Here is a 72089-nt window from a genome sequence, read left to right as displayed (position 1 = left end):
ACACACCCGCACACTCACCCATACAGATACTTACACACCCACTCACTCACCCATACATGCGCTCCCACAGCCACTTACCTTATTATATATGTTTAACACTCAGTGGGGGATATTCTCAAGAACGTGTGATAACTACCGCAAAATCAGCTTAACGCAACTCTTCACATCGCAGGAAAATAACTCTGTGTTAACATTATATTCTCAAGCAGGCGGCACCATGCGATAGTCCCACAATAACGCATCAAATGACCGCGTCAAAAGTAACACGACGCCGCAAAAACGCGAAACACGAACGCGAAAATAGTATCGATGAGGCCAATCACGATACAAAAATCAGCGATAACCAGTGATAGGCCCGCAATTCCCATGCGACTTGCAGGGAAAATGCACCATTAAAGCAGAGTACAAAAACGGTGAGATGACAATGTATGAGCACACCCCCACATCCGTGACGTAGAACAAATGACCATTGTCCCGCATCACATAGGCATCTGCTGACAGTCACAATGTACATTGACATGCAGTCTGCATGTAAACTGCACCAATGCAGACACATGCATGACACACACTGTGAAACCACATCTCCCCTTCACATTGCAAAGGGACAAGCAACCCCTCCTGCACACAGACATGTCATGCCCATGATCAATCAATCATGACAGCGTGGACGAATGTAGGGGCAGTGACTCTGACTTACGTACATGTTGCCCATGTTGTGAGACTTGAGTCACAGGGGCCATCCCTGCATTATGGTGGTACATAACTGACACCCAAAAGGAACCCTGTTGTCACCTGTAGGTCACAAATGGCATCCAACATGGAATCATCTTGGACACATGTTGTTAGAAATGAGGGAGCTCTGGTTGACGCAGGTATGTACCCACAACAAGCAGGGACCCTTTACTTCTTGTCAGGGCGAAGGATGACTCCCCAGAATAACCCCTGCTCACCCTCTAGGTGCGTGGCGCGAGCAGTCTAGGCTAAGTCTCAGGCGTACACGGTTAAGCAAATGCAATTACACATACAGTAAACCCCTTGCATGCACCACAAACGGACACCAATCAGGAAGTATATAAAAATAAGCTTTTATGTAGATTCAGCAGATTCAATTACAAGGCCCAGTAACGATGAACTGATGGGGCCACAACTCTTGGAAATACGGTAAAGTCTCTTTGTTACGGAAAGTTCTTTAGGCGGGCACAAGGTAGCTGTGGGCCTCAGCGCACTTCGTGCTGAGGCGGCGTCCGGGAAGCACGCGGCAGATGACAGGGAAATCAGAACGTTGCGGACCCTGGATCCGATGCAAGCTCGCGGTCGAGTTCGTAAGTACAGTACCTTGTTTCTTGACGCAAAGGCGGGTGCGGGATTTCAGCGGCTCTTCGACAGAAGGGCGAGGCGGCGTCCGGGGCTCCCACACTTCACGATGGGTGTCTGATCTTCAGGCTCACGACAAGAGCGGGGTGTTGCAGGAGGCGGGTGAACAAAGCGGGGCAGCCGGGCACGCAGATTACGTCCGGGCCGTCCGAGGCTTGGAGATGCTCACAACGCCGATTCCGGCGGGAGGGTGAAGGTGCACAGCGAGCCTCCAACGAGCGAGGTGACAGGGGCAGCCCAGCACAGCGTAGGGGGAGCGGCTCCGATCGAGCAAGGCTCTTCCCACGGCGGGGGCGGCTAAGCAGTCCTGGTCACGGCTCAAGGAGGGACTGGGGCACGAGGGTCACAGCTCCGGCGAGGGAAAGGACACCACAGTCCAGCAGCAGGCGAGTGAAGATCAGGTAGAGCCCAATGGTCCTGGGGCTCAGTTCAGGGGGCAAGCTCAGTTCCAAGCCCCTGGAGATCGTTTTGGAAAAGCACAAGTCTTGAAAGTAAAAATAAAGCAAAGTCTTCAGCAACAGTTTCTCTTCTCCCCTTTGGCAGCAAGGTCACCACTGTAGGCCAATCCCCCAGGATAGGGACAGTCTTCCTCCTACAGCTTTCCCAGTGCCTCCTCCTCAGGCAGAGATTCTTCTTGGTCAAAAGCGGATCTAGTTTCTTAGGAGCAGGGCTCCTCCATTTATACAGCAAATCTTTTGTTCTCCCAGGCCAGGGGGGCCCTTGCCTAGTTCAGTCCGGTTTCTGAGCACTTTGTTTACGCGATGCAGGCTTCTTCTTTCAGAGTGCAGGGCAGAGTCCTCAGACGCTCCACAGAGGGCGGAGCCAGCATTGAGGTGGCAGAGCACTGTCCTATTCAGAGCCTAGGAGCACTCCTCCCACCCATCTACCTGTCGATCGTCCTATTCACCACCAGGCTACCTAGCCCTGCCCATCTGGGTTCCCCCAGCCCTGTCACTCACACCAGCCAGACATCAGATACACATCACGCAGAGGCGGGCTGAAATGTTTAGGCAAGCAAAGGCCAGCTTTCTAAAAGCGGCCTTTGCAAACCCGGAATATTAAAATAAACCTTGGGAAAAGATGTACCTTATTATTCCTAGTTCAGGCATACTAAACTCGATTTTCTACCATGTTCCCTGGGTCGGTTAGGATCATAGGGTGTAACAATCCAAGCCGCCCATACTGGCCTATGAGAACAGGGTAGCCTTACAGTAGTGAACAACAAGATGGCGGTAATTCACTACTAGGACATGCCACGCATCTAGGCTTGTCCTACCTTATGCTTACAACGCACCCTGCCCGTAGGCCTACCAGAGGGGTGACTAACATGCAGCTAAGGGAAGGTTTTAGGGACCGGCAAGTGTGGGCACCTGCCAGTCAGCATGTCAGTACCAGACTGCACGCAGGTTCTGCAATGGCAGACCTTAGACATATTTTACCGGCCGCTTCTGTGGGTGGCACAACCAGTGCTGCAAGCCCACCAGCGGTGTTTGCATTTACATGCCCTGGCGCTCCTGGTGCACTTTACTGGGGTCTGACAGTAAACCAAACGATCCAATCATGGAATCCAACCAACATATCCAATTTACATAGGGAGCACTCGCACCGCGACACTGGTTGGCAGTGGCACAGCGCGCTGAGCGGCCAACACCATAAAATCACATGAGGCACAGCGACAAAAAGAGGGAGGGAGAATCACGCCAAGGTGCCAGGTCTAACACGTGTCCCCTCCAGCTGAAAAGTGGGGAGAACTACCCTACCCCAGGGAGTTCCTCATCACTAAGGCGGAAAAATATGGACAGACCGTCAGCATTGGCGTGATCTGTACCAGGGCGATGTTCCACCGTGAAATCCATACCCTGTAGGGAAATGGACCACCTCAACAGCTTTGGATTCTCACCCCTCATATGCATCAACCATCTGAGGGGCCTGTGGTCCATCTGAACCCGGAAGTGAGACCCAAACAGGTAGGGTCTTAGCTTCTTCAGCGCCCAGACCACAGCAAATGCCTCACGCTCAATAGCACTCCACCTCTGTTCCCGTGGAAGTAACCTCCTGCTAAGAAAGGCTACGGGTTGATCTAGGCCCTCCTCATTAATCTGTGAAAGAACAGCCCCCACACCATGCTCTGAAGCGTCTGTCTGAACGATAAACTCTTTGGAGAAGTTGGGAGCCAAGAGCACGGGCGCCGTGCACATAGCAGTTTTCAAGGCCTCAAAAGATTTCTGACAGGTGTCATTCCAAATCACTTTCCTGGGCTGCTTCTTCGAAGTCAGCGCTGTCAAGGGGGCAACCATGTTGCCATACCCCTTGACAAACCTCCTGTAGTACCCAGTGAGACCTAGGAAGGCTCTCACCTCTGTCTGGGTTTTGGGCGCCTCCCAATTCAGGATGGTTTCTATCTTGGGCTGAAGGGGTGCCACCTGGCCACTCCCAACTTGGTGTCCCAAGTACACCACGGAACCCTGCCCGATCTGGCACTTACTCGCCTTGATCATGAGGCCTGCCTTGCGCAGCGCCATCAACACTTCCCAGAGGTGTCGCAGGTGTTCTTCCCAAGTGGAGCTGAACACCGCGATGTCATCCAGGTAGGCTGCACTGAACGAATCCAGCCCAGCCAACACCTGGTTGACCAATCTCTGGAAGGTGGCAGGGGCATTCTTCATCCCAAAGGGCATAACCCGGAACTGGTAGTGCCCATCTGGGGTGGAAAATGCTGACCTCTCTTTGGCCCCCTCGGTCAAGGCGATCTGCCAATACCCAGACGTTAAATCAAACGTGCTCAGGTAGTTGGCAGCCCCTAGCCGATCGATGAGCTCATCAGCTCTGGGGATGGGGTGTGCGTCAGTCCTAGTGACTGAATTGAGTCCTCTGTAGTCCACACAGAACCGGAGTTCGGGTGTGGCTCCCGGCGCTGCAGCCTTTGGGACCAAGACCACGGGGCTGGCCCAAGGACTGCTAGAAGACTCAATTACCCCGAGTGCAAACATCTTGGAGACCTCCTCCTTGATGCATGTCCTCACCCTGTCAGTCACCCTGTAGGCCTTGTGCCGCACAGGTGTACTATCCCCAGTGTCCACATCATGGACGCACCAATCAGTGACACCAGGGACCAGGGAAAACAGATCAGAAAATTGTCCCAGCAACTGGCGACAATCATCCTGTTGCTCAGAGGTCAGGGTGGAAGAGAGGATGACACCATCCACTGACCCATCTTGCTCCTTGGCTGACAGGAGGTCAGGAAGAGGTTCTGTCTCCTCTTCCATTCCAGCATCTGTTGCCAAGAGCATGCCCACTTGGGACCTCTCCAAGTGGGGCTTGAGGCGGTTGACATGTAGGACCCTTAGGGCGTTCCTAAGAGACTTCAGGTCCACCACGTAGGTAACAGGACTCTTGCGCTCCACCACCTCAAAGGGACCGGTCCACTTATCCTGGAGCGCACACGGCTCCACGGGGGCCAAGACCCATACTTTCTGTCCAGGCTGAAGCTCTACCAGAGTGGCATTCTGGTCGTACCACCGCTTCATCTCCTCCTGGCTGGCTTCCAGATTTGCCTCAGCAAGTTGCCTGAATCGCCTAGTCTGATTCCTGAAGGCCAGCATGTAACTATATACATTCTGGGGAGGTTTCCTGGGAGATTGCTCCCAGCCTTCCGTGACCAGACTTAGAGGTCCTCTGACTGGGTGACCATACAGAAGCTCAAAGGGACTGAACCCCAGAGACTTCTGTGGCACCTCACGGTAAGCGAAGAGAAGGCATGGTAAGAGGACGACCCACTTACGCCTCATGGGTCCTTCTAGGCCCATTATCATGCCTTTGAGGGGTCGGTTGAATCTCTCAACCAACCCGCTTCCTTGGGGGTGGTAAGGTGTGGTGAACTTGTAGGTTACACCACACTCTTGCCAAAGAGATTTCATGTACTTGGATATGAAATTGGTACCTCGGTCAGACACCACCTCTAGAGGGTATCCCACTCGGGAGAAAATTCCCATCAGTGCACGTCCCACCACGGGGGCCGTCACTGTCCTCAGAGGAATGGCTTCCGGGTACCGGGTGGCATGGTCCACCAGGACCAGGATGAACCTATTGCCCATCGCTGTCCTGGGGTCCAGTGGCCCTACAATGTCAATCCCCACTCGCTGGAATGGGGTACCGACCACAGGGAATGGCTGGAGTGGAGCCTTCTGCTTCCTTCCACTCTTTCCTCTTGCCTGGCAAGTCTGGCATGTCCTGCAGTGAGTATCTGAACTCCTGCGCATTTGAGGCCAATAAAAGTGGGTGACAAGCCTTTCAAAGGTCTTGTCCTGCCCCAAATGCCCTGCCAATGGCACATCGTGAGCCAGCCCCAGTAGGAAGGCTCTGAAGTCCTGGGGTACCACCAGCGCACGGGCTGACCCAGGCTCAGCAACCTTAGGCTCTGTATATAGGAGGTTGTTCTCCCAGTAAACAAAATGTGATCCTGACTGATCACCTGCGGCCTGGTCTGCAGCCTGCTGCCGCATACCCACGAGAGAAGGGCACTCCTTCTGTGCCTTGCAAAAGTCCTCCCTGGTGGGACCCCCTTCCTGCTGCCAATGGGTCAGCTCCGGCAGGTCTCCCAGTTCAGCTATCTGCTCCCCTGTAGGCTCCAGGGCATCCCCCTCAAGGTCTGCTTCCTCCTGGACCGTGGGAACTTCAGGGGCCGGCTTCCCGCGCCCCTTGCTCCTTCTCTCTGAGGCCGGTTCCTGGGCCTCCCTCTCAGGCTCCAGGACCTCTTGAGTCCCTCTACTGGCTGCCATGGACCGTGTGGTGACACACGCCCAATCCGGCATACCCAACATCTCCAGGTGAGCACTCCGCTCCACCTTAGCCCAAGGTGAGCTCTCCAAATCGTTCCCTAACAAACAGTCTACAGGCATGGCGGGCCTCACAGCTACCTGAAGAGTACCAGAGACCCCCCCCCACTCGAAGGGAACCTGAGCCACCTTGCAGTGCCTCTCTGTGTTGTCAGCGGCAACAACGGGATAGAATGCATTGGGGACCACCTGCTCCTGAGACACCAGGTGACACCTGACAGCTGTCACACTGGCTCCTGTATCTCTAAGAGCTTCCACTCTATGGCCATTTATGGTCACCCACTGCCTGTACTTCTTAGTGTTCTCAGGCAGCTGGGTTGGAGGGACCACTTCACGGTCTCCTAGCGAGACCAGGGACATCTCTGCGGGACCCCACCCACCTTGGACATCCCTCTCCTCCCCCAAGGCTACACTAGTCACCTGCCGGGGTGGAGCACCAGTGGGTGCTGGTTTACCAAACAATGGACACTTTACATCAGAGGCAAAATGCCCCAAATTGTTACACCTGTAACATCTGACGGCCCCCTTCTGAACAGGAGGACCTGTCGGGGCACCGGTCGGTTTCTGGGGTGGGGGAGGCTGAGAACCCTTTCCTTGGTTCCCTTGGGGACTACTTTGGGGCCCTTTTTGGAACTGCTTCTGTTTACCCCTGTCCCCCCCACTCTTCTGCTGGGGACCCTGCCCACCTTTGGCGGAATCTCCCACGGCACCCTTGTGGACCCTGGTACTGACCCAGCGGTCCGCCTCCTCAGCAAGCTTCCTAGGGTTAGTCAGCCTACTATCTATTAGGTGCTGGCGTTGCTCAGGAAAAAAATTACTGGACAAGTGCTCCCATGCCATTAAATCAAGAAGCCCTTGATAATCATTTACCTTACTACCCTTTACCCAACCATCCAGCGCTCTGCAAAAGAAAGTCACATACTCCACATACGTACTATTGGGAATCTTAGTGCAACCCCTGAACCTCTGTCTATATAACTCAGGGGTCAACCCATACCTAGTCATCAATGCTTCCTTCATATGGGCGTAAGAATTATGAACATCAGCAGGTATATCTAACAGTGTGTCCCGCCCTTCACTCAGGAACCGTCCCCACAACCCCGCTCCCCAATCTCTCTCAGGGACCCGGTGGGAAGACATGGCTACCTCGTAGGCTCTGAACCACTGCCCGATGTCGTCATTCTTGAAGAACTCCTTCACTACATCCTTGGGAATATAAACTCTTGGTTCCGCCGGTACTGGCGGTGTGCTGCCACCAGAGGGATTAAGCTCCAAACTTTTTGCTTTCAGCTCCAGCTCCCTCAGCTTCATGTCATGCTCTAATTGTAGTTTCTTTTCTTCCATGGCTAGTCTTTGTTTTTCCATATCCATTTGCCCATGAAGTTTTGCCATCTCCACTTCGTGTGCCCGGGTTGCTGCCCTGTCTGCCAACTCTTCTGGCGACAGGCCTCTGCCAAACTCATGGACACTTTCTGGTGGAACCATTTCCACCTGATTCTCTGGTGCCTTTGACTCATACCAGGCCCTCAGCGCCTTCACGAGTTGGGTCTTGTTTTTCAATCCAGTTTGGGCAATTCTGAACTTGGAGCAAAAACCTTTCAATTCTTCATTTGTATAGCCCTCAAGTGCGCCTTCTCCCCAATCTATGTCATCTAATCCAGAGATTATAGAGGCTGCCCTTTCGGCGGGGAGTGAACCAGGCATGGCTAAAACAACGGAGATTCTTGGCAAAACAAAAACAATTTCTAGTCTTGTGGCTGTGTTACTGGTCTGCTCTCACTACGTGGTGATAAGTGATTCACTATACGCAAACCACAAATGCAAATCCGTAAATCCCACCGCTGCCACCAATGTTAGAAATGAGGGGGCTCTGGTTGACGCAGGTATGTACCCACAACAAGCAGGGACCCTTTACTTCTTGTCAGGGCGAAGGATGACTCCCCAGAATAACCCCTGCTCACCCTCTAGGTGCGTGGCGCGAGCAGTCTAGGCTAAGTCTCAGGCGTACACGGTTAAGCAAATGCAATTACACATACAGTAAACCCCTTGCATGCACCACAAACGGACACCAATCAGGAAGTATATAAAAATAAGCTTTTATGTAGATTCAGCAGATTCAATTACAAGGCCCAGTAACGATGAACTGATGGGGCCACAACTCTTGGAAATACGGTAAAGTCTCTTTGTTACGGAAAGTTCTTTAGGCGGGCACAAGGTAGCTGTGGGCCTCAGCGCACTTCGTACTGAGGCGGCGTCCGGGAAGCACGCGGCAGATGACAGGGAAATCAGAACGTTGCGGACCCTGGATCCGATGCGAGCTCGCGGTCGAGTTCGTAAGTACAGTACCTTGTTTCTTGACGCAAAGGCGGGTGCGGGATTTCAGGGGCTCTTCGACAGAAGGGCGAGGCGGCGTCCGGGGCTCCCACACTTCACGATGGGTGTCTGATCTTCAGGCTCACGACAAGAGCGGGGTGTTGCAGGTGGCGGGTGAACAAAGTGGGGCAGCCGGGCACGCAGATTACGTCCGGGCCGTCCGAGGCTTGGAGATGCTCACAATGCCGATTCCGGCGGGAGGGTGAAGGTGCACAGCGAGCCTCCAACGAGCGAGGTGACAGGGGCAGCCCAGCACAGCATAGGGGGAGCGGCTCCGATCGAGCGAGGCTCTTCCCAAGGCGGGGGCGGCTAAGCAGTCCTGGTCACGGCTCAAGGAGGGACTGGGGCACGAGGGTCACAGCTCCGGCGAGGGAAAGGACACCACAGTCCAGCAGCAGGCGAGTGAAGATCGGGTAGAGCCCAATTGTCCTGGGGCTCAGTTCAGGAGGCAAGCTCAGTTCCAAGCCCTTGGAGATCGTTTTGGAAAAGCACAAGTCTTGAAAGTAAAAATAAAGCAAAGTCTTCAGCAACAGTTTCTCTTCTCCCCTTTGGCAGCAAGGTCACCACTGTAGGCCAATCCCCCAGGATAGGGACAGTCTTCCTCCTACAGCTTTCCCGGTGCCTCCTCCTCAGGCAGAGATTCTTCTTGGTCAAAAGCGGATCTAGTTTCTTAGGAGCAGGGCTCCTCCATTTATACAGCAAATCTTTTGTTCTCCCAGGCCAGGGGGGCCCTTGCCTAGTTCAGTCCGGTTTCTGAGCACTTTGTTTACGCGATGCAGGCTTCTTCTTTCAGAGTGCAGGGCAGAGTCCTCAGACGCTCCACAGGGGGCGGAGCCGGCATTGAGGTGGCAGAGCACTGTCCTATTCAGAGCCTAGGAGCACTCCTCCCACCCATCTACCTGTCAATCGTCCTATTCACCACCAGGCTACCTAGCCCTGCCCATCTGGGTTCCCCCAGCCCTGTCACTCACACCAGCCAGACATCAGATACACATCACGCAGAGGCGGGCTGAAATGTTTAGGCAAGCAAAGGCCAGCTTTCTAAAAGCGGCCTTTGCAAACCCGGAATATTAAAATAAACCTTGGGAAAAGATGTACCTTATTATTCCGAGTTCAGGCATACTAAACTCGATTTTCTACCATGTTCCCTGGGTCGGTTAGGATCATAGGGTGTAACAATCCAAGCCGCCCATACTGGCCTATGAGAACAGGGTAGCCTTACAGTAGTGAACAACAAGATGGCGGTAATTCAATACTAGGACATGCCACGCATCTAGGCTTGTCCTACCTTATGCTTACAACGCACCCTGCCCGTGGGGCTACCAGAGGGGTGACTAACATGCAGCTAAGGGAAGGTTTTAGGGACCGGCAAGTGTGGGCACCTGCCAGTCAGCATGTCAGTACCAGACTGCACGCAGGTTCTGCAATGGCAGACCTTAGACATGTTTTACCGGCCGCTTCTGTGGGTGGCACAACCTGTGCTGCAAGCCCACCAGCGGTGTTTGCATTTACATGCCCTGGCGCTCCTGGCGCACTTTACTGGGGTCTGACAGTAAACCAAACGATCCAATCATGGAATCCAACCAACATATCCAATTTACATAGGGAGCACTCGCACCGCGACACTGGTTGGCAGTGGCACTGCGCGCTGAGCGGCCAACACCATAAAATCACATGAGGCACAGCGACAAAAAGAGGGAGGGAGACTCACGCCAAGGTGCCAGGTCTAACACATGTGAAACACCGAAGAGTGGGATACCCTACTAACTGTGACACACAGAACTGGCAGTTCGAATACGTGACACCCCAAACAGCCTTTCTGCACAGAGGTGACACACCCACCATCCATGAACAAATCATAAAATCGTTAGCAATACATGTTGCACTCACACTTGCCTAAGTGATGTGCATGTACAGAAGAGTGACATGCATTTAGGGAATGCCATTATGGAATGCTTTTATTTTCACATGCTGTGCCTGTGGTTATCTTGTACTGTCCCATGATTTCCAAGGACTTGACAATGTGACGTGCTCATCTGAAGAAATTTGCAATGATGGTGTCCCTGTGGGTTATTCCTGCTGCGGCAGCAGTAGGGTGTGGTCTACCTGCCTCATCTTCATCATCATCGTCCGGTGCTTCTGGAACTGGTATCCATGATGCCTTGCAGCGTACACATATGTTGTGCAACACACAACATGCAACGATCATCTTGCACACAATGTCTGGGCTGTACAGGAGCCTTCCACCTGTGACGTCCCAGCACCTGAAACGTGACTTCAACATGCCAAATGTGCGTTCCACGATGCCCCTGGTGCGTTTGTGGGCCGCATTGTACTGCCTCTAGGCCTGTGTGTTTGGGGCTTGGAGGGGTGTCATCATCCAAGCGCAGAGTGCATATCCTTGGTCACCTGTGACAGTGCAGAGAGTTTGAGTCAATAGTTGGCCCTGCATGATGTGTTGGCAGGCTCCCAGGTTCGTTGGTTTGTGATATGTGTGACTTTGTGATCCCTGTATGACTTGTACAGCGTGTTGCAAATGAGCAGCATCAATGTGTATAACGTATCCTCACTGCTGCTCCTCCCTCCCCCCTAGCCTATTCACTATGGTGCGCAGCACAGTTGAATTACTTGCACCCCTACTGCACACCATTCTCATGCCCATCTGCGCATGTCCACAAGCCTGACAACGACACAGTGATGTTGTGCGCTGAAGGTGTGCAGTCACATGTGTGCAGGCCTATAGTAAGGACAGGGCGGACACAGATGTAGAGTTTATGTCTGGCTGAACTCGCCCTGCGGCTGAGGGTAGAACTTTGGCTTATGCTGTGGAAATAGCGACACACACAATAGTTGGCATGTATGAACTCGGACCTTGGGCGGGCTTGCGCACCCTCATGTACCCCTCGGCTGAGGCTGCACTCTGTGGGCATGCTACATAGCAACATTGCACATTGCGTGACGGGTGGCGCAGACACTACACCAGAGACACACGCATCAGTTACCTCTTTGACAAGGCCTGAACTCAACCACACCCACAACCATGTGTTGAATGAACACAGCCCTATGCCGTACTGCCATACGCCGGTCCACTCACTTACGCCATAGGGGGGTCCGACACAGCCACATGTCCCAGGTCGACCCCTCTGCCTGAGGTGACAACGTTGCGCATGCTGTACACAGCACAATGTAATGTGTTATGGACTGGGGACCTCATGCATACATAATGACCACACTGATGCACAGAGATAATTTGTGGAACTGGCAACGGGCACGTGCGCCCGGCACATGTTATTGCCAGGGTCACATGTCCAGTGACGCCTGTGCTGGATGGGTGTTGGGTAGTGTAAGCCACCCCTCAGGTGTTGGTTGGTGCTGGCAACAACTACAACAGTGATCAGACAATCAGAAGTTCAAAGTAAAAACAGCAAGGGTTCATGACTTGAGCTGCACAAAGTTAGTGGCCCCGGATGCACTGCGGCCGGCACAGGCACACCCGCAAGGGACGGTGACTTGTGGTGTACTGAGATAGGGCCACAAGAGCTGAGTGGGTCCTCGTTGATGTCCACAGAGAATGTCGCAGAGTGTTACGGAGGACAGTGGAAGGTGTCCATCCAGGGCATGATGCAGAGGGCAGCAGCAAGCAGAAACAGGCATTATGGAGGAGTTGAATGCTACAGTCTCCTTTTTGCCACCATGTCACTATCAGCTACATGATGAAGACAACCCCCAGGCCATAGACTCAGATGCCAACAAAGTTCAACGGGAGAGTGTCCATGACTCCAGTGGCACAGAGTCAGTGGCACCAGAGCTGGAAGGGGGTGCAGTCTGCAATGAGACCTGTACAATGATATAAACTCTGCAATGAACAAATCAAGACTCAGTTCCAATTGTGTGTCCTACTCGACCACAGTGTGTGCCAGAGGCAGCGGTCATCGTGGGGCATCTGCTGTGCAGCCAGCTCATCCTGGATCTCTAACACACGGCATGGAAATCGCAAGTGGAGAAGATTACTGGTTGACGGAGGTGGAGGCACCAGAGCTAAGCGGGTGTGCACCCTGCGACGATGCAGTATCCTGCCTGAGATGGACTGGATTGGATTTGTCTGAGGCCTGATGGACCAGTGTGTAGGCCTAAGGCAGAAGTCTGCAAGGGCCCACAGACACGTGTGGTCGGAATGCCATGCACATAGTTGGTGATACCACATCGGTGGGAGTATAGAGATTTGAACAATTCCATCATGTAATCAAGACTCCAAATGTGCAACCTACTTGTCCGCTGTGTATGCCGGTGGAGCGCGTCAACGAGAAAGGAGTACTGAGTGCCTTGCTCGCAGAGGCCGCGATGGTCTGAGGAGGCTGCCAAGGTCACGGGGCTCTGGCTTGGAGTTGGCACAGGCACGTGGTGGGCACTCTTGGAGACACACCAGTGTCGGCAGGTGAGCAGTGAGGCCTGGATGCGCAGGAGCACATGATTGCAGGCACAGCCGCACACGGCATCGGCCTCGTGGCGGGGTTAGATGCGGCGCCCTGGCAGACTCGTTGGCCAGTCCGGAAGAGAACCACGCCTAGGGCTACGTGCTTTTTATTCACACCCCTACGCTGGCCTGGCGTACGCCAGGCAAGCCCACTCTGCACATACTTATAGGGGGACGCTAACAAGCTACATTTCCGTGATCTTCCCCACTGGCTGGGCTGACATGGTTGTGCCCACTGTCCACATCACTACCAACACCAGCATTATATGTCGACATGGATATGTGTGTGGTCTGCCTACTGCACTATGTCCATCACATCCATGCCACACTAGTCAATGTGTGCATTCTCATTCATGGGTCTCTTGCCTTCTTTGCACATGCCTGGTTGCCACCTACCTCCACATTTCGCTGGTGTGTGGCTGATGTGCCATGACATTGGTGGCTCATGTACATGGCTAGCCCAGGTTGGCACAGTAAGTTGTGCTGTTGTGTCTGGTGGGTGGAGATGTTGTTTTGCATGTTGTATGTGGGTTTGTAACGTGTGCCTTGCCAAAGTTGTGAGTTGCCTGATTGTGGATTGGAGGTGTGTGGTTTGTTCATTTGGTACTTACCAACGAGCACTGCATTTCCGTAGGTGCCATCCTGGAAGCGACGATTGATGATGGAATGTCAGAAGATGTATGAATCATGCACACTGCCTGGTTAGTTGGTGACGACAATAGTGAACAGTCCCCGGAGGTCCACTATTGCCTGCACATTGATGGAATGCATGTGCTTTCTGTTGCAGTAATTGTGTGCAGTGTCGGCAGGGGGCACAAGTAGGACATGTGTGCAGTCAATTGCCCCCAACACGTGCGGGAATCCAGCTATGGCAGAGAATCCTTGCTTGGTCTCCAGCTGTTCCTGCACAGTGTGGGGGAAGTATAGGTACTGGGGTACCAAGCTAATGATGGCATCCAGGACAGGTTTGAGGAACTTGGATAGGGCTGGCTGTGAGACTACTCTGACTCTGGCGGTTGTTGGTTGGAATGTCCCAGAGGCCAACAGGTGCAGCACAGCCAGCAGCTTTGTCTGCGGAGGTATGTTGGTTGTCCGCTGTGTTGGTACCATCAGCCTGTGGGCAATGATGTTCAGGATGCGTCGGATAGTTGTTCTTTTGAGCCTGTAGTGGGCAATGACATACTCAGTGTGGTGGTCCGGGGCAGGAGGGTCCGGGTGGTGACAGTCCAGGGGGTGGTGGCAGTGGGTGTTGTGGCCCTGTTGGGACTCCGAGATGCATGATGAGTAGCTCCATGGCATCTGTTGTTCTTCAGGTGTGGCTCTGGGCTGGGCTCCATTTATGCTGCAGGTTGTCGTCCGGCTTTGCACCAGGTCAGAGCAGGTGTTAATTTCCTGCTGCTAACGAGCCTTATCGCCTGTTTTGGGATCTTATCGCCAATGTGGCTGGTCGTTGAGAATGTTGAGGTGTGGTGTTGTCATGGATTTTTGCTTGGGAACGCCTACCCTGCATCTCATTAGTGATAGTTTCTGGGGTCATCTGTAGAGGTGTATTTTGCGGCTGCTATCACAGGTAAACTGGTGTTATCGGCTGTTTACACCAGCTTGTGAATGGGGCGATGTATTTATCGCGACTTTGGCTGAGATAAAGTGCCGATAACTCAGTGATAGATCCTTGAGAATATGCCCCAGTAACTTTAGGAAAACACTCACAATCACTCAGTGATGTAATTAGTGATGCCATCAATAGTGTCAGTTCAGATTTCATAAGTGATGTCATCAGTGATGTCATTTGAGATGTTGTCAGTGATATCATCAGGGATGTCCCTGACTAAGTCATGAGTGATGTAGCATGTGAGATCATAAGCAGTGCATTGGGGAGGTGTAAGTTATAGTTACCTCAGCTAACTATAAATTCAGAAATTCTCTGGCTTTGTACGAGTGAAATGTGAACCTGACTATAATGTTCCCGTAACCTTTGTTTTATTCGTGAAAAAATATATATACCTATATATTTACATATATATATATATATATATATATATATAAAATCTACTGCAGTTGCCAGTAGATAGTCAAAGTTAGGACAAAAGTTTCCGTAGGAAAATAATTTGCTGCTGCTTCACGAATCTTCAGGACATTTTCAGAAGACTTCCTTTTTTCGGTCCAACTGCTCTGTTGAAATTTCCAGGGTGATCTGACAAGCGGGGACTGAGAAAAAAGGGGGTTCCAAAACGCGTTTTACCCATGTTATGTCAAGAGGATTTTTCATTTTTTGAACAAGACTACAGCCCGGACCACTGAACGGAATTGCACCAGGTTTAGAAGAAAGCTAGATGTGGGTCCAGAAAATGTGCTTATTTGTCATTTGGTGTAAATCTGTTTAATAGTTTCAGATATATTTAAGTTTAAAAAATATAGATATCTGGGGACTCGAGTCCTTGCAGTGGACTCGCGATCCTACTAAAATTTGATTTGGCTGCCAACCCTTCAACAAGGAAGTGTTGGCAGCAATCTTGGGACTTGGCTGGAAGCCAAATTCCACCCAAAAAGTTTTAGAAAAAGAAAAGGGTGCAGGGTAGGAATATCCTAACCCACCAGGTATGGTGGCAGGGTCCCACGGGAACCCCGCCGGGGATTAAAAGCTTTTTTAAAAAGTAATTTGGCCACAAATTTGCGGGTGGACTCACTGATTTGCTGCTTTTTTTTCATAAGATGCATGTGTTCCCATGAGTATTTTTCACTAAGCCAAATCCCACGGTCAGTAATGCGGGGGTGCCATGCTGCATCCCCCACGCCTCGGGGACCTCCACTTCCCCAGGGCAAACATGTGTAAACTGATACAGGAGCTGTTTGCTTCTCCCTCTGCCTAAAAGCAATGCTGGCTTCTGCAGGTGGTGGGGTGCCAGCAGGGACCACAAGGTCCTTGGGTCTCCCTCCACGGTCCCCAACGAGAGGCTAAGCCCGGGAGATGAGGTCCCCGGGGCTGAAAATGGCCATGGAGGGAGGTTGCTCGACCCCACTCCCTTTAAAAAAAAAAAAAAAAGGAATGTCCGGGCTCCAGGGAACAGGGTCCCCCGGGCCGAAAAAAGCCTTGGGAGGGGAGTCACGTCCCCTTCCTTTTTTATTCTTTAAAACAATTAAAAAGGGCTCAGGCTCAGGGGGATTGGGTCCCCGAGGCCAAAATGGTCAAAGGAAGGTGGGGCCACACAGCCTCCCTTCTTAAAATAAAAAACAAGAAAGCCAGCAACTCGCAGGAGGCTCTGTCCCCTTTCTACATTGCTCTGCAAATGCGTCTCCTGGTGTGCTCTTGGTTGGGGGATGAAGTTCCCTTCGAGGCTGAGAGTCCTTAGGGGTCACCAAGCCCACCTGTTACCTCCAGTAATCTTTGAACAGTGGGATTGCTGAGAGGTGGTTGGAGACTGTGCCCTCTTTTTACACCACTCTGCAAACACGCCTATGGGCACCCTGCTGATGGGGCGATGAGGTCCCCTTGTGTCCTGAGGACCTCAGGGCTAAAGTGCACTTCATCCTCCAAGCAGCAGTGCGCCAGGAAGTGTGTTTGCAGAGTGGTGTAAAAAGAGGGCATGGCCTCTGACCACCTCTCAGCAATCCAGCTGTTTGGGACTTACTAGAGGTGACAGGAGGGCTAGTTGGCCTCCAGGGACCCTCAAGAGGCAAGGGGACTTCATCCTCCAACCAAGAGAACATCAGGAGGTGTGCTTGCAGAGTGGTGGAGAAGGGGGGCATGACCAGCGACCACCTCTCAGCAATCCCACTGTGTGGAGCTTACTGGATATAACAGGTAGGCTAGTTGGCCCCTAAGGACCCTCAGCATGAAGGGCACTTCATTTCTCAACCAGGAGGTGTGTTTGCAGAGTGGTAGACAAAAGGGGAGTAGCCTGGTATTAGAACTCAGCAACCTGCTGTGTGGGACTTACTGGAGTTTATAGAAGGGGTAGTTGCCCCCCAAGGATGTACTTGGGGGCCAAATACACCCCCTGTTACCTTCAGTAAGTCCCATACAGTTGGATTGCTAAGAAGTTTTCAGAGGCAATGCCCCCCTTACTCCACAACTCTGCAAATGTGCCTCCCGGCGCACTACTGGTTGGGGGATGAAGTCCACTATACTCCTAAGGGACCCTGGAGGCCAAGACGCCCTCCTGGTACCTCCTGTAAGTCCTATGCAGTGGAATTCCTGAGTGCTGGTTGGAGGCCCAGCCCCCCTTTCTCCAACACTCTGCAAACATGAGTGCTAGTTAAAAGACCTTAGTAATTCACTGAAAAACACACAGGTTTCAGGGATGTTATAGGTAGGAATTGGCCTTTTAAAAACCTTTGAAATTCACAGAAAAAACAAAGGTTAGTGGGACGTTATAGTTAGTCTGATATTTCACTTGTACAAAACAAGAGAAATTCAGCCTTTATAGTTGGATGAGATAACTAAAACTTGAGCCCCCAATGCACTGCTCATAACCTCACATATTACATCACTCATGTCATCAGTGACATCACTGATGACATCACTGATGACATCTCAAATGACATGACTGATGTCATCAGTGATGACATCATGCACAGCATCTCTGATACACCCACTACTGCTCCCACACAACCATTCACAAACCCATTCACAGAGCCATACCAGTACTTACACACCTACTCACTGATTTATTGATCTATACACATATCCACTTTCTCACCCACAATGCCACTCATAGACCCACTCACTCACTAGTACAGCAATTGACATGTCCACACATACAGGCATACAGGTGCTGACACACTGAGTGAGTCACCCATAGAACTACTCAAACACCTATACACTCAGCCATAGTGTCAATCATACTGCTACTTACTTACCCTACACACCCACCCACTTACTTACAAATACAAATAGGAACACATACTCACTCAAATATACAGTCACTGAGAGAAGTATGCGCTCATCTATATAACCATCCTCACATTCACTCACTCACTCATGCATACAGTCACTCATATTCCCCGCCATTTATGTATACTGCCTTTCACATACTCAGTTACTCAAACTTACCAACACATGCACTCAATTACTGACACAGCCATACAGACACTCATTCACTCATACAACTTTTCACACACGCAACAGTACCCCATACAGCCACTGACGCATCCACTCACTGATCCATACAGTCAGTCACACACCTCCTCACCCATAAACACACCACCCAGACAAGTATAGACGTAGTCAGACAACCAATCAATCACCTATATAGCCATTCACGTATCCCCTAACACACTCATACACCCACTTAGACATTAACTGACAGACAGATACACACATTCACACAACCAATCACTCACCCATACATTCATTGAGGCACCTAATCACTCACTTATATAGTCAGTCATGCACCCACTGAGTCATCCATACAGTCAATTCAATACAAACCACTTTATTAGGCTAACCAGAGCCATAAAAGTACACCACAGTGAACAATACATAAAAAAAGAAAAAGAAAAACTGGTTAAAACATTTTTATACATTGGAATTCTTTAAAATATACCACGTACAAACAATAAAATAATACCAATAAAAACATATGACTTATAGTTCGTTAATCATGCAATAAAAGCAAATATATCTATGTATAAAATCAATCAGCACTTTAAAATATCTAGCCCCCTTCCTTCCTATATCTGACTGCCGCTGTGAGAAGTTGGCCTGGCATATGCTGTCTCCTAGTTAAGGGGACACCTTGCACCAGTCCAATTCGACTCTTATTGATGATAGGTTTAAGAAAACCTTTAAAGAAAGCTATCCTAGTGGTAGCTGTGGAGAGCAGCCTTCAGGCTAAGTCTTGAAGGAGTGTTAAGCTTATTGTTTTACCATACATAACCTCTTGAATGACCAAATGAAAGAGTAGCCCACACAGGTATATATATATAAAATATATGTATTTATTCTAGACAGAATCCCCCAGTATCTTTATGAGGCTAGTGGCAAAGTTACAGTTCAACAAGCATTTATAAACACAATAAATAGCACAGGAATCACAAGGCCCCAGGGGGGGACCAAACCATATATCAAAAAAGTGGTATAAGAACCACGACAATTCTACAGACAATGCCTAGGGCATTTGGGATCGCTGGCCCCTTAAGAATCCACCCCAGGTTATGAGGAAGGGGACCCCCGGGAGGCGCGTGCAGTGGAAATAGCTGCTATCGGGATCTCCATTAAAGCCTATGGAGAATGTCGCGGTTTGATTTACACAGATTAAAGTCACTTCTAGCAGGAGTACAAAGTTAAAACTTTAGACTTAAGCTCTTGAGGAGCCCACTACCACGAGAGTACCGAGGTACCACTGTTACCTGCCCCAGGGAAGCCGGGTGCATAGGTCATTTTCGATGTCGGGTCGCGGGCTGATTTTCAATGGGAAAATGTTCAAAAGTGCTGCTAGTCAAAAGCGTTGATGATGCCGTGAAGATTGAAGTTGTAGAAGTTGAAGAGAAGAACCTGAAAGCAGAGGGGACAGAGTCTGGGTCACGGCACAGTGACCAGGGAGCTCAAAGCAAAGAGCCCTTCAATGTCGGGTGCTTCAAGCGGAAAGAGGTGTAGCTTGGATCTGCAGCCACGGGCTCTGGGAGGCTTCAAGGAATGCCAGCTTCGGGAAGGCAACTGTCCCATGTTGGATGAGGGTCGTTGCAGTGTTAGTGTCCGGATTGGATCCACTAAGCCTTGGCAACCGCAACCCACGCAAGATAAACAAATCAGCTACTGGTGCAGACCCACAAGGTCTGTGAGAGGTCTTCTTTGGATAGACTGTAGAGCAGGCCTGGAGCAACCGGGGGAACTCTTAGTGGTCGAGATTGTCCTCCGCTCGGGCCCACAAGTCGAGAGACAAGGGCCCGCAGAAGGCAGCAAAATGGAGTGCGTAAAAGGGAGCCCACGGGCCACCAGAGGGAGCTAGGGCGCTGATCTTTGGCACAGATGCTGCATGGTGGTTTCCTCAATAATGGACCAAAGCACAACTTCCCCACTAGTCAGGGTCGTGTGCTACGCAAGAGGAGGCCAGTGTCCTGGGGTATTAGGAATCTCAGCACCCACGTGGTCCACGGTACACAGGTTTGCTGTGCACACTCACTGGTCTCTGGGATGCTTAGGAAACCCACCTCAAGGGTGCTGGAAGTCGTCGAAGTCCATAGGAGCAGCGATGTTCTAACCGGGTCACTTGCAGTGTTTCAGGTGCCTGCCAAGCAGGGAGATAACTCCTTTATCCCAAGGGAGATTTCTTCCGTCAGCTGGGCAGCAGCAAGTCGAAAGTCAAGACTGTAAAGTTCAAGATTAAACTGAGGCTCTGGGGCCACGTTATTCTCCTTTATCCCCAAGATTAGGGGAGTGTCCAGAGTAGTGTCCACCAATGAGTGGTGAGGCGGGAAAGGGTGGCTACACCCTCTCCCCTTTGTGTGTTTCCCGCCTGGGCGAGGGGCAGGATGCCCCTGAACCGGTTCCAAGTGGTGTATGCAGAATGAGGGCTCTGCAGCTGCCTACGTGCAACTCTGAAAGAACATTTGGTGCACCCACCCTGTTCCAATCCACATTATCCTGTCTGGGGAGATGCAAGCACCTCCCTGCCACAGGAGCCCTATTGTCCAGCTGGCGAGGCTGGGGTTTTCCCCAGCAACAGCCAGCCAGAGTCGTGTGGGTGGCGGGTAGTAGCCATTTTGTACTACATGTGCACTTTTAAATTGGTGTCTAAATTCTGGCACTTTGCCCATATCGCCCCTCTAGCAGGGGGGAATCTTACCCTCATGCCCATGGCTGGACTGGGGGTATGATTCCTACATGTTTGACACCAAACACGATATGGTTCTGTGTAGCCATTCTCAAGTTATCACGTTATCGCGATAGACTTATAATGCGGTTAAGAGTATATGGTATGGCTACACTACAAACAACCCAGCAATGATTTTACGAAGGTTGCAGGGAGGCCCTACTCATGTAGGGGTCCCCCCTCACACATACCTCAGCACCCTGCCTTGTAGGATTAGCAAGGCCTGCCATAGGGGTGACCTATGAGAGTACATGTGTTGTATTGGGGTGGGATATAGGGTACCTATATCCCTGTAAGGGGTGCTAGCACCACCTTACCCAGACTACAGTAGTGGTCTGGTGGTGTCAGTTTGTGTGGCTGTCCCAGGGTGGCACAATAAGTGCTGCAGCCTTGGTAGGCCTACTGAGGGACCCATGCCCTGGGTACCTAGGGTACCATCTGCAAGGGACTGTCAGGGCACCCTCAGCATCCAATTGGTTAGTACCTAGGGTACTCACATTGTTTAACAGAGGAAGCAGATAGGCTGGGGTCCTGGATAGCAGGGCCACAGCCTGGCTAAAGTCATAAAAACAGTCAAAACATCAGCAAAACGTTGGGGGCAACTATGCAGTCGATGCCACTCTCCTACATAACCCCCCCCCAACAAACGCAGGGACATTAAACTAACCTTGACCAGTTGAGTCTTCATGTTCTAAGTGTAAATATCTGGAGAGGCCATCTGCATTGGCATGGTTGCTCCCAGGTCTATGTCCACTGTTTAGTCCATCCCCTGTAGGGAAATGGACCACCTGAGTAGTGTGGGATTTTCACCCTTCATCTGTTTTAGCCATAGGAGGGGCTTTTGGTCTGTTTGAACAATGAAGTGAGTGCCAAACAAGTATGGCCTCAGCTTCTTCAAGGCCCAGACCACAGCAAAGGCCTCCCTCTCTATAGCTGACCAACGTTTCTCTCTGGGGGTCAACCTTCTGCTAATAAAAGCTACTGGTTGATCCTGACCCTCCTCATTCAGTTGTGATAACACAGCACCTACCCCCACCTCTGAAGCATCAGTTTGAACTATGAATTCTTTGGAGTAGTTGGGGCTTTGGAACACTGGAGCAGAGCACATTGCCTGTTTTAGGTCATCAAAAGCTTTCTGACAGCTGACAGTCCACTGAACCTTTTTGGGCATCCTCTTAGAGGTGAGGTCATTTAAGGGGGTCACAATGGATCCATATCCCTTTACAAACCTCCTATAGTAACCAGTCAGGCCCAAGAAAGCTCGAACCTGAGTCTGGGTGGTTGGAGCAACCCAGTCCATGATGGTCTGGATTTTGCTCTGAAGGGTTGAACCTGGCCTCCACCTACAAGGTGACTCAGGTACACAACCTGACTCTGCCCTATCTGGCACTTGGTAGCCTTGATAGTGAGCCCAGCCTTATGCAGGGCTTCCAAAACTTTCCTCAGGTGGATCAGGTGATCTTCCCAGGTGGAGCTAAAGACAGCAATATCATCTAGATATGCTGCACTAAAGTCGTCCAGGCCTGAGAGGACTTGGTTCACCAACCTTTGAAATGTGGCAGGTGCATTTTTCAAACCAAAGGGCATCACAATAAATTGATAATGCCCACCAGGGGTAGAAAATGCAGTTTTGGCTTTTGCAGACTCAGCTAACCTTATCTGCCAGTAGCCAGCTGTCAGATAAAATGTGCTCAGATATTTGGCTGAGGCCAACCTATCTATGAGCTCATCTGCTCTGGGAATTGGGTGTGCATCAGTCTTAGTGACTGCATTGAGTCCCCTGTAGTCGACACAGAACCTCATCTCTCACTTACCATCCTGGGTGTGAAGTTTTGGTACTAGGACTACTGGGCTAGCCCAAGGGCTATCTGAGGGCTCAATCACTCCCAACTCCAACATCTTTTGGACTTCTGTCCTTATGCAGTCCCTGACATGGTCAGGTTGCCTGTAGATTTTATTCTTGACAGGCAGACTGTCCCGAGTGTCCACTTCATGAGTGCACCAGGGGGTCTGACTTGGAGTCAGAGAAAACATATGTCTGTAAAACTGAAGAACCTGTCTACAGTCTGTTTGCTGCTGGTCAGTGAGGCTGCCTGCCAAGGCTACTCCATCAACTGACCCATCATCAGGGTTCTGAAAGAGCAGGTCTGGGAGAGGGTCACTCTCTTCCTCCTGTCCTTCATCTGTTGCCATGAGCAAGCCCATGTCAGCCCTGTCCACATATGCTTTCAACCTATTGACATGAAGTACCCTGTGGGGACTTCTGGGAGTGCCAAGGTCTACCAAGTAGGTAACCTCTCCCTTTTTCTCCAAAATGGTATGGGGTCCACTCCACTTATCTTGGAGAGCTGCTGGGGCCACTGGCTCCAACACCCATACCTTCTGTCCTGGCTGGTACACCAACAGTACAGCCTTTTGGTCATGCCAGGCTTTCTGTAATTCCTGACTTGCCTCCAGGTTTTTAGTCGCCTTCTTCATGTACTCAGTCATCCTGGAGCGGAGACCAAGTACATAGTCCACTATGTCCTGTTTAGGGGGTTTAAGAGGTTGCTCCCATCCCTCCTTCACTAGACAGAGTGGTCCTCTAACAGGATTGCCATACAAAAGTTCAAAGGGGCTATAACCAACCCCCTTTTGTGGCACCTCTCTGTATGCAAAGAGAAGGCAGGGCAGAAGGACATCCCATTTTCGCCTAAGCTTTTCTGGGAGCCCTTTGATCATACCCTTTAAGGTCTTGTTGAATCTCTCAACAAGGCCATTGCATTGAGGATGGTAAGGGGTGGTGAACTTATAGTTAACCCCACACTCCTTCCACATTGCCTTGAGGTAACTACTCATAAAGTTTGTACCCCTGTCAGACAATACCTCCTTAGGAAAACCCACCCTGGAAAAGACTCCCAGGAGGGCCCTTGCCACCACAGGGGCTGTGATGGTCCTAAGTGGAATAGCTTCTGGGTATCTAGTGGCATGATCCACTACCACTAGAATGAACCTGTGCCCAGATGCTGTTGGTGGGTCTAGGGGACCAACAATGTCAATCCCCACCCGCTCAAAGGGCACCCCCACCACAGGCAATGGTATGAGGGGGGCCTTTGTGGATTTACCTGCCTTGCCACTGGCTTGGCAGGTAATGCAAGAGCTGCAAAAGCTCTTACAGTCTTCACTTATCTGGGGCCAATGAAAGTGAGGGACAATTCTGTCCCAAGTCTTGTTTTGGCCCAGGTGTCCTGCTAGGGGAATATCATGGGCCAGTGTGAGCAGGAAGCCCCTAAACTTTTGAGGTGTGACCAACCTCCTGGCTGCACCAGGCTCGGGGTCTCGACCCTCAGAGTAAAGGAGCCCTTCATCCCAATAAATCCTATAGGTCCCACTGGCATTCCCTGCAGCCTCAGCAGCAGCTTGCTGTCTGAGGGGTTCAAGAGTGGGGCAGCTCTGCTGCTCCAGGCTCAAGTCTGCCCTAGAAGGTCCCCCTGCCCCCAAGAACTCAACCTGATCAGGTTCCAGTTCATCTGAGGCAGTTCCTTCTTCAGGAGATAGATCCTCTTCTGCTAAAAGAGTCTCTACAGACTGATCCTGGGGGAAGGCTCTGCCTTACCCCTGCTACTCCTCCTCTTGGAAGGTCCTTGGTCCATTTTTCTAGGATCCAAGGCCTGTTCAGTTCCTGTCAGCTTTGCTTTTGACCTGGTCAGGGCAAACACTTCTGCTGGTATACCCAACATTGCTGCATGGGTACTTAGCTCCACCTCAGCCCATGCTGAGGTCTCCAAATCATTCCCTAGTAAACATTCAACAGGTAGGTCTGCACTCACCACAACTTTCTTGAGGCCAGTTACCCCTCCCCAGGAGAAGTTCATAACTGCTAGAGCATGGTCAGTACTAACGTTGCTTGCATTGGTCACTTGGTAAATTTCCCCAAGTATGATCTTGCTAGGGTCCACAAGGTCCTTAGTCACCATGGTGACACTGGCCCCTGTATCCCTGTAAGCTAGTGACTCCCTTCCATTTATTTTTGGCTGTTGTCTGTATTTGCCCAGACCACTGGGGCTCACAAACAGGGACAGGTCCCCATCACAAACTAGAACAGCCTGAGTAGGAGTTCTGACTAGGCCAGAGTCCTCTCCAGATCCCAGGGTCAACCCTACTATACCCTTGTTCTGTGTACCACCACCTATAGCTGGACTAGGGGGAACAGGTGCCTTAGGGGCAGGTGTGGTACTATTGGAGGCACTAGAAAAATTCTTTGTAGGGTCTAAGGGAAATTTTAATGACCTGCCACAGTTCTAATCCCCTAAATCTATATTGTAAACAACAAAACATTGAACTGGGGGTCTAGTCAGATCCTGCTTACTAAGCAGAAAAGTAAAGAGAAACGGGCTAAAAAAGTCCCAAAGAACAAAAAAAGTGAAAAGAGTAAGAGAAGCAGAAAGAAGAGACAACCAGATGCAATCGGGAGTGAACCTTGGAGCGGAATGATCGGATACCCATCAATTATCGATGTGACCAGTCTTATCATCAGGTTGTCCAATCCAAATTGAGATGCTTCTCTTGATCATAGAGAGCATCTGAATGAAAAGATTACACTCATAGGTTGTCCAAGGTTGTCAAGGGATTGGAATGGAAAAACAAACCATAGTTGGATGATAGGATAATTGACAGGAGTGCAGTGCTAACAAGAAACAGTGAAGTGGTGTGTTAAAATAGAATTGCGAGAAAACACTACCAATTTATTACGTGTCTCGCATCCTAATTAAAACAACAGTGCAGAAAGGCAGTATTAAACAAATGACTGCCGTATAAAGGTCGACATGTTTCAGCCAAATGAGATACAATCACCTCTGAGGCTTTCTTCAGGACCTGTGTTGTTATTTATCTAGCTACTGCAGTAAAGTGAAGAACACGTATAGTGATAAACATATAAATAAAGACAGACAAGTACATTTATCTCACTATCATGTGGAGATGGCACATTGTACCATTTTAAGTGTATCCTCCGTCTCAAAAGGATGCTGCGTGCATCTGCCAAGAAAGCAAAAGGAATTGTCTCAAAACAGGAAAAATAAGAAATAGAAGCACTTGTTTTTGTCCTAAACAGAAAACTAACATTATATTAGATGTTTAGAGGGCTTACCCGTAATGATCGGGGAGCAGACCTCACCTCGCCCGGATCCTGATTCCCGACTAAGAGGCCCCGCTCTATATGAAAAGAAAAATGAACTACCAATAGCTGGAAAGCAAATGATGCAAAATCCAAGGAAAGAGTATATGCCAGTGTAATATACTACTAGCTACAAAAACTGGTAATCTGCAACCTAGAATAAAACCACATAATGTGTCATGCCAAACAAAAGGTAACTTCCCAGCAGGAAGTGAGAGGTTTTAATGTTAAATGGGAAAAGAAATACCGAATATGCACCTAAACATGAAATGTTCATGCATAACGAAACATCTGCACCTCTTAGGCATGGGCACAGTTGCATGGGTTCGCATAATGATGTTAAAGAACTGGTGTGCAGTTTACATATTGAAAGCTTTATCAAGGGGGAACTTTACCAGGGAAAAAGACATGCAGAGAGGTCTAATAACTTCGTAAAACGAAGATATTATAGTAAAGAACGCCCGATATTCTTCTAAAAGTAAGAAGACTTAAGCAGTGACCCCGGTGCTTACCTCTCCGTCGTTGCCTCGTTGCGGCACCAGAATCAGGAGGGAGGTAACCGGGACTGCTAAGGCGGCGTTCTAATAGAGCCTCCAAATCACGTCGGGACAACGCGTGATTGCGTAGGGATAGGTGCGTTAACCCTGTATCCGGAAACAACAACCGGACTACAGGGTGACGTCACAATGGCCGATTATGTAGTTCCTCAAGGTTACTAAGATATCGACGTATTTGTATCCAGTTTAGTAGCGTGGCAAAAAACAACAGCGGAACAGTGTCTGTTATTATTATTAACAAAGCCGCCTATGCCTATCAAATTTCAAACACGTAATTATGCTGGCTGTGGCGACAACTCAGTAAACAAAACTAAACAAGACTACCAAATGACGTCATAATGGCCGCTGGTGTAGTCCGTTTTGGTTTGCTGATAAAATACGTGCGTGCTTGATATCGATACTCCAAAGGATAAAAAACCCATGCTAGCTGTTGAGGTGTGAATGCGTGTGTCTGCAACTACCAAATAAGTACCCCTCTGTGACCGCAGGATCTCTCATTTATAGTCGAAAAACAAGTAATTTCAGATATAGAGACATGTCAGTGATGGAAGTGTAAGGAACTACAAAATGACATCACAGAGTAGGCTTGGGTAGTTCAATAGCTGTATCTGGACAAAGACTCGCACTATGAATAGTGAGTGTATCAAAAATGAGAGAGTCATAATGTTAGATGTTGAAAAGGTGCTGGTAATGATCAGAGGATAATGCAAAGTGCCAAGTGCTATTTAGATGCATATGGGGAAGCAAGCAGGTACCCAAATACTAAGATATGCTCTAAGAGGACACCAGGATATGTTCATAAGGTAGTCCAAGGAATTTCATCATTCAAACCCCTCACATCGCTCTGTAATTTGAACACCCATTTTTGTTCTTTCACAAACAGGTATTTAGTGATGTCAACAATGTGTGATGGTATCAATGGTTTTTCGAGCACTGTCCAGGAAAAATCGTCTGCTGTATGATTTTGATCAACGAAATGTCTAGTAAGTTTAGTGGTTGATCTTCTGCACCTGAAGGAACTCTTATGTTCTACCATGCGAGTCCTTACTTTCCGGGTTGTCATACCTACATACTTGTATTGGCAGGGACAAGTAATAAGGTAGATCAAATTGTCACTATTGCAGTTGGTGAACCTCTTCAGCAGCCAGGGTCTGTTCGTACCTATATCGATAGAGGTAGTATGTTTCGTTTGTGGACAAACAGAGCAGTTGCCACAGGGGAAATGGCCAGCCACTGCCGGGAGTTCCCAGAGTGTGCCTACTGATCTCTGGGGCAAAGTTTTGGGGCGGGTGTGTACTAACCGGTCCCGTATGTTACTAGACCTCTTGAAAGAGAACAGAGGGGTTGCCAAGGATCTGTCACAAGAAGACAGAATCCGCCAATGTTTCCTTACGCTTTTTTGTATTTTATTCGCCATTGTACTGAATGTAGTAACAAAGGTCATACGTTCAAGAGTAGGTTTCTCAATTGCAGGTTCCAAAAGTGCTTCACGATGATTGTTAGTGGCCCGCTTGAAAGAGCGTTTCACTAGCCTAGGAGGATAGTGTCTCGAGATCAATTGTTCAGTGAGGACCTCAGCGTGAATACTTTCAAAAAACACGCTGAGGTCCTCACTGAACAATTGATCTCGAGACACTATCCTCCTAGGCTAGTGAAACGCTCTTTCAAGCGGGCCACTAACAATCATCGTGAAGCACTTTTGGAACCTGCAATTGAGAAACCTACTCTTGAACGTATGACCTTTGTTACTACATTCAGTACAATGGCGAATAAAATACAAAAAAGCGTAAGGAAACATTGGCGGATTCTGTCTTCTTGTGACAGATCCTTGGCAACCCCTCTGTTCTCTTTCAAGAGGTCTAGTAACATACGGGACCGGTTAGTACACACCCGCCCCAAAACTTTGCCCCAGAGATCAGTAGGCACACTCTGGGAACTCCCGGCAGTGGCTGGCCATTTCCCCTGTGGCAACTGCTCTGTTTGTCCACAAACGAAACATACTACCTCTATCGATATAGGTACGAACAGACCCTGGCTGCTGAAGAGGTTCACCAACTGCAATAGTGACAATTTGATCTACCTTATTACTTGTCCCTGCCAATACAAGTATGTAGGTATGACAACCCGGAAAGTAAGGACTCGCATGGTAGAACATAAGAGTTCCTTCAGGTGCAGAAGATCAACCACTAAACTTACTAGACATTTCGTTGATCAAAATCATACAGCAGACGATTTTTCCTGGACAGTGCTCGAAAAACCATTGATACCATCACACATTGTTGACATCACTAAATACCTGTTTGTGAAAGAACAAAAATGGGTGTTCAAATTACAGAGCGATGTGAGGGGTTTGAATGATGAAATTCCTTGGACTACCTTATGAACATATCCTGGTGTCCTCTTAGAGCATATCTTAGTATTTGGGTACCTGCTTGCTTCCCCATATGCATCTAAATAGTACTTGGCACTTTGCATTATCCTCTGATCATTACCAGCACCTTTTCAACATCTAACATTATGACTCTCTCATTTTTGATACACTCACTATTCATAGTGCGAGTCTTTGTCCAGATACAGCTATTGAACTACCCAAGCCTACTCTGTGATGTCATTTTGTAGTTCCTTACACTTCCATCACTGACATGTCTCTATATCTGAAATTACTTGTTTTTCGACTATAAATGAGAGATCCTGCGGTCACAGAGGGGTACTTATTTGGTAGTTGCAGACACACGCATTCACACCTCAACAGCTAGCATGGGTTTTTTATCCTTTGGAGTATCGATATCAAGCACGCACGTATTTTATCAGCAAACCAAAACGGACTACACCAGCGGCCATTATGACGTCATTTGGTAGTCTTGTTTAGTTTTGTTTACTGAGTTGTCGCCACAGCCAGCATAATTACGTGTTTGAAATTTGATAGGCATAGGCGGCTTTGTTAATAATAATAACAGACACTGTTCCGCTGTTGTTTTTTGCCACGCTACTAAACTGGATACAAATACGTCGATATCTTAGTAACCTTGAGGAACTACATAATCGGCCATTGTGACGTCACCCTGTAGTCCGGTTGTTGTTTCCGGATACAGGGTTAACGCACCTATCCCTACGCAATCACGCGTTGTCCCGACGTGATTTGGAGGCTCTATTAGAACGCCGCCTTAGCAGTCCCGGTTACCTCCCTCCTGATTCTGGTGCCGCAACGAGGCAACGACGGAGAGGTAAGCACCGGGGTCACTGCTTAAGTCTTCTTACTTTTAGAAGAATATCGGGCGTTCTTTACTATAATATCTTCGTTTTATGAAGTTATTAGACCTCTCTGCATGTCTTTTTCCCTGGTAAAGTTCCCCCTTGATAAAGCTTTCAATATGTAAACTGCACACCAGTTCTTTAACATCATTATGCGAACCCATGCAACTGTGCCCATGCCTAAGAGGTGCAGATGTTTCGTTATGCATGAACATTTCATGTTTAGGTGCATATTCGGTATTTCTTTTCCCATTTAACATTAAAACCTCTCACTTCCTGCTGGGGAGTTACCTTTTGTTTGGCATGACACATTATGTGGTTTTATTCTAGGTTGCAGACTACCAGTTTTTGTAGCTAGTAGTATATTACACTGGCATATACTCTTTCCTTGGATTTTGCATCATTTGCTTTCCAGCTATTGGTAGTTCATTTTTCTTTTCATATAGAGCGGGGCCTCTTAGTCGGGAATCAGGATCCGGGCGAGGTGAGGTCTGCTCCCCGATCATTACGGGTAAGCCCTCTAAACATCTAATATAATGTTAGTTTTCTGTTTAGGACAAAAACAAGTGCTTCTATTTCTTATTTTTCCTGTTTTGAGACAATTCCTTTTGCTTTCTTGGCAGATGCACGCAGCATCCTTTTGAGACGGAGGATACACTTAAAATGGTACAATGTGCCATCTCCACATGATAGTGAGATAAATGTACTTGTCTGTCTTTATTTATATGTTTATCACTATACGTGTTCTTCACTTTACTGCAGTAGCTAGATAAATAACAACACAGGTCCTGAAGAAAGCCTCAGAGGTGATTGTATCTCATTTGGCTGAAACATGTCGACCTTTATACGGCAGTCATTTGTTTAATACTGCCTTTCTGCACTGTTGTTTTAATTAGGATGCGAGACACGTAATAAATTGGTAGTGTTTTCTCGCAATTCTATTTTAACACACCACTTCACTGTTTCTTGTTAGCACTGCACTCCTGTCAATTATCCTATCATCCAACTATGGTTTGTTTTTCCATTCCAATCCCTTGACAACCTTGGACAACCTATGAGTGTAATCTTTTCATTCAGATGCTCTCTATGATCAAGAGAAGCATCTCAATTTGGATTGGACAACCTGATGATAAGACTGGTCACATCGATAATTGATGGGTATCCGATCATTCCGCTCCAAGGTTCACTCCCGATTGCATCTGGTTGTCTCTTCTTTCTGCTTCTCTTACTCTTTTCACTTTTTTTGTTCTTTGGGACTTTTTTAGCCCGTTTCTCTTTACTTTTCTGCTTAGTAAGCAGGATCTGACTAGACCCCCAGTTCAATGTTTTGTTGTGGTACTATTGGAGCCTTTGGCCTTATTACAATCTGAAGTCCAATGGGTTTTCTGTTTACAGAATTTACACCATGGCTTCCTTGGTTGTTTAGCTTTAGTAGCTTGGGTATTCTCAGATGCAGATTTTTGGGGGCCTGTTGAAGACTGCTGGTCTTTTCCCTTTTCCCCACCCTTCTTAAAGTTCTTGGCATCTTCCTATTTAGTTGCACCCGCCAAGGGCTGGACCATCTGCTTAATCCTGGTTCTGACCCATTTGTCTGCCTTCTTTCCCAATTCTTGGGGAGAGGTCAGATCTGAGTCCACCAGGTGCTGATGTAAGAGCTGGTTCTGACAATTATTAAGAATCTGCTCCCTCATTATGAGATTATACAATCCTTGGTAATCATTTACTTTACTGCCAGTTAACCAACCTTCCAGTGCCTTGGTAGCACAATCAACAAAATCTACCCAGTCTTGAATCTGTGCTTTTTGGGTATCTCTGAACTTAAGTCTGTATTGATCAGTGGTTAAGCCACACCCATCTATTAAAGCATCTCTCAAGATGTAATAATCATCTGCATTCTCTTCTCTTACAGAGAGGAGCTTGTCTCTCCCTTCGTCTGCAAAGGGGAGCCACCGGATTGCTGCCCACTGCTCTACTGGGACCCTTTGTACTTTACAGGCCCTCTCAAGAGCTGTTAAAAGGTAGAGGCAGTCGCAGTCGATAACCTTCTAAGTATTGCCCGGCGATAATCGCCTCTTATACCATCTGATAATTAACCAACAAAGAGACAGGCGCCGGAGAGTGGAAGGCAGGAAACAAAGTTTTATTCCGTCGGAGAAGAACACATCAGATCAGACAGCAAGGTATCGTCACGAGGTGCTCTAACTGCATCTCTGAGGCCTGGCCTCTTATACATAGGTTTATGACTTTATTGCAGGTTTATCATACATGGCACATTCTTGAGATCGCTTTGATACATGAAAGAACATCCTCAGAATCCCCACTTCAAGCTCGTTCCCACACATATCTACAGTGGAAGTCCCCACCCCACCCACAGTAGGAGATGGCTATCACACAGCTGGACATTCCGCCAATTCCCGGGGGTGTGTGCGACTGGTCGGGTCTCAGGGGGTGGGGGGCCTTGATCTACTGTAATCCCTTTGATGTGGGGTGTTTCCCTTACAGTAGGGGCAATAAACTGCATCCGCAGGGCTAGGTGATGGCCTGGGATCGGCCCAGACAATCGGGCGAAGAGGAAGGGGGTTATCAAAGAGATGTATGACCATATATGGGATGTCGGTCAGGCGTGGGATGTGGTTCCATGGCAGGGTCGCGCAGAAGGAGAGGGTTTATGGCCCGTGTATGAGAGAGCGGGGGTGGTCAGCATGTTGGGGGATGTTCGCAGCGCTAGGGGGACGCGTTGGCGATCGACAATGAGCAGGGAGAGAGGCCATGGTGCCTAAAATGGCTGCCGTGTGTTTTTGCGTGCGGTGCTGGGGAAAGACAAGATGGCGCAGATAATGTTCAGATACGAACTAAATTTCCACAGTCCTCCCTTTTAACATATCTCGCCAGGTTGCTTAGTTTGGATCTATCCCCATAATATTACGCATTTCTACTTCATACAAAGCTTTCATACGTTCGGCTTCAAAGTCCAGAGTCTTAGGACAGATACAGTTTGTAAAAAGTGAACACAGAGGTGGCAAGCATTGAATACCCAGGCAGCAACCACATAGTATCACGATTGGTATCAGGATAAACGTAAACAACCTCCACCCCCAACTTTTAATAGTGTCCCAAAACCAACTCCCAAGCGACCATCCTTCTTGCTCCTGATGAACCTCTGCGGAAAGTCTGTGGAGGTGTTCAATCGCCTTGTAGACTGAGGGTGAGTTATCCGGTACGTAGGTACAACAGCTGGACCTAATGATGCGGCATGCTCCTCCACGATCGGCCAGAACTACGTCTAGAACGAGGCGGTTCTGAAGAGCTACCAGGCGGACGGCCTGAAGCTCAGCGGTGTTGTTGGTGAGGATGCCGGCTGTAATGTTCATTGTTGTTTCGACTGCCTGGGTTAAGTGGCGGATGGCACGGCTGTTTGCCATTGGGCCCCAAAGTGGAACAAGTCCTTTTACTGCGTCCATGAACTGTGCTCCAGTGGAGTCGGCTTGCACAATGTCTTTGGCGCGTTTCTGTCGTTGATGGTTTGCTGGAGCCACATATGTCGGAGGAACAACAAAAGCGATGTAGCAGGTGCCTCCCCAACCTTTCGGAAGCCAGGTGTAGGCCTTAGTACCACAGACGAAGTACATATTTGGGGAGGTAACAAAGGAGGGTGGATCAACTGAGTCCAATGTTCGGGTGATGAGGCAGGAGCTGTGGCCCACCAGCTGCGCCCCCAGGCCTTCGAGGCACACAAGTCCAGTGATGTTGATGACGGATAGGGCCACTGTTAGGGTGGCGGCCGTTCGTTTCCGGAGGTAAGAGAAGGTGGGTCTGGCTGGGTTGTTGAACACCTGCATTTCAACTCGTTCTTTGGCAGGGATGTCCATGTGGAAGGAAGTGTTTGATCTCAGAGGACAGAAGGGGGCAGAAGTTTTTCCAGTTTTGTTCAGCCAGAACCCATGGTAGAAGTGTGACACAGTTTTGCCGGAAGTGGCATTGTCCTTGTAGCTTTCTTGCAGGAGGATTAGCCAGGCGAGGCAGGAACCATGGAAAGAAAAAGGTGAAGGGATGAAAGGGATAGAGTGTCCAGTGGCAGCAATCCACAGATCCAGCAATTAGTGGCATTGGCGGCAAGATTGTGTTGGTGGAGCAACTGCACAAAAGAGTTATTCCAGAACTCCTTACGCCTTTCTCGGAGTTGGGGTGAAAGTGAGATCAGATGGTGTTCTTTCATGGTGGTAGGTTGAACGGTGGTCAGCAATGTCTTATGAGCGGGTGCGCTCTCCTCCATGATCCAGAAGGTGACCATGAGGAGAAGGCAAAAGAGAAGGGTAATAAAAAGTGCGATAGTCTTTGAGCTGTGCATTTTGTCAGTCTTTGGGTTTTTGTAGTGGATCTTCGGACGTCCGGTTGCTTCCATCATCTTCATGTCGGGTGCTTCCATCATCTTCAAGGGACTCGGTAGCGGGCAGAACCACAGACTTTGTTTAATTTCTCTTCTGGAGGCCTTTGGGGTGATTAGGCTACCGTTTTGAGATTTCGACTTAGTTCGTGGTCTGCTTAGCCGAGGTTTCCTCCTTTCGTCGCAGGTTATACCCTTCCTTGGATGGCACAGTGGGATCGGGATATTTCATTAATTCAAGTGTCTCTGTATCCGGGTAGCAGCTCAGGGATGGTCGGTCTTTGTCCAGGGGTTCCTCTTGGGCGGTGATGTTGTCGGTTGTCGTCAGGGTCGGTGATATCTTCTTACAATGGTGTGTGTGCAGCCAATTACGCTTTCCCTCCACTCGAAGAGCTGTTCGGGTGGTGATTAGGACTTGCAGGGGGCCCGTCCAGCGGGGCTCCAGACTCTTGGTGCGCTGGAAGTTACGCACTAAGACAAAGTCACCGGGTTGGATGTCGTGCCCGGGGCCCCTGGAAGCATCGGGAATGGCTTGCAGCACCTGCTGATGGATAACAGACAACGTTTTAGTTAGGTTGTACAAATAGTCAGACATGAGGACGTCCGGGACGTCGTGGATGGATGTCGGTTTCGGTGCGGTCCAAAGGTTCATGGGCCGCCCGAAGACGACATCGTAGGGGGTTAAGTGGTGTTTGGTAGGAGTGGAACGCATTGATAGCAATGCTAGCTGGAGGGCGTCTGGCCATTTCAGTCCTGTGGTGGCAACTATTTTGGCTATTTTGAGCTTCAATATGGCATTATGTCGCTCAACCAAGCCTGCAGATTGGGGGTGGAAGACCGCATGGAACTTTTGTTTTACACCCAACCCCTTTAGGATGAGTTGGATAACTTCGGCTACGAAGTGGGGGCCGTTGTCGCTCCACAGAATTCGACAAAGGCCGTAACGGGGGAAGAATTCTTTCAGCAATACTTTTGCGGTAGTCATAGCAGTGTTGTCGCGGGTTGGGTAGGCTTCCACCCACTTGCTGAAGGCACACACAACGACAAGTACGTACTTCAAACCTTGGCACCTTTCTAATTGGATGTAGTCCATTTGTAGGACTTCAAAGGGGTGATTAGGAACCCCAAACCCTCCCCGGGGTACAGCAGTTCCTTTCCCAGGGTTGTGTTGGAGGCATACCAGGCATTGTTGGACCAGACGTTTGGCTGAGTCTGGGATCTTGTCATTGTGCCAAACTTTGGAGATGAGTTCGATCATGGGGGCAAACCCTATGTGTGCGGGGGAGTGTGCCATGGTCGGCATGGGGATCAAGTATGAGTCAGGTAGCAACCATTTGTTCGAGTCTTTAGTTCGCCAGCAACCGTCATCATCCTTCAATCCCACCCGTGCCCATTCAGTCAATTCGTGTGGTGAGCTGGCTAATTGGATGTCCCTAATCGTTTCTCTAGCATCCTTCCACTTCTCAGTTTGTGACCTGGTCACATACATGCGGGTCGTGGACCTATTTTCGGCTGTGGTTCGGGCAGTAATGTCAGCCAGAGCATTTCCCTGTCCTATAATGTCTGTCACCTTCTTGTGTGCCTGGCATTTGATCACAGCTAGCCGTGTGGGGAGGAGGACTGCCTCGGTCAAAGCGGAGACTAGATCTCCATGTAAGATGGGTGTGCCATGTGAAGTCAGGAATCCCCTCTCTTTCCATAGGAGCCCAAAGTGGTGAACTACCCCGAAGGCATACTGGCTGTCAGTGTAAATGTTTGCGGTTGTCCCCGCTGCTAGGATGCATGCTCGGGTGAGAGCAATCAGTTCAGCCGCCTGTGCGGATCGCTGTGTGATGCGGGCTGTCTCAACAACTGTTCGGGCCGTGGTAACTGCATAGGCGGCTGAGGTGGTGCCATCGGGGAGCTTGATGCATGAGCCATCTACCCACAGTTCTCCGTCAGGGTCCGGGAAGGCAGTATCTCGGAGGTCAACCCTACTCTTGGTCTGTTCGTTGGTGAGGGTCACGCAGTCATGTATAGGGGACGCATTGGGGTCAGTGTCAGGGAGAGGTAGCAGAGTAGCTGGATTCAGAGTGGTGCATCGTTTCAATGTGATGTGGGGTGCAAGCAGAGTCAGTTCATAACCAGTCAGTCGTGCGCTAGTCAGGTGCTGAGTCTTGGTCTGCTTCAGGAAGGTGTCAACCGCATGGGGTACTAACACAGTGAGGGGGTTCGAGAGCACGATCCCCTCACTTAGCCGGATAGAGACAGCAGCGGCGGCTACTGCTCGAAGGCAGGCGGGCAAAGCTCTGGCTACAGGGTCAAGAGTGGCAGAGAAGTAGGCACAAGGGTGTTGTTTAGGACCTATGGACTGGGTTAGAACAGACAACGCGCATCCCTCCCTTTCGTGGGTGAAGAGGGAGAAAGGTTTAGTGTAGTCTGGGGTTCCTAGGACTGGTGCTGAACAAAGGGCATCTCGCAATTCTTTGAAGGAGGACTGGCATTCGGGTGTCCAGGGGAGGGGGAAGGGGACGTCTTTAGCCAGCAGGGAAAGCAGAGGTTTTACAATGAGGCTGAAGTTTGGCAACCACTGTCGACAGAAGGAGGTGAGACCAACCAGGGACCGCACTTGCTTCTGAGTTTTGGGGACAGGGGTTTCTAAGATGGTCTGAATTCGGTCAGGTGTAAGTTTCCTCCCGTCTTTGGATAGGAGGTGGCCTAGGTATGTCACTTGAGGTTGGCAGAATTGTAACTTCTTCCTGGAGACCTTGTGACCGTTCTCCGCAAGGAAGTGGAGGAGGTGAATGGTGGCTGTAATTGCAAGTGGAGTGGTGTCGGCCGCCAGAAGAATGTCATCGACGTACTGTATTAACACCACTCCATCTGGTAGTTGGACTGCATCTAGTTGTCTCTTGAGGGCTTGGCTATAGATGCTGGGGCTCTCAGTGTAGCCTTGGGGTGCCCTACAGAATCTGTATGAACGGGCCTTTAGGGTGAAGCCGAACAGGTAGCGGCTGTCTGGGTGGATGGGGATGGAAAAGAATGCGTTCTTGAGATCAATAACGGTAAAGGTGGTGGCAGTGGACGGAATCAGGGTGAGGATGGTGGTGATGTCCGAGACCACGGGGTACTGGGGTATGACTACTTTGTTAACCTCTCGCAAGTCAACAATGATGCGGTATGCTTTCTTGTCTCCCTCGCCTTGCTTCTTTACAATAGGTAGGATAGGGCTGTTGCAAACATTACTGACTACTTCTTCTACCACTCCTGCATCGACTAGGGACTGGATGATTTCCACCAATGCCTTCTCGCCTTCGGGCGATATCCGATACTGTGGAAGCTTTGGGAGCACTGCGTCCGGTCGGACGGTTATGTGTACAGGGTCGATCACCATGCGCCCTACATCTGAGTCGGTTTTAGCCCATAGATGTGAGGGTAACGTGTCGAGTAGGGACAGGTCAGCATCGGTTATAGAGAACATACGTCGTGTGAGACAAGGCCTGAACAGATCTGGGTTATCGTGCAGGATGACTCGAACTCCGTCTGGGGAACATCTGATGGTAGCTCGGAAATGTTTTAGCAAATCAAGTCCCATGATAGCATCGGGGGTGTTGGAGGAGAGCAGGAATGTCGTATCAGTGGTGTTACCTTCTAAGTCAAAGGAGATTGGTGCTGACAAGGGGTTAGTGGAGGGAGTTCCATCAAAGCCTATTGAGGTTACGTGTGAGCCAGACAAGGGTGCCCTAGGAATCAGTCGTTTAGATAACGCACTACGTGTCGCCCCAGTATCTACCAAAAATGGAGACTTTGTGCCCAAGACCTTAGCAGTGACGTAAGGACCTTGCTGGTCAACACGGAGTTCGACTGGATCCCTCCCTTGCCCCTGGCGGTCCTATGCAAAGTCATGGGTGTTCTCGTAGTCGGACTGCTGGCACTGGTTCTGTCGGGGGCGGTCAAAGGTGTTTGGTCTGCCTGGCCTGTCGTTTGTGGCGTCGTTCGTGTACCCTCGTCCCTGTCCTCTACTTCTGGGGTCATGTGCTATGTCTCTGGTGTCTCTATTTCTGTTCATTTCCAGAAGGACCGGGCACTGAGATTTCCAGTGTCCGAACCCTCTACAGAACACACATTGGTTCCCGTCTAAGTCTCTTCGTCCAGCGTAGGGTGCAGGTGTATGGTCTCTAGGGGGTAGCTTTCTAGGAGCGGTCTGTTGGTAATTTCCTTTGGGAGGCTCCCTTCCTATGGTCACCCCTTGTAACTGAGCTATCATTACTCTTTCCTTCAGTTCCTTTTTCTTTCTTTCGGACGCCCTATCGCTCTCATTCTTTTGGTGTTCGTAGTATTGGGCCATCTGAAGGATAGCTGCGGGTTTGGAGGCTGCCCAACTACTTTCGCTGGTCTGTAGCTTCTGGGAGACTTCTTGTGACAGACCCTTCACGTAATTCTGGACAAAGAGGTGGTTTCCGGTTGCAGTGGTCATGTCCTGGCCACTATAATCGGAAAACACTGTCTCGAATCGAGAGAAGTATTCAGACACAACCTCCTGGGGTTTCTGGCGACAAGCCGTCACTATCGACCAGTCTACCTTTCTTTCTGGGATTAGAGTCTTCAATTTCTGTACAATCTTGTCTGGGAGCTCCAATATGGCTTTTGGGGGTTTTTGTCCCGGTTCTCGCTGTTTATCTATGGTATCGAGTTGTATCCAGGTATATCCGAACGGCTCAGCGTGGTCGACTTTCCGGATTTGCTTCCACACATCAGCCGGCAGACATAACCCGAAGAACAAATCGATATCTGCTAAGGTCATTATTGTTGAACCTAAGGCTGTACCTAGTTCGGTGTAGAAGGCAGTTGGGTTCTTTCTTAAGTCGGGTAGGGTTTTTCTAAAGGTCAAAATGTCTTGTCGGTCCCATGGCTGGTAGACCCAGTTATATACAACCCTTCCTTTCGCATCTTGGTGGTTGATGTCGTCGTGTGTTCCCTGACCTCGTGGGGGGACCCAGTAGGGGGCGGCTTCTTTGATGGGCATCATGGTATCAGCCCTTCCTACCTGGGGTTCAGTCGCTATGGGGGTCTCTGCTTTGGTTGTCTGTCTGTGTTCGTTAAGATGCCGGGAGACCTCGAGTGTACGAGTGAAGAGGTCCGTCACATCGCCCTCTCCTCCTTCCCCAATGTCTACCTTCCTATATAGGGTCGCTAAGCCTTCTGGACCCTTATCGTGGTACCTATCCTCATATGTATTTAGGGCGTGATAACAAAGTCGTACGACGAAGTGTCGTCTGTGGTTGTCGGCATACGAGTTATACATGTCTGTTATATACTCCTCACTTTCCTTTCGCTCTACTAGTGTCCTTACTATCTTATTGAGTCCGGCTCGTTCATCCTTTGTTAGTCGAATCACTCTGGCAGAATCTTTCTTTCTCATTTCAGGGTCATCTAACGTTATTGCTAACGTTGTGTTCAGCACAAGAGGCTCGGCTGGCGCGGAGGCCGTGAGGACCGAGGCCCTGGTACTGCTTTCACTTGCGTTTGGGGGTGGTGGGTGCTGTACTACAGGTTGGAAGGGGGCGTATGGAGGGGGCATGTAGATGATCGGGGGACCTAATAGTAATTCGTCATTTGTTTGTTGCCTGGAAGGTAACTCAGGGTAGAGCGCAGAGGAGGTCCTAACAGGGCACTGGCCTGATGTTTCGGGCTCTTGTTTTAGTTTAGCTTCCTTTCTCTCCTTTATCTCTTCCTCTAACTTTCTAGCGGCAAGGTGAGCTGCCTTTCGTAATTCCCTTTCTGCTTTTACTTCTTCCCTCTTTTTCCGCTGCGTTGCTTCTTTGCGCCACATGCCGATACTGTCAAGCATAGTAGGCGTTGTTTTATTACTAAGTAGAGCTATTTCTAGTGTTTCTAGTTTGTGATCATCGAAGGATCCCATCAGTGGCCACTGACTCTCGGGGTCCCCCTTTGTATATTTATGCCATAGCTTGATATAAGCTACGGCGACTAGTCCATATTTAGTAAACATGTCCTTATTAGGGGTGCCTTCCAGTGGAGCCGGATGGTTCACCTCTAATAAGCGGTCCGGGCAGAACCAACTACCAATCAGTGGGGAGAAGACAGGCATGACGGGTTACAACGGGGACAAAAGTCTGCACTACCTATCTTTTCACTGCTTGCAAAGACTAGACAGAATATCTCTGTTCCTTGTTATTTGCAAGCAGAGAATACCTCCAAAGAACCAATATCGAACAACTGGTGTTCGGACAATCAATCGATCAATGGGGAGATAAAAAATAGGCATGACGGGTTACAATGGGGACAAAAGTCTGCGTTACCTACCCTTCACTATTTGCAAAGACTAGACAGAATATTTCTATTCTACGTTATTTGCAAACAGAGAATATCTCAAAGAGCACTATTCTTCAAAACAATCAATGTTCGGACAATCAATCAGTGGGGAGATAAAAATAGGCACGACGGGTTACAATGGGGACAAAAGTCTGCGTTACCTACCCTTCACTATCTTCAAAGGGAGAGAGAGTGTTTCTACTCTTCCCCGTTTGTAGACAGCGAATATCTCAAAGAGAACAATCAAATAAGTAATACTAGTATTTTCAATCAATCAATCAATCGTTTCGCAATTTGTCGTGTTACACGACCTTACCCGGACCGCATGGACAGTTTCTCGTCTTCCGCCTCCAGCGCCCGATCGTCCTCTACTCTCCGTATTTGCCGCGGCACTCCTGATGGTTCCCAGTCAGGACCGTAGATCACTCGAGAGAGGTCTGTTCGGAACCAGTGAAGTTCGGATGATCAGCTGCCAGACGAGAGTCTATCAGGCAGGAGCTCTCCCGATCGCTGCAGTCGTTCACTCTGTCGTTGGGACCTCTCTCACTGGATCCACGTGTCGCTGATGGGCCCCACGCTTGGGACGCCAATTGTTAAAAGGTAGAGGCAGTCGCAGTCGATAACCTTCTAAGTATTGCCCGGCGATAATCGCCTCTTATACCATCCGATAATTAACCAACAAAGAGACAGGCGCCGGAGACTGGAAGGCAGGAAACAAAGTTTTATTCCGTCGAAGAACACATCAGATCAGACAGCAAGGTATCGTCACGAGGTGCTCTAACTGCATCTCTGAGGCCTGGCCTCTTATACATAGGTTTATGACTTTATTGCAGGTTTATCATACATGGCACATTCTTGAGATCGCTTTGATACATGAAAGAACATCCTCAGAATCCCCACTTCAAGCTCGTTCCCACACATATCTACAGTGGAAGTCCCCACCCCACCCACAGTAGGAGATGGCTATCACACAGCTGGACATTCCGCCAATTCCCCGGGTTGTGTGCGACTGGTCGGGTCTCAGGGGGTGGGGGGCCTTGATCTACTGTAATCCCTTTGATGTGGGGTGTTTCCCTTACAGTAGGGGCAATAAACTGCATCCGCAGGGCTAGGTGATGGCCTGGGATCGGCCCGGACAATCGGGCGAAGAGGAAGGGGGTTATCAAAGAGATGTATGACCATATATGGGATGTCGGTCAGGCGTGGGATGTGGTTCCATGGCAGGGTCGCGCCGAAGGAGAGGGTTTATGGCCCGTGTATGAGAGAGCGGGGGTGGTCAGCATGTTGGGGGATGTTCGCAGCGCTAGGGGGACGCGTTGGCGATCGACAATGAGCAGGGAGAGAGGCCATGGTGCCTAAAATGGCTGCCGTGTGTTTTTGCGTGCGGTGCTGGGGAAAGACAAGATGGCGCAGATAATGTTCAGATACGAACTAAATTTCCACAGAGCAGAGATCCATTTGTGGATGTCATCCCCTGTATGATAGGGGGGCACAATCTTGTGGAGGTTCCTATTGTCAGGGACTTTCTCTCTAACTCTAGGGGTTTCATTACTGCCACCAGGGGTCTCTAGACCCCACTTTCTTGATACTTTCTGAAGCTCCAGGGACTCCCTGTCTAATGCTAACTGTTCTCTCCTGAGCTGTAGCTTTGCCTGCTCAAACTGGATCAGTCTGCATTTCCTCTCTTGGGAGGATTCTCTCCTCTGAGGAGAGGCAGAGGTCCTTTTGGATCTCCTAGAATGGTTGGACACCACTGAGGGGGATCTGTTCCTTCTACTTGGATCCACCACTCTCCCTTTAGGGATGGAGAGAGGGCCTTTTGGGCCATCACCTCCATGTTGTGAGTGATCTGGTTCTTCCAGGTCAGGATCATCATCCTCTTCCTGGTCCTCATCAGAGTCCTCTCTAGGAGGGTCCTCTTCTGAGGGGTGCCCACCCAACCTGTCTACCCCATCAGACCCTAAAGTCTGCTTAAAGTCTGCTATGAGCAGGATTTCCCTGAGACGTTGAGTATTGGCACCTTTGTTTGTCTTAAGTTTCCTAGAGGTGCACATCTCCCTAAGATCAGCAAAGGAGAGATGATCATATTTGTCCACTGGGACCCTTTGGGGTCCTTCCAGAGCCTTATGGGCACCTGAACCTAAAGACATTTCTAGTGTAGTGATAGTGGTGTATCTACCTACTCTAGGTGAGGCCTACTGAACCCTTTCTTGAGTTGTAGTCAAGGTGTGCTAAACCCTCTACACACAACTCCTAAGTTCAGTAGAACTTATTGTATTCTAAGCTTGAATTTATATGTACCTTTGATACCAAGTGGCTTTCACTTTAGAAATTCAATTTGTTATCTGGTAAAACAATGGCAAGCTTGAATCCAACCGCTGCACACCAATGTGAGAAGTTGGCCTGGCATATGCTGTCTCCTAGTTATAGGGGACACCTTGCACCAGTCCAATTCGACTCTTATTGATGATAGGTTTAAGACAACCTTTAAAGAAAGCTATCCTAGTGGTAGCTGTGGAGAGCAGCCTTCAGGCTAAGTCTTGAAGGAGTGTTAAGCTTATTGTTTTACCATACATAACCTCTTGAATGACCAAATGAAAGAGTAGCCCACACAGGTATATATATAAAATATATGTATTTATTCTAGACAGAATCCCCCAGTCTCTTTATGAGGCTAGTGGCAAAGTTACAGTTCAATAAGCATTTATAAACACAATAAATAGCACAGGAATCACAAGGCCCCAGGGGGAGACCAAACCATATATCAAAAAAGTGGTATAAGAACCACGACAATTCTACAGACAATGCCTAGGGCATTTAGGATCGCTGCAGTGGAAATAGCTGTTATCGGGATCGCCATTAAAGCCTATGGAGAATGTCGCGGTTTGATTTACACAGATTAAAGTCACTTCTAGCAGGAGTACAAAGTTAAAACTTTAGACTTAAGCTTTTGAGGAGCCCACTACCACGAGAGTACCGAGGTACCACTGTTACCTGCCCCAGGGAAGCCGGGTGCATAGGTCGTTTTCGATGTCGGGTCGCAGGCTGATTTTCAATGGGAAAATTTTCAAAAGTGCTGCTAGTCAAAAGCGTTGATGATGCCGTGAAGATTGAAGTTGTAGAAGTTGAAGAGAAGAACCTGAAAGCAGAGGGGACAGAGTCTGGGTCACGGCACAGTGACCAGGGAGCTCAAAGCAAAGAGCCCTTCAATGTCGGGTGCTTCAAGTGGAAAGAGGTGTAGCTTGGATCTGCAGCCACGGTCTCTGGGAGGCTTCAAGGAAGGCCAGATTCGGGAGGGTGACTGTCCTACGTTGGATGAGGGTTGCTGCGGTGTTAGTGTCCGGATTGGATCCACTAAGCCTTGGCAACCGCAACCCATGCAAGATGAACAAATCAGCTACTGGTGCAGACCCACGAGGTATGTGAGAGATCTCCTTTGGAGAGACTGTAGAGCAGGCCTAGAGCAACCAGAGGAACTCTTAGTTGTTGAGATTGTCCTCCGCTCGGGCCCACAAGTCAAGAGACAAGGGACTGTGGAAGGCAGCAAAATGGAGTGCGTAAAAGGGAGCCCATGGGCCACCGGAAGGGGCTAGGGTGCTGATCTTTGGCACTGATGCTGCTTGGTGGTTGGCTCAATAATGAGCCGAAGCACAACTTCCCCACTGGTCAGGGTCGTGTGCTACGCAAGAGATGGCCAGTGTCCTGGGGTATTGGGAATCTCGGCACCCACGCGGTCCACGGTACACAGGTTTGCTGTACACACACACTGGCTTCTGGGATGCTTAGGAAACCCACCTCAAGGGTGCTGGAAGTCGTCGAAGTCCGTAGGAGCAGCGAGGTTCCAACTGGGTCACTTGCAGTGTTTCAGGTGCCTGCCAAGCAGGGGGATAACTCCTTTATCCCAAGAGAGATTTCTTCCGTCAGCTGGGCAGCAGCAAGTCGAAGGTCAAGACTGTAAAGTTCAAGATTAATCTGAGGCTCTGGGGCCACATTATTCTCCTTTATCCCCAAGATTAGGGGAGTGTCCAGAGTAGTGTCCACCAATGAGTGGTGAGGCAGGAAAGGGTGGCTACACCCACTCCCCTTTGTGTGTTTCCCACCTGGGCAAGGGGCAGGATACCCCTGAACCGGTTCCAAGCGGTGTATGCAGAATGAGGGCTCTGCAGCTGCCTACGTGCAACTCTGAAAGGACATTTGGTGCACCCACCCTGTTCCAATCCACATTATCCTGTCTGGGGAGATGCTAGCACCTCCCTGCCACAGGAGCCCTATTGTCCAGCTGGCGAGGCTGGGGTTTTCCCCAGCAACAGCCAGCCAGAGTCGTGTGGGTGGCGGGTAGTAGCCATTTTGTACTACATGTGCACTTTTAAATTGGTGTCTAAATTCTGCCGCTTTTCCCATATCGCCCCTCTAGCAGGGGGGAATCTTACCCTCATGCCCATGGCTGGACTGGGGGTATGATTCCTACATGTTTGACACCAAGCACAATATGGTTCTGTGTAGCCATTCTCAAGTTATCGCGTTATCGCGATAGACTTATAATGCGGTTAAGAGTATATGGTATGGCTACACTACAAACAACCCAGCAATGATTTTACGAAGGTTGCAGGGAGGCCCTACTCATGTAGGGGTCCCCCCTCACACATACCTCAGAACCCTGCCTTAGGGGTGACCCATGAGAGTACATGTGTTGTATTGGGGTGGGATATAGGGTACCTATATCCCCGTAAGGGGTGCTAGCACCACCTTACCCAGACTACAGTAGTGGTCTGGTGGTGTCAGTTTGTGTGGCTGTCCCAGGGTGGCACATTAAGTGCTGCAGCCCTGGTAGGCCTACTGAGGGACCCATGCCCTGGGTACCTAGGGTACCATCTACAAGGGACTGTCAGGGCACCCTCAGCATCCAATTGGTTAGTACCTAGGGTACTCACATCGTTTAACAGAGGAAGCAGATAGGCTGGGGTCCTGGATAGCAGGGCCACAGCCTGGCTAAAGTCATAGAAACAGTCAAAACATCAGCAAAATGTTGGGGACAACTATGCAGTCGATGCCACTCTCCTACAGCCACCACCAAGAAATTCGCAACATAAAATATCACCCATGGGTTGTTTAACATCTGCAGATATAGGAGGGCTGGTCTGACTTGCACAAATCCCTTCCCCTTTAAAATGGGTCTTAAAAGCTTTCTCCTCATAGGGCTAAAGTACTCACAAAACATTGTAAAGTGCATGGTGTCCTGCAAAGAAAAATTATAACATGTACAGGGACCTAGGTCTTTTACAATGCTCCAGCCCTGTACATCTGCTAGAAGACAATGGATAAGATTAAAACGGAACTTAATTAGAAGAAATCGATGAAAGGTTTTTGTAACGATTGACAAATATGGTTCAATCCGTGGGACTGTCTTTAACAGCAAATGTGCTCTCACTCTTAAACCCACTGATTCACCAATACACCTTTTACATATTTATATTTGTAACACTTATAAACTTTAAAAAAACACTCACAGTCCTTGGGTGATGTCATCACTGATGGCATCAGTGTTCATTTGAGATGACATCAATGATGTTATCAGAGATGTCACTGACCATATCATGAGTGATGTAATATGTGAGGACATAAGCAGTGCATTGTTGGGGCGCGAATTATAGCAACCTCAGCTAACTATAACGGCTGAATTCTTTGAGTGAAGTGTCAGACTAACTATAACCTCCCTTTAACCTTTGTTTTTTTCTGTGAAAATATATATATATTGATTATACCTATATACACGTGGCCCAGTGTGGCTTGATAAATCCAGAGTAACACCATGCATCACAAATCGCTGCATTGCGTTAGTAAGCCCTGGGAAGGCGTTACATGGATGGAGTGTGGATGTTCCTATGTATCCACTGATGGAATCTGAATCATTCCCAGATTTACCCACACTGGTAGACCTGGCAATGCATCAGAATACTACACCTTCTGAAGGGAGGTGTAACCTTTATTTCCCCTCGTTAGTTCCTCATTCTATGTGTGTTGCTGTTAGACTTGGCATCTTTTGGCGTGTTTCCCCTCAGTTTTTGCTTTCTGACCTCCCGGTTTGTTTTTGCTGGTGTAGTGTTTCTGTGCACTTTGCTCACTGCTGATCAGTGGTAAAGTGCAAGTGTTCCTTTGTTAAATTGTGTTATGGATTGGTGTTTCCATAATTGGATATTTCATTTACTTGTTAGTCCCTCGTAAAGTGCACTCAGTGTGCCAGGGCCTGTGAATCAATTGCTACAATTGGGCCTGAAGCACTGATTGTGCCACCCACATGAGTAGCCCTGAAAAGGTAACTCAGACCCGCCAATGCAGAGTCTGCGCGCAGTTTGTAACTTCCATGTCGACTTGGCCAGTGCACACACTTACCAGTTCCTCACCTTCTCTTTTCTTACATGTCAGCAACCCCTAAGGTAGGACCAAGGTACCCCTGTGGGCCGGGTGCAATGTATGTGAAAGGTAGGACATGCCCTGGTGTGTGTGGCATGTCCTGATAGTGAATTACGGCCAATTTTGTTTTTCGCTATTCGAAGGCTACCCATTCCCCATAGGACAGAATGGGGAGTTTGTTTATAACATCTTATAAACATAACTGGCCAGGGGAATTAGGTAGGAAAATAAAGTTTAGTATGCCTGAACTCAGAATCTAAAGATGCATCTTTTAGTGAAGGTGATTTTTACATTCTGTGTTTGAAAATACCACCTTTAGAAAGTAGGTATTTTCTTGCTCAGTCATCTCGTTTGCCTCTGCTGAAATGTGGATTGCCTGTCTGGGTTTTGGATGAGAGAAGGCTGGGGAGCAAGAGTGGCTCCAGATAGTCTAGGTGGGTCAGGGAAGGGTTGAATAGACCTGGGGTGCAATTGGAGAAGGGGGAGGAGATTTCTTTGCACCTCAAAAGGCCTGGTCTGCCTCTGACCATGCCGTCTCCACCTCCTGCCAGGAAGTCACACCAGAGAAGGCAGAACTGATTCTGTCTGGACACAGACACTCTCTGCCTAAGAGATCAAATGATTTTGGGATATAAATATAGGGGCCCAGACCCCTGAATTTTAGAACTCTTGTGGACCAAGAGGAATGGCAAGAAGAAGAGCTGGAGAAGCTGTGAGGAGTAACTACCACTTGGCTGTGTGCTTTGCTGTGTTGGCCTGCAGTGGTTGCCTTTGTCTTGGGCAGTGAAAGGAATGGGCTGAACTTTCTGCAATCTACTTTTGTGAGTTTCTGCAAGGGCTTGAGATAGAGCTTTCCCCCTATTCAAGAAGTCTCAGGAACAGCAAAGACTTCAAGCTCTTCTGCCCTCAGCACTGGAAACTTTACTTTTTGTGCTGCAACAGAAGAAAAGCAACCTTGCGACGTCTACAATGCCGCTGCCAACTCTGTGTTCTGAAGGCACTGCAGAGGGCACCGCTGCAACGCCGCACCGTGACCCTGGTCTCATCGACAACACTTACTGACGCTGCCACCGAGCCGCTGCTCACACCGCGACCTGTGGGCATCGCACCCCGCACAGCCTCACTTCTTGACGAAGCCTTGGTAACCCCGATGATGCCGCTCCATGCTGAAATCGATGCCTCTGCTTGCACGGTGGATTGAGGGCACTGCTTGTAAATTACACGACGTACCGCTCTCATCCCACACCGCAGCCTTGGCCTACCGACGCCGGCGCCATCGACTCCAGTTCGTCAGCCGACGATAGCGCTTCAGCAATGACGATGCCGCTGCTTGCACCATGACATGCCTGCAGCGGGACGAGCACCGCATTCACTTCGCACCACGACCCTGGTCTTATCGACGACGCCATCTGACGCCATCACCGAGCCCCTGCTCACACCGTGACCTGAGGGCACCGCACGCCGCACCGCTGCACTTCGTACCACAGCACCTGACGCCTGCCGAAGCCAGCGCTCCTGACTCCAACAGAGGAGATCGATCTGCAACACGTGTGACTTCGAGGGTCCCGCCAACTCCTGCACCGATCTCCGGAACCAACGCCTGCGGATGCCGTACTTTCTGAAGCTCAATGAGAGGTTGGCGCCGCCATGCATTTCTAAAAGGTACAACTTGTGGGTCTTCCCGACACTGTAGCTGGCCTGCGACGCTGCGATAAGCCAGAACTGTTTGGATTTGATTGATAACCAAAGATTTTTAAATACTGTATTGCGGATTTTTATTGTTTTTGGTCTTATCTTAAGTATATAAAAAATATTGGATATTTTTCTAAACTGGTGTGGTGCCCTTTTGTAGTGCTTACACTGTATTTCTGTTGGGTATATGCAAATACTTTACACATTGCCTCTAAGATAAGCCTGACTGCTCATGCTAAGCTACCAAGTGGGTGAACAGGGGTTATTTTAGGAGTGTAACTCCCTTATCCTGACTAGAGTGGGGATTTCTGCCTGGCTTTGGTACATGCCCTAGCTTACCAAAAATCCAATTTCTAATAGTTGCATTCTGTAGGATGTATGAAAGAGGGAAATGCCTCAAGGGATTGTTTTTGTGAAGGATGGTGTCCCTTCATGCAGAAAAACAATCCTGCTTACAACGCAAGCACCCTTGCACCATGGTGCAAATGTGCCTGCATTGGTGCTATGCAGAATATTGTGCGCCAGCTCTGGGAAAAGATAGGATTATGTTAAGTACAGCGCATGCCTGTCCCTTCCCTGTCATGCAGTACAGCGCAGCAAAGTGATTTGCTGTGCTCCGTGACTTTTTGGTAAAAATGCCCCCTGTTTTTTTTAAGGACAAGGGAGGTGAGTATCTTCCCTGTGGGATTGTTTGTAATGAGTGTTTCCATTGATGCATCCAACCAAGCGACAAGGTAATTTAGAGGCAAGCAGGAACCAAGAAAAACATATGTAGTTGCTTTTGGGATTTTGGGATTTTTGTTGTTTTTATTTTTTTTTGTTTTACTATTGACCATTGACTATTAAAAAAAAAAGTTGAGGGGTATCAAGAAAAGGGAAAGATTCTCATGGGACTGCCCATCCTTCTTTTGCTCACCATGCCACCCCAGATTAGACCCAGCCATATGCAAATCAGTCTTGACCCTGTACCTCATGGGAACAGTCCAGGCTGAACTGCGAAGCCAGGTCCTCCCTGCACCGGAAACAAGCATCATAGGACCAGTTTCAGGGCCTCACCCATCATCAGCATGGCTAGCTTGAATCCAGTGGCACAGTGAGCCCGAGACCCATGTCTGGGCATACCCGACGCTCTCAGGGCAAGAAAACAAAAGACACACAGATGATGAAAGGAATGCAGAGCAAATGAAATATTCACCCCAAGTCAAGAGATCTGGGTTAAATCCATCCTTCTTTTGCTCACCATTTCACCCGAGGTTAGATACAGCCATATGCAAATCAGTCTTGACGCTGTGCCTCATGGGAACAGTTAAGCCCGAACTGCCAAGCCAGATCCTCCCTGGACCGGAAACAAGCATCCAGGCAAACCGGTCCCAGGATGCTTGTTTCCAGTCCAGGGATAACTTGGCCTGGCAGTTCGGCCTGGGCAGTTCCCTATGAGAAAAGGGTCAAGACTGATTTCCATATGGCTGGGTCTGAACTGGAATGGCATGGGGAACAAAAAAACGATGCAATTAGGCCAAGATCTCTTGACCGGGGGTACATTTTTTATTTGCTCTGCATTCCGTACACCATTTGTGTGTCTTCTGCTTTCTCGCCCTAAGTGTGCTGGGTTTGCCCAGACATGGGTCCCATGCTCTCCATGCCACTGGGGTCAAGCTAGCCTGGCTGATGAGGGATGATGCCCCGAAACCAGTCCCAGGATGTTTGTTTCCACTCTAGGGAGGACTTGGCCTGGCTGTTTGCACTGGATTGTTTCCATGGGGAACAGGGTGAAGACTGATTTGCATATGGCTGTGTCTGAACTGAAATGGCATGGCATGGGGAGCAAAAAACAATGGATTTAGGCCCAGATCTCTGTACTGAGGTGAATGTTTGATGTTGTGCAGCATTCTTTCCCACAATCTTTCCTTTTGTATTTGTCACCCCCAAGTGGGACGGGTATGCCCAGATGTGGGTCCTGTGCTCTTCATGCCACAGGAGTCAAGCTAGCCTGGCTGATGAGGGGTGATGTCCTGAAACCTGACCCAGGATGATTGTTTCTAGTCCTGGGAGGACTTGGCAGGCAGTTCGGGCTGGACTGTTCCCATGGGGAACAGGATCAAGACTGATTTGCATGTGGCTGGGTCTGAACTGGAATGGCATGCTGAGCAGAAAATACGATGGATTTAGGCCCAGATTTCTGTACTGGGGTGAATGTTTAACATTGTGCACCATTCTGTCCACCAATCATTCTTTTTTCTATTGATTGTGTGTTTATGTTTTTTTATTCACCAATGAGAAAAGAGACTGAATAATAGTCGCTTGTCTTGTCTTGTCTTTAATAACATCAAGTCTCTCATTCACAACTGACTACCACAATCTGCAATGTTGTCAGTAGCACAATTTATCAAAACCAATATTTGTTTTGCAGCTACATTTTTAACAGTACGAGGACGTGTATTCAGTGAAGTCTGACTTATATGCAAATACACAATACAATTCAGGAAGATTCAGTCAGAAGACTCCCTGGGAAGATTTCGCGCTAAAGGTATAGTAATAATGCAAGAATATTTTGGGAAATTCGGCATTCTCCCAATGACAGCCTTGTCAATAGGAAGAAAGGGTTGGAAACCTGCCAGTGGTTTCACTGAGAATACAGGACACATGTTATGTTTCTGTTCAACCTTGGGGAGAGGGTGTGACCTTTTTGGGGCTAGAGCTGCCGACATTGAAACTGAGGAACAAGGTTTGAATTCCGGCCTCGGTCAACATCTGGTGACTCTGGATAGGTCGCCTAACCTACCCCTGCATAACAAAACGTGTAACATATTCTGATACTTATATAAAGTGATCTAATGACCGCATAAAACGGTAAGCTTTTTAAAAAAAAAAAAAAGCTAACGATGAACTTTCTCTGATGCACTTTACGTTAAGAGGGACTTTAAAAACGCCTCACACCAGATGTACCACAGTTTTAAGAATAAAAAAACAGAACGGCTTCGTGTCAAGTTATAGTTCAGAACACAGCAGCAACAGAGACTACTTACTCTGAAGTGTAATTTCCTTTCAATTTGAAGAAATAGTTTCTTGACATGGAAGGTTCGAGAAGTCCTGCGTCTGAGCGTTTTAAATCCGCAGAGCGGACTGTCAGGATAGACACAAATTATTGTGGGAAGGTGGCAGACTGATTGCCATAAGAAGAGAAATCAAGTTGGAGAGCAAAATGTGATGGTTTGATTGTGACGCATCAGGGAACTTTAGCAGAACATTTGAGCTTTGAACGATTTACTTAGAAATGTGTGGGCTCTGCGGTTTTTAGATACAGGATTAACTGATAACTCCTCGTTGGGTTGGAACTTCCAGACATAAATTAATCCCGTCATAATATATGAATATCAACGTTCACACAGGTTACTAACGCATGGTTAAAAGATCAGCAGTCATTTACCTACGTAAACAAACACAGGTCCTCTGTATATATGTTACATTAGGATCAAGTCGTACATGAAAAATGAGTGCAGTTAAACAATATTAGAGGTTTATGTGCCTCACCAGTGGAATGAAAGAGCCAGTGTCTTAATTTGTAAAAAAACAAAAACTAAGGGGCATATTATCAATGGCAGTTCCGCTGCTTTACCAGCACTTTTAGCTGCTAAAGCGGAGATAATCTCATCGCCCTATTACCAAGGCGGCGCTAACATGCATCAGGGCATGTTAGCAGCTGAATTACTAACGCCACGTATCTTAGCGATATACATCGCTAATGAGATGCAAAGTAGGCATTCCGTCCTAGGACAAACAGTGCAATGCCCACAAAACCTACATCGGGGTATTATCAACGCTGCCCCTGAACAGCGAAGCGATGAGAAAAGGCGCTCTAAGCCCCCGTCATCGCATTATTCTATCGCCTGAATAAAGCCCGACTTGCAATTAATGCCTATGGGAGGTGGATTGTAAGATTAAGTCCACACTCCCCTATTACCAAACTTGACATTAGCGCTGTGAAATCATCGCAGGATTTCACATTCTAATGTTCATTATCGCAGTCTATTGCAGGATTTCACATCACCTGTCAGCTAAGCGTTGCTAATACGCCGCTGACACGGCGATGAAATCCAGCGATAGCCGGCAATAATTAAAATCGCGCTAAGCGCGCTTTGCGATATTTATTGCGGACTGTAGATAATATGCCCCTAAGTGCGTGGCATATATTTTGGATAAGAGGTCGGCCGTTGGCACTTCCAAATGCTAGGGTTGGTGAATATCATGGCCACATTTTCTTGAGTCTACCTCAAGCCTCTTTCTTCCACTACTCGACACTTCCCAACACATAACATCACTCTCGTTGGTTATTTAGCTTTTTACCTGCATTCTCCCATTCTCACTGTTTTCCAATCTTTTCCTTCATTCTTCCTTTTCGTCCTTTCTTCTCTTGCTCTGAGTCGAAGTTGAATGATAAAAATAATGTCTGGTCCCCAAAAATTACAGTTAGTGCACAACACCAGCAACCACCAGCACAAACTAACCACCAAAAGGAGTACATAAATGAAACTCCAATCCGAATTAGGTAAGTCTGCAGTGTCATGACTTTGTGTGACTGAGCATATAAATAAATCCTAATTTTGCTGTTTTAATTAAACATGTCCTGAGGTGCCGCACAGTCATGCTGCTGTTTGAAACCAAACCCCAAAAAGTTAACTGCAATGATTGGGGTACCACTACCAATCCTGTTTTAGTGCATGTTTTCCATGCCTTTGAATACTAGTTTTTTAGTGGTGGTAATAAGTGATGAAATTACCATGAACAATCAGTGTAATTGAGTCGAAGCTGAAAATAAGCAAAACAGTAAAATTATATAGCAGCCCATTTAATGCTTCATGGGTTTCGCAGGGCTCTTTAAGAGTCCTATTAACGGCTGTTTTTGCAGAAGTGAATACAACCTATATGCGAAAAGTAACATAATGATATATATTCCCGATATTGATTTAAAGGACCAGCATAAGAACAGTAAAAAAAAACCCTGAATTTTACCTCATTTTTAGGTCTCGCCTTGCTATCGCGTAAGCGATTGCAAAGCGAGACTATAGAATACGGGTTTCAAAAGTGCTCCCAAAAAGCGGATTGCATGGCTAGCACGCGCACAATCACGCGCATCGTGCCGCCATGCAATCCGCCTTTTGGGAGCACTTCAAAGGGTCCGCTCCCCCAAGCGCGCGCGCGCGCCACGCTCCGCCTGGCTTGTTTTTTTATTTTTTTCATTTGCAGCGCCGTCCACACGCTTGTAATGGCCGCTCTGAGATCCTCTCCTGCTTCAGCCCCCCAGCCTCGAAAACTGCCAGGTTTGTCACAATCTCTTCCTTGTTTAGCTCGTGATGGTTTAGGCTGCTGTCTGTCGAGTCCCAAGTTTCTAACCCCTGACATCCACTTTTCTTTAATTTGCTTGTTTTCTTACTCTTGAGAAAACGCCCACTTCCCTTTGTCACCTTGGCTTGCCATACAGAGCGCAAGATATTATCTTGCTAAATCCTCTTCCCTTTCCCCTTCCGTTATCAGGACCCCCACCCCTCTCAATATTCTCACTGATCTGTGTTTGTCCCGAGCACTCATGGTTAAGAGTTAGTTAAAAAGGATCACTGAAAGTCTTACGCCCACTTGCTCTGTTCTGATGGCTATTTCAAAGTCGTGTGCGATTTATTTTTAAGGCCAACCCCCTCACTTCCTCCAAGGGGCCCTCTAAAATGTGTTCGCTGCTCAGTGCTCTGGCGGTAGCATTTGCTGGTGTCAGAATAGACTACTGGAGCCTTTAAGCATGTGAACAGGCAGCCGAATTACTTTCGCTTTAAGGGGCCTTTAATGTCCACTGACTCATCTTGTTCCGGTGTTCAGGAGGGAGTAATTTCAGCTCCAACCGAAAAGTTCCTTAGCATTAGTCAATAGTCGGACTGGTATGAGACATAGGGTTACTGGGCTTTAAAATATGCACATGACAAATCTTTCCTCGGAGCATGGAGACTTCCCACGGGTATACCACGCTCCTCACACCAACTGATGAGGATGCCTCATCCTTGCTGTAAGGCTTTTCTTGTTTACAGTTGCAGACCTAAATACTGTTGAGTTTAAATATCGACGATATGGCTCTCCCTCTAACTTTGCTTACCTCCAGATGTAGCGCCTCCAGGCGACCCTGCGCTGGATTTCATCTCCCCAGGCTGTGGGGTGGGGGAGGGGCAGGGGCTGAAGCTAAAACGATAAATCTGCCGCATACTGCCATGGCTTGTAACTCCTTCGGCCTAATCTAGCTGGCACCTCGTGATACTGTTTGTGCACAATCCCGCCACCCCACTGGCTGCCCTTTCCTGCTGGTGGGAAATTGTGTTTTGCTGCTCGTTACTCGGTGCCTGCGCTCGTCACACGCCCACGTGGCCGGATTTTATGCTTGACGGGGAATTTAAATAAAAATATGTTGATTTTAGGGCACAGCTCATTATAGCCCGCTGTAAGTAATTCTTGGTACGAATTCCGGCATGGGAACCTGAGGGTGCACGTTACCGTTCTCTATAGGTTCAGTATCTATAGTATCATGAATCAAGATGGTGTCTTAACATCCATCAGAGAGAGCAGTTCAACCACCTGTGCCGCTGCTCTCTCCTCCCCGCCAAGAGCTAAAGTCCATCTGTCTAGCATGGTGTTTACAGCCCTACTCTCTCTCCCCTCTGTGCGCCCCTCTCTCCCCTCTGTGTGCCCCTCTTTCACTCACTTCTGTGCGCCCCTCTCTTTCACTCACTACTGTGTGCCCCCCACTGTGCGCCCCTCCCTTTCACTCACCATTGTGCGCCCCTCCCTTTCACTCACCTCTGTGCGCCCCTCCCTTTCACTCACCACTGTGCGCCCCTCCCTTTCACTCACCACTGTGCGTCCCTCTCTTTCAATCACCACTGTGAGCCCCTCCCTTTCACTCACCACTGTGCGCTCCTCCCTTTCACTCACCACTGTGCCTTTCACTCACCACTGTGCGCCCCTCCCTTTCACTCACCACTGTGCGCCCCTCTCTTTCACTCACCACTGTGCGCCCCTCTCTTTCACTCACCACTGTGCGTCCCTCTCTTTCACTCACCACTGTGTGCCCCTCCCTTTCAATCACCACTGTGCGCCCCTCCCTTTCAATCACCACTGTGCGCCCCTCCCTTTCAATCACCACTGTGCGCCCCTCCCTTTCACTCACCACTGTGTGCTCCTCCCTTTCACTCACCACTGTGCCTTTCACTCACCACTGTGCGCCCCTCCCTTTCAATCACCACTGTGCGCCCCTCTCTTTCACTCACCACTGTGCGCCCCTCCCTTTCACTCACCACTGTGAGCCCCTCTCTTTCAATCACCACTGTGAGCCCCTCCCTTTCACTCACCACTGTGCGCCCCTCTCTTTCACTCATCATTATGCTGCTATAAAAACTATTTTTGCTGAGACGCTCCCTCTTGGTTTCTAATGGTATTACCCACAGCAGCTGCACCTACACACGGCTCAACAGATTAATAAAGTCTTTAAACTGTCACTTAACCTTTAAATATTTTCAGATCCATTACTTAAGCAGTGCTTTGTGTAATTACAAATTCACTCTACTGTGAAATCATCACCTTCCTCACCATTATTGGGCCAAACTCATTAACTCCTCTGTTTCACTTGGTGATGTTTTTACTGCCTAAATGAACCAGCGCCCATCAAAACAAGCATTTACAATGCAATAGGTCTCACATTTGTGAGAGTTTAAGCTATTAGTATTGTAAATGACAATGCCTTTTATTTATGGTTTAAAAACCAAAACATAAATAAAAGGCATTGTCATTTACAGTGCCAATAGCTCAAACTCGCGTAAATGCGAGACCTATTGCATTGCAAATGCTTGTTAACTCTTACAAGAACATAAATAGAATTGAGTGTAACGGACACAACTTACTTGCAGAGCATACAAATGTGATCTATCTAAAAAGAACATCTAACCACTCATAACCTATACACAGTCCTTAAAAATCTCAATGAAACAGCTCTACACATATACATTTCTTTCTTTTCATTTTATGAACTAATTCTGCCGCAATGACGATTCTTAAACTCTCCACTTCTGACCACTGATCGACAGTGATACCAGCGATACCAGTGAACTAACAAAGACCTCAGGGGCTCCCATTCCGAGACAGGATTTCGTAGTGCCGAAAGAAGTACTCTAGTAATCACTAACTATGGAATTCAGTTCACCATACAAATGGGTGGAGATTTCCACTTCTGAATTTTCTATAGGTTTTGTGGGAGATTTCTTCCCTGATGCCTAAAATTATCCGATTTGAAAGTAAATATTGAAGGGGCCTGGGGTGTGTTGGGAAAATGGGCACACATTACTCAATCGCCGATGGGTTCAATAAAAATTTAAAGAGGGATTTGGGAGGGACATGTAATACATACACGTACAAACATTGTAATGCGCAAGATACACTTCTACATTTACTACAGCCCTAATGGTGTCAAATCGAAGTTAAATGTACTCCGGCCCAACCTTGGAGTATATTTAAGCCATTGGCCAACCACTGGTATTGGAACACAATGCAACAGAAAGTAATTGAGAAAGGGAATTAAACAACCAACCTATTGGAATTCATGTTAAATTTCTTTGATTTGTTCTACATTCAAATTTTATATTTGTATAGCTCTAAATTTAAATATCTGATCTTGTGTGTCCAGAGCAGCACTCAACATCAACCAGCAGCCAGAGAAAAAAGACCAATCTGTCAGAACACGGGGACATGCTATCTTCTTCAAATGAACTTTTCACATATACCTCCTGCATTGCTGACATTGCCTTTTGTGGCAAAAACTGGTCTGTCTGTCTGTCTGTTTTTCTGTCTGTCTGTCTGTCCATCTATAATTAAATATTATTTTTAAGTAATGTTAGTGTTTTTTAACATCTAATAATTATTTACCTTTGTGTATTCAGTCTCGGGTGGCATACATGTGTGGCATTTGCCGCTTCTCACAAGCTTCCCTACTCAAGAAGCAGCTAAATCAATTTGAGAATATCTTTTTGAGTAAATATTCTACTCTGGTGTTTAGTGGGGAAAGCATTTTTTTAAATCTTTTTTTTAACAGGAAATAAATGCCCCAGAGACTCCAACTTTCTCTTCCTCTCCAGAAGCCTCCTCCCATTGTACTGTCCATCTCCTGGTCACTTTTCATTTGAATTTCAAGGTGAAAGAACAACTCTCTTTTTTTGCAAGTCCTGTTGCATATGTATTCTATTGAATTCCAAGCACTTTGTTCTTATGAGATCACACGTAAGTTCAAAAGCTTTTGTTTAAGGTTGTTGTTTGATAGATAACATGCACCAGTATTTATTTGTGCTTTAATTTAATTTTTAAATTTGATTTCTGTTGTGGTGGGTGGCCTGGAGTTGCAGTAAGGGCCTAAAATATTTATTGGTTTAATTTTTTCTTTTTTTCGTAAGGGTAAAAGTTTGCGCACTTATGTTAATTTTTTTCATGTTTGTTAAAGTTGCACTATTCATTTATTTTACCATGTGGCCTAATCTGCCCTTGGACCATCTGGTCATTGGATATGTGAAACAACTGTATCTGTGGTATATGTCACTTTAAAACATCATTTAGGCCAGGGATGGCATTGGATTAAATTAAAAATGTTTTTTTTTGTATTTCACATTTTGTTCTGCAAAAAGTGTTTTATGGTAGGATAATATTTGATACCTTGGGAGTATGTGTTTATAGCTCAATTGATTTTCATTTTTGGCATTGCTGAATTAATGGTAGCGTTTCCTCATTATTTACCTTCTTTTTCTGGTCAGTGTGTGTGTGTGTCTTTTCATTGGCCACCATTTTGTCTTTGTTCACCATGCAATGTGCCCAGTGGCCATTGTTTGTAGTCAGTGCCCATAAGCCGGCATGTATTTTTTGTTGTCCATGCCTCCTTGGTTTATGCTATTTGACCATGTGGCTATTTTATGTAGCCAGTCAGTGTGCTTTTACCATCTGCGTGCATATGTTCTTTGTTGTGTCCATGCCTCCTTGCTGGTTGTTGTTGTTTGACCATGTGGCCGGTGGCCATTTTGTGTAATCTGCCAGTATTCTTATGCTATAGACCTGCATGTGTTCTTTGTTGTCCATGCATCCTTGCTTGTTGTTGTTGTTTGATCTTGTGGCCGGTGGGCAATTTGTGTAGCCAATCAGTGTGCTTTTCTCATAGGCCTGCATGTGTTCCTTGCTGTCCATGCCTTCTTGATTGTTGTTGTTTGACCATGTGGCAGATGGTCATTTTGTATATTAAGCCAGTGAGCTTTTGCCATAGGCCTGCATGTGTCTTTTATTGTCCATCCCTCCTTGTTTGTTGTTTGACCAATTGGCTGGTGGCCATTTTGTGCAGTCAGCCGGTGTGCTTTTGCCATAGGTCTGCATGTCTTCTTTGTTGTCCATGACTCCTTGCTTGTTTGTTTACATGTGGCTGGTGAGCAAAATAAATCCTTTTCTCCCAGGTGTCAAAGCCAGTCAGTCAGATAAACTATTTCGGTTCAGAGAACCATAAAAGTGCACAGTACAAAAACATTTTCAATACATAAAAACTTCTTCTTACACGTTCACATACCCTACTGAAATAAATATCATCATCAATTTCTAATATAGTGCATTTTGTTGACCAGGGAGACAAAAACAACAGACAGAGCCCCCTAGAAGGGGCTCGTAAAGGGTCCGCCATGTCGCCCAGGTTACTATTATATTTTCAGCCTTGGGCGGTATTGGCAGATCACTGAAATGGATAAAATAAATAGTTTGCATGGAACAATTACAAAACTTTAAAATCAAACATGGATATCAATCAACTGGGCTAGTCAGTTTCCCTGACTATCCCTGAATGCACTGTGGCACACACAAATTTAAAAGAGGAAAAAACTATAGCCAAAAAGTGATTATTAAATAACTAGAACTAGTAAGTACCTTGCACAGGAGGTATTAACAGATAAAGATTAAGGCATCAGGGTTACTTTAAAGTAGGCACACTACCGATTTATACTGGCATGCTCCCCCTTTAACAGAAACATAACATAACTTCATGATTTCTTGGCCTGGCAATCTGATGCAGATTTTACCCATAATTCTTCCTGAATCACGATGGCACCCCTGATGAAATTTGAGACCACAATACAAATATCAGTAGAGGCCAGTGAGTACAGATAACTGAAACCTTAACTATAAGTACACAGGTGTTGCTTTCTCAGTAATGGGACCAGAAATCTAGCTCCTACAGACTTATCAACTGCACAAAATAGTACAAAGTGCAGAGTGCTTTGCTTGGATGAATTATCATAGGGGCAAGACGTGAGTTTGTCCGACCATTCTCCTTGGCGAGGGAAAGCTTCCAAAAAGTGCATGGTGCCTAACCACAACCATGTAAGATAAATTCTGGTATGTAGATTTTTGCTAAAATCTAAATAAAACTGAGGGGTAGCCGAAACAGGGGTCGGAACTCCAGGATAACCCTGGCACTGATGATAACACATATTGCCCCTCGTGGATAATTCTAGTTTGATAGTATGTTTGGTGTATTGGGGCATATTTTGGGGATTTTCAAAGAGGTGGTCCAGACCAAACTCATGAAACCTTTCTTTCAAATAGTGAAGCCAGGGGATCAAAGGAATTTTCTAACAACGTTGACAAGGACTATGCTTTTTTTGTTTTGTTATTTTTTTAACTTTTTTCCCTGATATCAGTTTAATGTGCTTGAGGATCATTGTAGTATGTATGTACAGTGTTTATATAATATTATATGCATTGTGCACCTCATTGCCTCCCAAAGGGTTTCTCATAGCACCTATTGAGACACCAGCAATTTAAAAAATATATATTATTCCATTTTGTACTAGCCTGCAAGCCCTATCTGCCATAGGTCACTTAGGCTTTAGGTGTACAACATTTACCTTTTTAAGATTTAGAGGTAGAAAAAAGTAAAAAGTTAACTAGACAACAATAACTAAAACAAATTTCTTTCTCAACAGCAGAATTATAAAAAAAAATTAAAATGAAACGGAATAAAACAATAGCTCTCGTCTAACACACAAGCAAACTTTCTAAAAAGTAAGCATAAAGAATGTAAGCACTTAATATGAAATATGGTGTAAAAATGTAGCAATCATTTTTAAATACCATAAAATATAGATTATAGAAGCATTCATTTTAATCATTGTCTAATCCTCGGGTATAATGTCAGAAACTGCAACACACATCAAATGATAAAAGGGGAAACTGCCATTAAGATATAAGGGATACGCTTATTGCAAAACATGCACTTCTAGTTAAAGGACATTTTGGAAATATGTGAAATTATTCCAGTGCATGCTATGGCCAAGACACCACCAAAGAAGATATTGATAAAAGTTTACGCAAATACTATCACCCTCTATACCTAATGAAATTCAAGCTAGAAACATCCAAAAGGACTTAAAAGATGTGGGTACCAGCTCACAAGAGCCCTCAAAACTACAATAAAATATAATTCCCCAAGTTCCCAAAGTGACTGGGCAGCTTCCTTCCATAGAAAATCTAAAAAAGACTAATAATTAGAGCAAGGAGACTCATTAGAGAAACACTAAGAGCACCAACATCATATGACAAATTACAAATCCACCACAATTTAAAAAATAAAACACATGCTATCCTAGGTTTCATAATGCAGGGCAAATAAAATAATGACAAAGGAATCACTGTTTATGCAACAAACAATACTTCACTAATCCTAACACAGTGAAGCATATGGCTTGTAGACAACACATTTAAATTATGCCCACCACTATTCCACACATATATACTATACATGGGCAATACCATACAGCTTATATACCTCTAATATATGCACTGCTATAAAACAAGCAAAGTGCAACCTATGACAAACTCTTACCACTGATGAAACAAAATACAAATAATTATAATTCCCCAAACATCAGTATGGCTTTGAACAAGCAATGATTTCTACTGTCCTGAAAGTTTACCCATTCACATCAGTACAAGGGTTCTATTACCACTTCAACCAAAGCACATCAATGCAACTAAAAGAATCCACACTTGGTATAGAATACACTATAAACGTAAAATTGGTGAAAAAATAAAAAATAATAACAGTAGACTAAGTTCCTGTCACAGAAGTAACTAAGCACTTCTAAATTCTAATAGAATTCCTGTAGTAGCAAAATTCTGAAAACAAATTCTCACCACTAATGGACAGTTTGCAGATGCTTGGGTTGGGCATGACAAAGATACCACCCCACATTTTTTGTCCGATAGTGGAATGTCTATGAAAGCACTATCTTTCAAGAAGCAAAAACAAATAATGCAGGTGAAGGGTGACATGATTCATTCAAAGAAAGGCCTGCAAGAAGTCACCCAACACTCCAGCAATTGCTAGAAATATTAAAAAAAGATCAAAGCTACCAAGAACTAAGGTTAAAATACTTCTTCAAAGAACTAGAGCCAAAAATATCCAACCTAAACAAATGTAAAAAAAGCAATGGCAAGCAAAGAGCAACTATTTTCAAACAATCACAGCATACCTACCTTGAACTCTACTCTGAAAAATCACCAGTAAGTAAATAAAATTAAAGCCTGACTTGAATGAATTGATCATTATACATTTATACATATGTATAAACAATAAATTAATGACTGTTTGTATCATTATTAATAGTAATAGAAAACAAAGAAATATATTTTCAGACTACTAAAAAAGACAATAGCCATTACCTAATAAAAAAAAATTCCTTGCAATAAAACAAGTAAAATACAATAAAAATAAAGCATACAAAAATAAAACTTGTACATAAGATAATGCAATAACATTACACATAAGTACAAAAAATATCAAAATAATATAAAATAAATTACAAATACATAAGCCATCCAGAAAAGCTGTAAATTTGCATAATAAAAATACAAATAAAACATGTAATTCCTCCATTAGGAAACAAATATGATTCAGGAAAACCATCAAAACCAAAAAAAACAGTAAAAATGAGAGCAACCGCTCCAGGACAACTGTCAAAAAACCAAGGAAAAATAAACTAAATATGCATCCATGATCCACAAATAAAATCTAAAATAAAATAAAACACTTTTAAAGAAAACCCACCCCTGGAACAAACATACCTCGTGTAAACACTAGGAAACATACCAAATACCTATAAATAGTTCAAATAAAACATATGAACGTACAAATTACATGTACAATAGATCTGGTTTAGGCCTACTACACAATCTTCAAACAGCTACGAAGAAAACTCTTACTAACTACAACTTAAAAAGAATATAAACATACCCAAACTGACTTAACTAACAATATATCCCGCCCCAAGACATATTAGGAATAGAAAATAGATTAGATTTAGACATACCTCTATCAGAGAACAGCAATGAATAACCCCTAACTGGGTATCCGCTGACATCCAAATCTAATGAAAACAGACCACAAAAAAACAAGTGGTAAAAAAAAAAGGTAGAATAATGAAAATGAAAAAATGCTTTCTTACTATGCAAACCAATGGAATCAATAAACACAAATAATGTATTGTTTTCTAGAAATGTACAAAATAATACAGAAAAATGTAAATATGCAAAATGGTTTTTAAAAAGCCTATCATAAAAAGTGTTAAAATATATCATAAACTGCTGTTAAAAATGAAAAATGATTTATAAACACTATTTTTGTATACAAATCCCTGATTGTCTACGAGCACAACAATGGTGGCCTGCAAAAGAGAGCAGACTGTCATCCCTGAGTTTTCAAACCCAAATTGAAAATTGTATTTTTTAAAGCAGCACTGGTTATCAAACAAAATGGTGCTGCTTTAAAAAAACAAAAGTTACATTTGGGAATACAGCAGGGGTAGCAGGCGCTGGTCCCCTGAATGGCGAAAGACTCTCCTTGATGTTGCCAACATACTTTCAAAAAGGGAAGGGGTCCTAATATGACTCATTCCCCTTTACAAATCAGGTATCTCTTCCTTTGAGGCGTCTGTAACTGTTTAATGGTTTGGGACGAGATTTGTGGTTGCAAACACATCATAAAGCAAATCATATTTTTATGAGGAACACCCCTTTGATGCTCCTTTTCAAATTGCAATTCCATATGCGCAGCAGAAGCCATTTTACAAGTTGGAAAACATTTATGACTCATGCAATTGATTTTGTACATAAGAAATAGGCATTTTGTAGTTGCCAACCCAGTGAGTTTGGAAATTGCAGTGATTGCAAATCCTTCCTTAACCAAAATGTATTTCATCAATTCAATGAACAGTGATGCATCAGTAGCAACCTATTCAGCAACATGCCACCTTGCAAGGGGCGGTAGAGGTCACTGTCCTTTTGTGACACTCTATAACATACACATGGAGCTTGGCCTTTATGTCTCAATATCTATGCAGCAAGGGTAAACTATTGAGATGTAATATGAGGATAGGTGTGCAGGTGTAGAAATTCAATAAAATGTGTGTATATGGTATGTATAGAGCATGTCTATAGCCTAAACCTAGCCAATAGGCAGCGGAGTCCTGAACATGAACAAAGGCAAGCTTAAAGTTGATGAGAAATAAGGGGTCTATTAGGATGGCGTGGAAATTAACCGTCCGCATGTACCACGGCAAAACTGGCGGTCCGATTAGGATCAACCATCAGAAAAAAACGACCGCGGCGGAATGATGCCACAAAAGACTGCCGGTAGCTGGCGGAGCATGTGAAAATCCATCCACAGCGGTCGGATTCGCGGCGGGAAAAGCCAAAGTCGCCGCAATGCTAGCGGATTGACCGCACGTACAATTAGGATACCATTGAGGTGACAGCGAAATGATCCGCTGTTTCCGACCGCCGCGATCTCAAACAGTGATGAATGGGAGAGCTGGCGGAAGGGCGGTTGCATCCCCACCGCCGCTCCGGAACAATTATGGCGGTCAACAAAAAAAAAACATAACAAGGCCACCAACTGTACATATCTAACTAGCCCAACCCCCAAAAACACCTAACACACCCCAATGACACATCCTCCTGGCAGCAAAAAAATACAAATCCCAGGACAACCCACAAAACACACTTGACAGCAATACTCCATTTTGACACACCCACATAGCTGAGTATAAAACCAGCTCCTACACTGACCAGAATCCTTTGCAATACTCCACCCCTGAATGAACTAACCCTACAGCACAAAGGAGAGGCAAACTACCACACATCTCACCAGCACAACACACACACACCACTTACATCACCACCACCACTCGTACACCTGCACCTCCACCCATTTGCACATCACACACCATGGCACAGAAGAAAATTCCCAAATTCACTGACAATGAGTTGTCAGTCATGGTAGATGAGATAATCAGAGTAGAACCACAATTATTTGGTAACCTGGTCCAACAGACACCATTAGCCACCAGAACACAAATGTGGGGAAGGATAGTCAACAAAGTCGATCCAGTAGGGACCCCCCCCACTCACCAAGAAGGAGATCATGAAGCGGTTGCATGACCTCAAGCGGCAGGTGAAAGAGAGGAACAACAAGAACCATCAACTGGCTCAGATGACTGGCAGTGGCCCTCCCATTCCACCAAGAACATTCACTGCATGGGAGGAGAAGTTGCTTGCCATACTGCATCCAGAGAGTCTCATAGGAGCAGCCGAGGGAGTGGAGGCCGGTAAGTAAAAACAAATGTCTACCATCACACTGCTATGTACTGTCTTGCACAACTACAAAGCCACACCTTCTAGGCCCAATTCCATTCATATGCACCACACTCTCCCCAACACATGTCTCACAGATCCAACATTCACTCCTTCTGATTCACCCCAAAGGTAGCTAGCAACATTACCACGAGGTCATGTGTACAGGCAGCCAGCATTACAACTCCCACCGGGCACCCTTGTCTCACAGCTCAGCAAGATGGAGCACTCCACCCCACCCAGAAGCATTTGGCAGCCATTGTATTTTTCCAATCAAACTTACAGGTAGGTAGCCATCTTCACAGGGAGGGGGGGTTTGTGGCTAGGCAGCCAGCACTACAACTCCCACCAGGCACCCTTGAATGCTAGCCCTGCAAGATGATGGAGCACTCCCACCACCCCACCCAGAAGCATGTGGCAGCCATTGCATTTCACCAACGAAACTTACAGGTAGGTAGAAATCTTCAAAGGGAGAGGGGTTTGTGGTTAGGAAGCCAGCACAAAAATCCCTGCAGGCCCCCTTGTCCCACAGCTCAGCTGGATGGAGCACTCCCCCCCACCCATAAGCATGTGGCAGCCATAGCATTGCTCTCTTCACACTCACAGGTACGTAGCCTTCTCATGCTTTCTTGTCTCAACCCTGAGCAGGAGCAGGATGGAGCACTCCCCACACCTAGAACCATGTGGCAGACATTGCATTGCTCTCTTCAAACTTACAGGTAGGTAGCCATCTTAACAGGGAGGGGGTGGTTGTGTTTAGGAAGCCTGCACTACAACTTACACCAGGCACCCTTGTCCCAAAGCTGAGCAGGATGGAGCATTCCCCCCGCCAGAGGCATGTGGCAGACATTGTATTGTTCCCTTCAAAATCACAGGTAGACAGCCATCCTATGCTCTCATGTCTCACCCCTGAGCAGGATGGGACACTCCCCCACCCAAGAGCCATGTGTAACCTATTCCCTCCCTCTGCTCAACTTCAAAGGGAGGGAACCATCTCAATAGGGAGGGGGGTTTGTGGGTGGGAAGCCTGCACTACAACTTCCACCAGGCCCCCTTGTCCCAAAGCTGAGCATGATGGAACACTCCACCACACACCCAGAAAGATGTGTCAAAAATTCACCACAAATGTGCCACAAAACAGGTGCATGCACCCTGTCATTTCACTCAAAAAGCATGGAGCCAAATGACTACACCAGCCCTCACATCCCACCAAACTTGGCATAGATCCAATAGCCATTTCCATTGTACATACAGCTAAGTATATGTAACTGTCACAGAAACCAAAGTGTGACTTACCAAATCACATGTTTAAGAAATTCAGGGCACAATCATGCACAGCGTAGAATGCTATCTGTAAGTGCCATGGGGGCAGAGCGTTAAGGCCCATATGAAATCAAAACAATTCTCAAATGTTATGGTAACCAGGAAATATATTCTCAGGCGCTCAACAATGTTAGGTTTCAGTTTGTCAACAAATTTCCAAATATCTGGTGCATCTAAGGGAGAAACGGTTGGTTACCACTTCAACCACAATAAATCTCCTCAATTGAGGGGAAAATAATCAAATACAAAGTCCCCTTAGGCACACTTTTCAATCTTTTTATAGTGTCCAAAAAACTCTTGATCCAAGTCCAAGATCATTTTTTTATTTGTAATCTTCACATCCTAATGCAGCCAGGTAGTTTGTTTCAAACCCAAGAAATTCATGATTACCAATAAGGATCACATAATCCACATTACTAGAAAGAAATAGTAATGTGGATTATGTGATTCTTATTGGTAATCATGAATTTCTTGGATTTGCAGCCTTGAAGAAGTCGACTGTGCATTATTCTGCACAACGAAATACGTGTTGTCATTTTTTCTGCATATTGAGAAAACTAAGATCAACTTCTGTTTGAGAAACAAACTACCTGGCTGCATTAGGATGTGAAGATTACAATTAAAAAATTGAACTTGGACTTGGATCAGGAGTTTTTCGGATACTATAAAAAGATTGAAAAGTGTGCTCAGGGGGACTTTGTATTTGAAAACAAAACAAGCATGGTCAGCAGCAAAAAGAAAGCAAAGCACACAATATGACAAAGGTATGCATGAGATTACAATGGCTAGTTCATGTTCAGATGTAATGTCTTCCATGCAGAGTAAACAACAAAGATGCTTCACATAAAGTTGTTGTGCTGCAAGTCGTTAGATGATGACATGTCCTTGTAATCACACAATCTGTACGTGGTGCATGGTATCTATTGACATGTCACACCATAGACAAGTAAGGTATGTACCTCCACATCATGTCATGATGCTCAGTACCGTGATGTCAATGTAAACTGTGTGGTGTATCACATGTAACATCCAAACATCTAAAAACAAGCATGTGTTGTGCACTTCAATGACCATTCCCCCTCTGTTCCACAGGTGACCAAGAACTGACAGCTGCAGATGAAAACACAAACCTGCAGAGCCAGTCTCCCCCCCCCCCTCCGGAACATGGACTCTCTGATGCAGACTCCCTAGATTCCTTGGATACGGACCCAGAAGCCAGCCCATCAGGCATGCCAGGGCGCAACAGGTCCCATGACCCCACTGTCCCCACTGCCAACAACTCAGCAACAACACTTGTGCTGACCACTGCTGTGACGACCTGCGTGGCCTCCACCACCACCACCATCAACACCAGTGCTGCCTGCAACACTGTCCCTGCCTCAGAAGATGCCCACACCACCCCACAATCTGAGGAGGTCAGGAAGAGCACGAGGGTGTGTAGAGTGGTGACGCCACAGGTCTGGGACAGCAGGGCAGGTGGGAGGGCAACTGGGTGCCAAAATCTACCAGACACTGGGACTGAAGCCTGGGCCAACATTGCCAGAGTCCTTGGGGCATATGAGCAAGCCCAGGGACACACGGGCCAGGCTCTGGAAGAATCACATGAGCTCCGCATGCTGCTGAGGTCCATAGACATATGTATGGGCCAAATTGTGGACCTCTTGGGCCAGCTTGTGGGTGTACTGAGAGACAGGCCTGTGGCCCAAAGAACAGCTCAACCTCCCTCCAGTGGTCTGCAGGATGACAATCCCACCCCCTCACCTGCGGCCACAGAGAGAGGTGAGCTGGAACAGGATGGGTCCTCAGACACCTCTGAGCCTGCAGCAGAGGCCCCCCCTGCCAAACGCTCAAGGGACCATCCAAGGAAAACCAAGGGAGGATCACATGGCAAAGCACCGGCCAAACACCAGTCAAGGAGCCAGCCATGATGGCATCCCTCTTCACCTTACCATTAACTTTGTTGACTGTCCTTATCCACACTGCCATGTTGATGGCAGACGTCTGTTGGACTGTGTAACCACATCAATGTGGTGACTACTCTATTGTCTCATCTACCATCACTGACAACTCATTGATTCCCTTTCACCTTTTTGTAAATATTCACTTCCCTGTCACATATACCCATTGTAAATAAACACTCCTTTCACACCATTGTTTTCGTGTCAGCTCCATGTTTATCACAGGATGTACAATGTTGACTCTGATTACAAACAATGTACCGTGAGCAGTGATTGTTGGGTGTCATTGAGAGGCTGAAGGGACCTAGGAAAACACAAGAGAACAATATTCACTTGTCAGGTGATGGCATCACAGCCATTACACAACACTTGTCATCAAGGTACTCAAATCTGCACACATTACAATGAGCAACACTATTGATATAGACATCCTGTAGCTGTGCATAACTACCCTGTCCTAGAAACATTAGCAGCCAGCACAGAGCAAACAACAGGCAGCAGTCTCAAAACTCCCCTAGGCCTTTTTCCCAACAACTAAATCAGCAGACAATGGCACCGTTGTACGTTTTCACTCACCTTCAAGGGAAGTAGCAGTTGATAAGTTGTTGACGCAGGTTGACACCTTCCTCCTCTTCACTATCCTCGTCACTGGACATGTGTGGGTTTGCAGGCAGGGGCCTCGGCTGCTCATCATCGTCCAGGATCAGGGGGATCTCTTTGCACAAGGCCAGGTTGTGGAGCATGAAGCATGCAACTATGATCTGACACACCTTTTGTGGAGAGTACAACAGTGCACCTCCAGTCTTGTCCAGGCAACGAAATCGTGAGTTAAGTAGACCAAAAGTATGCTCCACAACACAACGTGTCCTTCCATGGGCATCATTGTAGCGGACTTCACTCAGGGTCCTAGGATTCCGCAGTGGGCTCAGCAACCAAGGCCGGTTGGGATATGCAGAGTCACCTAGGTGTGAGATACACAGAGCAATCTTGTAATATAAACAGTAGCTGAGAACAGCATGTCACACATACAGCAAACTACTTGACTCTGCATACTCACCCACAATCCACGCACGCTGTGGATGCAGATTTGCCATCAGCTGTGGTACGATGCTGTTATGCAGGATATAGGAGTGATGGGCTGATCCTGGAAATTTGGCACAGACATGTGAGATTATCATATCCACCTTGCATTAGGGGTGGGCGGAATTTGCAAAATTCACTTTTGCAAATTATCGCGAAAATTTTCAAAATCTCCGCAAACACGCAGAAATATCGCAAAGATGCAGAAGATTTTTTCCCACCCGTTCGCGGTATTTTCTGCGTGGTCGCGGCTCGCCAACTTACCCATACGGTTGCTCGCGGGTGCGGCCATCTTGTTTTCACTTGTCTCGCGGTGCATGATCGCAAGAAGAAAGACGTGATCGCGTGACGAATGACGTTACTGCGGGCATGAACTGTCGCGAGACAGCGCAAATGGCTACCAACAATCCAACATCTCGTGGAGAACGCGACCGGATCCGGAAAACTTGTCGGCAAACGCGGGGATTCAGGGATGGCGATCGCGCGCATGCGAGAATGTAATATTTTACAGCGCGAGCAAGCAAAAAATTTCCGGTAAAATGCGGATTGCGGAAATTTTGACAAATGTCAAATTATCGCAATTTCTGCGAGCGGAAAGGAATTTTAGCCCAGGCCTACCTAGCATACCACTTGCACATTGATGGAATGGAAATGCTTCCTATTCTTGTAGATGTGCTCATGTGCCTGTGGTGGAACCAGGCCAACATTTGTTCAGTCAATGACACGAACAACATTAGGGATGTGGCCAAGGTCATAAAAATCACCCTTCACAGCCGCCAATTTATGCCTCCTGGGGAAATGGATGTATCTGTCCTTGTAGGTCATCGTAGCGGACAGGACATCACATAGCCCCATGGTGAACATAGGTTGTGACATCCCACCTGCGCTGGCCACCCTGTACTGGAATGAACCAGTAGCAAAGAAATACAACTTACACTTTGGTGTGAAAGCAGTCGGATTGGTTCTGCGAGGCCTAAGATGGGGCTCCAACAGAGCACATAGGTTTTGAAGGGCAGGTCCTCATCCTCCTTGTCCGCCAGCACTGTGAATGTACAATGCACATTTGGTCACCTCATAGGTGAGATGAAAGGGGACACATGTCAATTCAATCCCCCTATGAGATGTGTACAACATCTTACGTTTTGACTGACACAGAGCCAACAACGACTGGCATCAAACTTCAGCCTACAGCATAACTTACATGTAGGGACACCTTGATCTAAACTAGTCGTACACTTGTACATTATTCACACAGTGAGTACCCCCAAAACATATTCAGACTATGTGAATGCCAAAAGGTACATTTCAACATCTTGTGTCACCAAGCCCTGAGTAGTTGACACAGCACATGTGTGTGACAGCACCATTGCTAGCTTCTACGTAGCTTCTGTATCTGCCACATCTTCTTGCGTAAGTCAGACGGGGCTCATATTAACAACACAATGAGCACAGTGTGTGCATAAAGAGCAAGCATTAAAATGAGTTCAGCAATCTACACAGTGAAAGAGGCACATTATGTGGTCAGACCTTCATTACGGTGGGTTGCTTAGCCATCTCACACATTGAAATGTGTACATATTTGAGCGTCCATCACACCACAGATCTGTGTACATGTACAACAATATCATAAGTGACATGTGAGGGAGTACATGCCCGTGCATGTAATCCTGTGCACTGACATGGCATCTGTAGACATCAGTGGGATAAATGTTACACTAGCATTGGTTAGCACAATCTGGTGGCATGATTCATGTTGTCCACTGTACATTGTTGGGAACTGGCCATTGCCACTGCCACAGCATGATGTGTCCATAGGTGCCATAAGCGTGCACCGCCACCACAATCAGGGCCATAGGCACCAATGTCAAGCGACCAAATCGCAGTAGCGACCGCATGGCCCCTGCAGTGTGTCACCGACAATGCCCATGCCCTTACAGCTTATGGGAACCGCAATCACGGTAGTGATATAAACATGGTAAAATTGCAGTTTGCCTGTGTGGAAATACAGTTTTTGTGAATGGACGAAAGCTCCTCCATTTTCTATTTTTCAGTCACCATTTTGTTTTAGCCTCTTCTAGCCTGCCTCCTCAACACATATAATGTGTCCGCCCCATTTGCACAAGGAAATGTTGATATATCAAATGACCCCAGAACATATGTTTGTTCTTTACTTGATAGCATGCAAGTAGAGCAGGGCGCATTGACAAAAGGTCAATGACTCATTTGTTTAACTTTCCTATTAACTGATATCAAATGTATTACAGCTAATAAAAAACTGCTGATGGTAACACATTATTGTTGACACAAGAGATGTAACCTTTTGTTCCATATCCAGATGATAAATCAAGGGAGCACCTGACT

Source organism: Triturus cristatus, chromosome 6 (assembly GCF_964204655.1).
Source record: "Triturus cristatus chromosome 6, aTriCri1.1, whole genome shotgun sequence".
Lineage (NCBI taxonomy): Eukaryota > Metazoa > Chordata > Amphibia > Caudata > Salamandridae > Triturus > Triturus cristatus.
The sequence above is the reverse complement of the archived record's forward strand: the minus strand, read 5'-3'. Positions refer to the sequence as shown.